The sequence below is a fragment of the Phaethon aethereus genome (genome assembly GCF_964289735.1).
Source record: "Phaethon aethereus genome assembly, chromosome: 1".
Lineage (NCBI taxonomy): Eukaryota > Metazoa > Chordata > Aves > Phaethontiformes > Phaethontidae > Phaethon > Phaethon aethereus.
Window position 1 is genome coordinate 100989089 of NC_138575.1, and position 52215 is coordinate 101041303.

The window sequence follows — 52215 nt, forward strand, 5'->3', positions numbered from 1 at the left end:
CATTTTGTCGCAGTACAACAGGGCATGTGATGCGGGTGGCGATCTCCACCTCCCCCTCTGCCAAGGCCTGTTGTCTAATACGTTGCCAGTGTTGGGCAGGGTCGTAGCTTGAATTGGGGGAAGGATCGCCCCAGGCAGCCCCCTCCTGTTGCGGCACGGGCGACCAGCGCTTATGTTCCGGGTCAGGAGGCGGGGGCCAAGAAGGACTCGCTACCTCCGTTGGTTGCGTTAGCGGTGGGGCGCGGGCGGGGGTTGCTCGTTCTCATCATCCCCTGCTCGGCTGCCCCTCTCTCCCGGGGCTGTGGCAGCGGCAGCTGCTGCCGCTGCTGTCTGCTCTGATTTTATCGCCTTTACAGAGTCGTTAACTAATTGCCAGGTTGTTAACACTTTCGCAGCCACATGATCCCCTTTGGAGGCTGTGTCAAACCCCAATTTCCCTGCTTTCTCCCAAGTATCTAGCTCAAAAGCTGTTGCAGAGTCTGCTGCTAGACCCTGGCTCTTCAAAAATGCTAACAATAATCGAAGCGTTGTTTCATCGTAAGTAATCCCCCTTTTCTTCAAAATTTTTACTATAATACAAAGGATTTCTTTTTCTTCTGAGTATATTTGCGACCCCATTACTTCACATCCCCAGCTGCTCACCTCTTTGGTGATTATTCATCCAGACTGCAGCTCTCTGTCCCGCTGCTTCTTTCTTCATTCAGCTGGGCTACTCCACCGGTCGTTCTCTTTACCACGATTCAAGTTCCAATTCGGGGCACCATTTGTGGAGTATTAAGGCACAGACTCTGGCGGGGATTCAAGCCAAAGACGTTTATTGCTACAGACACTTGCTTTTTATACAGTTACATCTCTCTCATGAGCCACAAAATGTGTCCTGATTGGTTACTACACAGTCCACACGCCTCTCACACAGTCAGGATTCGCTGCCTGCAGGTGTCCACGCACTCCTTTGCTTCCTCTTAGTTGTTTACCACAGCTCCTTCTCCTCAAGGTTGAGCCCTGCAGGTGTCCAGCTGTTTACCAGCTTCTCAATGCCACAGCTCCTTCTCCTCAAGGTCGAGCCCTTGCAGGGTGATCCCAACAAGTTTCCTTGTTGTAGAACCAAGAAATTGACAGTTAAATGAATATACTTAATGGGTAGGATATTCTTTGTTTGCTTTTAATGTCTTAATCCTGTTATATTATTACAAATCTTACTCATGCTTGAAATTGGTCCTTATTTTCTGTCAATCAGCAGAGCTGTGGGATGTGTTAGTGAGGCAAGCACTGGAATTTCATAGCTTCATGTGTCTTACTGCTCTAACTTGCAGGTTTCTTTACGTGCAGTGATCTTGCATTATTATTTTTGTATGAGTACTGTGTTGCTGCTGCCCAGATATGTAAGATGGGGGCAGACAAAGTGTGAGAGGGCGGAAAAGTGAGAGACATAATGAGACCGTCATGGGACTGACTGAATATGACACACTCTGAATAAACAGGCTGCTGGTAGGGGAATGGGTCACCTTGGTTATATGTAGGGGCTAACTATGTGTTTCTTTTTTGTTGTTGCTTTTTTTGTTCCTTGCTAGCAGTGATAAGACAACACCTGGGCCTCCGCAGTCTCTCTCCCAGTCTTCTTGGCCTATCCACATTGTTTCTGTAGCTTTCGTGGCTCTGGATGGCGAGTGAAGAGGGATGTTCAGTCTAATGGCCAATTGCTGCAGCTGGTTAAAACGGTGGCAGGAACCTGTCAGGTAAACATGTGAAAATATTTTACATTTCTGTGCTGACCTTCCTAAACTGTATTTCATGTCCTCTCACCTATGTTTTACTTTATTTGCTATATAACATTTCATATTTTTTAATTCTGAGACAAAAGCCATCATTTTTTTTCTCCAAGAGAGAATCGATACATCTTCTGAACTTAAAAATGAAATATTAATCATGTCTAATTCAGGTACTTTGTTTCTGACTTCAGGAAAGTATAAAGTTCAAAATATTGTCCTTTGTATACTGTTTCCTCAAGTTGAGCCTTATGGGGTGATCCTAGAATGTTTATGTAAAGTTTATTTGTTTTTTGTCTTGCTGATTTAATTTCTGCTTTTTGAGATTCAGAAGTATAATATGTTAAAACAGTAGACTGTAGCCCCAGTGTAATACCAGTTTTCTTACTATTAACTATCTTAATATTGCATTTTGTGGGTAGCCTGGTGATCCATTCTTGCTTACTGTTCTCATTTGTTTCTGTTACTTTTACTTTGACATCCTGCATCCTTTTCCCTCCAATTAGCAGATATGCACAGATAGTGCATAGTTTGAAACAAACTATTTACAAACTATGGGGAAGAGAAATAAAGATACACCACACTTACTTATACTACAACAGTCACGTAGGAGGATTTGCTTTTTTTTTTTCAATGCTACAAAGGTTAGGTTTTATAGAAGGTGCTGCTGTTCAAAGAACAATATTGAATTGAGTAGCTTTCTGACACCACCAATGTATTACAGACAATTGTGAGTTTATAAATGTTCACGGCTGTTCTGATTTTAGCTTACTGTTAAAGTATAATTTACTGTCATCCTACTGTTAATTTTTAGGTTCTTTTCTCTGAGTTTTTTGGGTCTTCTGAAAGAACTTGCATAAATTATATTTCATGTATGATGCTGTTACACTTTTAAGACTGGAAATAACAACGTCTTTAGTATTCCTTCATTTTTAAGGGGTATAAAATTAACTAAATTCCTTTGATTCCCCTGAGTCTTCGTGAATAGGAGGAACAATTGAGGTATACACATAGATATGTTTTTCCTATTGCTTTGCGTAAAGTACTATTCTGGTATAAATTCTAACCTGTATACCAGTTTGCTAAGATATTGTACATATATTGTACATACTCAACACCACTGGTTTGCACATTTGCAGTCTATGTTGCGCCTGCTTGACATAAAGGCATGATGAGTACCAGTGCCGCTTATTTACAGCATCTGATGTTGTCTACACAAGTGGTGTATACTGTATAGTGTTGTTCAGATGCACTGGTTGAGACAGAAATAAATTTCTAGTATAGGCACAACTTTGAGGCAGAGAGGGAAATGAATACAGGGGAATGGAAATGAAATTACAGAAATTGTTAAAGAGACCATGACCACATACAAAAAAAAAAAGGTAAAATTTACAGTGCCATGAAATTAAATTTCAGCAGGCAAATACAAGTTGAAAGCAACATCATTGTCTTATGTGAAACTTACACAATATTAGACTTCTCATTTCATACCTTGTTCTGCTCTTCTCTCTAATCAGATGGTTTGATATATTGAATACCAGATACACCATTGTAACAATGCCTGCTACTTTGTATTTTGTTACCTATTCTTTCTACTACTTTGTGGTAAATTTGCTATGCATGTATTAAAAAACTTAATCAGTGATGTCTAGCTAGAGGAAAAAAAGACTTGAAATATCTTTTTTTTTTTCTCCTTATGGAGGAAGGTGACACTAATAATGGTGGGCCTTGATAATGCTGGTAAAACTGCTACAGTCCGAGGAATTCAAGGAGGTAAGCAATTAATTTGTTTATCATGCAAATGGAGCATTGAAAGAGAGAGTATAATTACTAATTTTCCATCATATTAATCTAAAAATATTGCTTCATCTGTTATTTTATTTCTTCCTCCCATATTGTTGAAAGCAAATTTTGGTGATTGTACCACCAGAAGTGGTACAAGTGTGGTTGCCAAAGTGAGCATGTCACAGTCCCCACTGTGTGAAGACCTGCAGATGAGAGAAAAATTAAGGGGTTTTACCTTTGAAACAAAGATCCCCTTTTTTTTTTTTTTTTTATATCCAGCAAGTCATGCTAAGGTGACTTAAAAAGTAGGTGCTCCCAGTAACGTGCTTTATGCTATAGAGAAACAGCAGAGCAACCTCTGCGTTTGCTCATTGGCCATTGCACTTAACATCATGTTGAGCTAACCTAGGCCCAAGTCAGTGGTAGTTCATCAAAGTTGCTACCATTCTACTACATCTTTTTCAAAGGTAGAAGTACTGTGCAGAGGCAAGGTAGATAGTATGGAGAGAGTTGCCTCTTAAAGGACATTGCACCATGCCGCATTAGAGCCTTTAGTCCACTGAGACAGAAAAAATTAGTCCATAGAGGTGTTTAATTATCTTGGAAACACTAAGACCGAATGTTCAGAGTACCTTGGTGCTTATGTGCTTAAGTTTACCACTGTATTGTTAACTCTGCAAAATCCTAAATCGCAACAAAATCTGTTCTGGGTTCTTGTTTAAATTTCGTGAGCATCATAGGGTATTTTTGGCCTAGAGGAAGGTTTTTTCCAGTAGTTCAATAAATAGCTAAAGGAAAGTTGTAACTACAACAAGCTGTCTGTCTCCATCAGTTGCTTTTAAGTGAAAGAAAGTATAGGACAAAAACTCTGAAGGCTTAGACCACATTCTAATTAATAATTACTTTAAATTAATGCAATGATACAAAATATTCTGGTTAATGATGTGTTTCATATCTTACTATACATTAGAGAAATAAGTGGACCTGATTTTTTTTTGTTATTTTTTTTCCTTGTGTGCATGTGCTGAGGTTGCTTTCAGGTAACCACCCATTAACGCACATACATCAGTAAACTTTATATAAAAATCAGTATTGTAAGTGTGTATAATGAGAAAAACATTCAAAATAAGAAAATTGCATATGTATATATATAACATAAAGGATGGTTCTAGTGATATGTATCTTATAGCATTATTTATCACCAGAAAAGCACTAGCAATTTTCCAGGCACTTACTTCAGTACGAGACCACTTGATATTGGAGGATACTTTGTACTATCCAGTGACACATGCAAGCAGGATATAATTTGAGATAAAACTTGTGCTTATGAAAACAAAGATTATCTGTGGTTTGTTCCCCCCCCCCACCCCCCCGTGATATTGTCCTTCTAAATAACTTTCATCTTGTGTAATAACAAGAGTGTACTTAGTAGTGTTTTGGCAGACTTGGAGACTCCACCTTGACTTTCTGTTTACGCATGTCACAGACTTGCTAAATTATGCATAAAGTTGTGAATATTCTTTCATTTATATTCCTGAATTTTTGCCCTGAAAACATGAGTGTTTCATTATCTAGCCTTCCATTCTGTTTCAAAATCAACTTTAATGCTTTTATCAGCTAAATGTCACAGTTATTTCTAGAAATCCTTTTTTTCTGGGAAAAAGTGGGGTAAAATGGGTATTTCTGAAGGGAAACTCCAGGAAAAAGTAGTTCTGACTTCTGTGACTTTTTCCCAGGGCTTCAACAGTGCTTGCCCTAGAAAGCTTTTTTTTTTTTTCCCCCCTTGCAGAGATTAGAACCTTCATTTAGTCTTCAGGGTTGAAGTTCTTAGGACTCTTAAACCTAGGCAAATTGGCATGGTCACCAAAGTCATATTTGCCAAAATGGATCTACAGCTTATATGGCAGACCCTGCTTTTACATTGAAGACTGTTTATTATTGGACACCTCGCCGTAGAATAGGAGCAGATGTTTCAGCAATATCCCCTTACGTTCAGCACCATCAATAACTTTGATCCTTAACTAATCCTCATGTTCACATTGTTGTCTCTTGTAAGAGCACATACTGGCGGCTCACAGTGCAAAATGTTCTTCAAAATAAAGTCGTCTGAGTTTTGAAGCTGTAGTTTTTCACAGATGGGGATCCCAGATCTTTCTCTTGCTGAGTCTTGGCTTACACTTTCTGGCCAAGGGGTGTGTTCTGAATCCCCATCTTGGCTGTGTGTGAAGGATTCACTCAAAAAGGGAACATGGTAGCAGAAGGTGATTTAGGTTTGGCACTGCTCTTCAGAGCTCAGTGCTTTTGACCATGCCTTCATTTCTTCCTCTCAACAAGTTGAATTTTTCATCTGCTTCTTCTGCCTTATGCTAACAAGCTACATAAAATAGTTGCAGAGATCCAATTAACTCACCCCTGCAGAGGCAGGTTAGTGGCGTGAGGCAAGTGCAGGCTTTCTTTGCCCTGTGGAAAGGGAGACATCAAGCAAAAGTGTTAAATATAAAGCTATAGATTTTTAGCATATTGCATGGCAAACTAAAAATCATAAAATAAAAATACAGAAATGAACAAAGGCCAAAACCTGATCTTAAATAAAGGCAATTAAGTAGTTTATATCTCAGAAGAATGTGGTTTCAGTCCCTTCATCTCAGCCCTTGGTTTCAACTTTTGAAGCTGTTTTGGCAACCACAAGGGAGAAAGACAAAATTTGGCAGAGCACAAGGCTTCCCAGGTCATAATGCATTAACTGTTTTGTTTGTTTTCCTTCTCAAACTTGGATTAATACCATGCAAATGCTATATAACTATTCAGATGGGAGCATTGGTGGTGAGGGGGAAAGTAAAAACTGCAGTACACTGAACACCACTGCAATTTAACTGTGGCATTAAATATTAAAAACTACATTTTTGCCCCCCTTCCCCCAATTAATGTAAAGGAACTGATTGAGAGACTAATGTGTATATTTGAAATTACCTGATGAGAGGGAAAATCTTAATGTAAAAAAATATATGGTTAGCAATATGGTGTCACTTAACAGGGGGGGGTTGCTCCATGTTTTTAAAATAAATGTTTTGCTACACAAATCACAATGCGAAATCTTCTTTAAATAACTAGGACGCTTACTGAAAAGTTACTTTAAAAAAGTTACTTTTTAAGTTACTTTACTGAAAGCTTTCTTCTTTGAACTCTGACAGAGTCTCCTGAAGATGTGGCTCCAACAGTTGGGTTTTCCAAGATTGACCTTAAACAGGGACGCTTTGAAGTCACCATCTTTGATTTAGGAGGTGGAAAACGAATTCGAAATATCTGGAGAAATTACTATGCTGAGTCCTATGGTGTAATATTTGTTGTGGATTCCAGTGACATTGCACGAATGGAAGAAACAAAGCAAGCCATGATAGAAGTTTTAAACAGCCCTAAGATATCAGGAAAACCCGTGTTAGTGTAAGTAATGTTAATAAATGCTCTCCTAATAATCTCAAATTTTGTAAATTTTGATCTTCAGTACACCTTCTCAAGAAGTATTTATATATAGTATAAACTAAGTATAAAGTACACTAACACTACTGTAACTTTAGCTCTAAGCAGTATTACAATTAGTTTTACAGTGTTTCTGAAGTATTAATTTATGCCAGTCGTGATACCGTTCTAGTGAACAAGCCTTTTCTTTCACTCTTTCTTTCTTCCCTCCTTCTTTCCTTGAGTTTCTTTCTCTCTTTCTTTCTTCCCTCCTTCTTTCCTTGAGTTGTACATGGTGATATACTGAATACATTCACTGCATCTGACATCAGATCTTATTTAGTCCTTCCCAGGGACATTTATTTCTCATCTCTTTCATTAGCAGTGGAAAAACAATGAGGTTTTTTTTATTACTCGTAATGGTATGATAGGTTAAAGGCTTTGCAAGTTTGGCATGGCAACATGGTGTAAAAATATTGTTACTATTTAGGCCTACATAAATTACTTAAATTGTAAATGATTGACTATATTCTGCAATACCAGTAATCTCTCAGCAATAAATGTCTTCTTCGCTTAACACATGGTGGTGCTGCTGATACATGAGCAGCAAAATCTCATTAAAGAAGGCTTACTTTAGTAGTATTTGGCATCTGCTTTTGTTCCAGTGCATATATGTTAAATACAAAAAGTTAAAGTTTCAAGAGGTTTAGATACATTCTTTCACAGAACAGACAGGTTCATGTACTTTTGTGCTTAAAAACCAGGTTTTGTAAAATATTGGAAATAACGTTTTATTAAATTCAGCCACACAAAAGGTCTTTGAGGACAAATACCATTTTGAAGTTACAAAAAACCCCCTATGGAAGTTTAAAACAGTTTATCAGGACAATACCGTTATGTCTGGTGGGCGTAAGACCTCCAGAAAGCAGTAATTACACACTTCTGTGATATCGTAAAGAATCTGTAAAGCTATAAGGAGAGGCCTGTTACTTTTTAGAAGTAATGATGATCTGGTGGTTTGAGGGTGAAACTGGCTAATCTGTTTTGATCAAGTGGAGTGTAGTTCAGCAAACTAATAGTGTATATGTTGAAAAATAGATTAGATTTTACCTTCCGTTGCTATCTGAATGTTATTAGTACAGGGAAGGCAATAAAAATTACTTAATGCAGCTATTTTAACTCAAAACTGTTCTGAAAATGCAACTGTGACAGTTGACAACTGTGCAGTGTTTCTAAATAAATACAACGTTAGCATTTTTTCACAGAAATCTCTATACCCTAATCCTGTGATAGAGTTTATTTGGGTGTCTGGCTGTACCTGTAGAAAGCCCACTCACTTCCCTCGAACGGAGTCTAACAGTGACTAAACTAAGTTTGTTGATCTTACTGCCTTCTAAATGACTGACCCTCAAGCCTTTGAACAGAATTTGCTCTTGCTGCGTCCCAGTTCTGTGGAGGGATCCCGTAGTTCTTTGTTTCATGCTCCCTATATGAGCCTGCATTCTTGAGTTTGTGAATTCTTTCCTGTATTGTCTTTGTTTTCTGTTTGGTGTCTGTGTTCATGGCAATAGCTATGCTACTCTCTGCATGTTCAAATCATATCAGCCCTCAACCCTAGAATTTGTTCCAGTATTTGAAGCACTTCTTACATTGTGAAGCAGGAAGGCTTGGTCAGTAAGCACTAGTGTTTGTGGTATGGAGGTGGAGTGCTTAACAAATGAGATTAAACTGGTCCCATGCACCTTCCCTTCCTTTGGTTGGAGACGCAAATCCCTGTCACTCATACTTGCGAAATAAGAGTTCTGTAGCATAAAATTTTTTCCTTTAAGTCCCTAAAACTAAAAAAATTAAAATGTGTCGAGAGCAGAATAAATGAAACTGCTAGCAGATTTCCACATTTGTGGTGAAAGTTAGCCTTTTTTAATATTTCCCTCTTTTAAGGATGTTCAGCTTTTGTTTTCATTTTTGTTGGGGTTTGTTTGTTTGGTTTTTTTTAAATGATGAGATACTTGGTATCCACATAGCAAAATATTAGGGAACTTATTGCTAAGTTTCTAATTAGTGCATTTTAGTCTGTGCATGTATGTGTAAAGGCCTGTATTTACTGAAAACAATACAGTGACCTCTGAGTATTAAACCCTGGAAAGTTGAAGTTTACTTTAAGTAATTCCCTTCCCTTCTCTCCCATGCTCTTGCAGTGCAGAGCACAATCTATTTCTCTTTTTATAGAATACTCTTACAATTTCATGCCAGAGGAGAGAGACTCCGCTGTGATTTCCACACTCCACAAGTGTGTCTCTGGTCTGGACTACTGCTTTGTTCCTCCAGCACTTGAAATAAACAAGGAGAAGCAGAAAAACAGGTGTAATTTGTTTACTCTCTGCTGTCTGTAGGTGCACAGATTACTGTGTTATTTGTATGCTTAGATAGAAAGTGCTTATTCATTAATGTTTTATTAAATACCAATTATCATCTTAAAAACTCATAAAAGAAATGAAAGTCTAAAGGAATGAAAAGGAATGAGCTACAGCTTCAAAGTGTGTGTGTGCTGAAGAATGATGAAAGAGGTACTGGTGACTTGATCAGAATGAAACAATTAAAATCTTTGTACTGGATATTCATGTTTCTTTTTAAGCATAGATTGAACCGATGTACTAAAATTTCAACAGCCAGCACTGCATTTTGGTCTAATGTTATTTACCTTGACTTGTGCTATATGCAGTATTTTGTACAATGAAGTAAATATAAATATGCTGTAAGATAGGATGCAAGTCCATTCTGCATTTTGAAGGCAGCAGCAGAAGTTACTGCATATGCACTATCAGGCGTATCATTGTGTGTACCTAGCATCTGCTTGTCTTTGAAATAACCTTCTGGTTATGACCTTTTTTTTTTCATTTTTTCCCTTTTTTTTGGTGTACTTCTGGTAGTTAATAATCAAAAAGGCAGAATTACCTTTTTCTTTTGCCTTTATGGGCTTTTATCTACCTGGACAAAACTAGTTTTGCCAGTTGGATTGGGGAAAAATAAAATCTTCATGACTGGTAGCTAAGATGGACCTTTGAGATAAACCATTGCTCATCAGCCAATTACATTTGTGTATTTGTAAAGGAGCATTCCAGTTATATGGTTATCAATATCATATTTGTGGTTGTGCTCTGTAATATTTTCCTTATTAGTTAATAAAACTTGGAAAGGAGTGACACTGTAATGGTAGCAATGGTAAGGAAGCAGGAATTTGCCTCTGGACAAGTATTCTGTTCTGTGAGTTCTCTTCCTAATCTGCCCTTTATCCCATGGACTACTTCAGCATATATAAAAGGAAAATTTGAAAGAAAAATTGCATTCCCTGTTAGGTAAATTAATGCTTACTAGAACTTTCATCCTGTTTTACTTGTACAGTTCCTGGTGTTCAGAACATTAGGATTTGGATTAAGAGTGCTGTTGTTGAATGCTTTTAGAAAATTGGTTGTTCAGTAATAATTCCAAGAGGAAATAAAATACAATTTGTTTAACTCTGTACTAATGAATAAATACATTCCTTAATATACTCACCTTTACTTACATACTTAAACCTCTCTCACTAGTTCCTGAAGCCTTCTTCTCCTCTTCCCTTCCTCTGTTTCAGCATTTCCTCTCTGGCTGGGTAAGCACATGCTGTATCTGGTTATAGTGCAACAAGCGCAGTCCTCAGCTGTCTGTTGCCTTTCAGAATAGATAAAGTGAATGAATTAAAACTAATTTTGGTCTCTGTCTTCAACCTGTATGAATTTGATACAGGTGAGCGGTACAATTATTGTAGGAGCTAACTGTCCTTGAAAAAATAGTCTGAAAGAGTAGGGGAGGGGGGAACTTTTTCTACTCAGGTAAGCAAATTTTGATGTGATGTAATGAGTAAAATACATGCTGAATCATTAAGTTCCTTTATCTAAATACATCTCCTTTTTATCTTCAAAGATTTAAAAAAGAAAATAACATATCTTAATTTAGATAATTGTATGTTTCTTCCTGTTAAAAGGCAATGTTGTTTATAACTATGGGATCTGGTTCATTACAGTAAAAACATCTCTGACAGTAACATTTAAATAAAAGTATTCTCTGGTTGTTTGCTGTTACATGAGGGCAGGTTTGTCCACTGCTCTATCTATTTGTTCAATGCTCTGTTGATTCATTCAGTTCAAGATTTTCTCATTTGCTGATGTGGAGTGGGACTTGTAAAAAAACAACACAACCAAACAAACAAAAACCACCCAAACAAACAAAAAAACCACAAACAAACAAAAAAGAACACACACAAAAACTCCCAAGAATAGGAACAAACTTCAGCAATGATACACTTAATGGTCACCTGGAAAGGCTTGAGAGTCTTTGATACACAGTGCTTAATGAAAGTAAACAAATTAAACTTCCCCTCCCCCCCATTTTGAACAGAAGAGTAATGATGTGGTTTGTCTACACTGAGAGATTTAGTCATTCACTCCCTCCACTCTCCCCACCTTTTTTTGTTGTTCTTTGGGTGCTGTCACCACAGTGAGCCATACTGTGTATGTGGTAGCTGATTCACTTCTTTCTTGGAGAGAAACAGTTGTGTGTCCTCCCTCTTCCTGAGAGGACATGTCTGTATAACACTGTAGTTTGGTCAGATAGTAAGGGTGTAGACCACACCAACTTCAGCCCCTACTAATCAGGACAGGTCTTCAACACTGCATCATCACCATCTCTTTTCCCAAGTAACTAGTAATAGGACGAGAGGAAATGGCCTCAAGTTGTGCCAGGGGAGGTTTAGATTGGATATTATTGGATATTGCTGGTGAGTGAGCCCACCAGGGGAGATGCCTTACTGGACCTGCTGTTTACAAACAGAGAAGGACTGGTGAGAGATGTGGTGGTCGGAGGCCGTCTTGGGCTTAGCGACCACGACATGATAGAATTCTCGGTTGTGAGGGAAGTAAGGAGAGGGGTCAGCAAAACTGCTATCATGGACTTCCGGAGGGCAGACTTTGGCCTGTTCAGGTCACTGGATATGGCGGGGAACATTGTCTCCAAGGACGAGGACAAGGCTGAGGTACTTAATGCCTTCTTCGCCTCAGTCTTTAATAGCCAGTCCAAGTATCCACAGGATATTCAGCCCCCTGAGCTGGAAGATGGGGATGGAGAGCACAATGTACTCCTCATAATCCAGGAGGAAGCAGTCAAGGACATGCTAAGCCACCTAGACACCCACAAGTCTATGGGGCCTGATGAGATCCACCCAAGAGTACTGAGAGAGCTGGCGGAGGAGCTTGCCAAGCCACTCTCCATCATCTATCAGCAGTCCTGGTTAACAGGAGAGGTCCCAGAAGACTGGAGGCTTGCCAATGTGACGCCCGTCTACAAGAAAGGCCGAAAGGAGGATCCTGGGAACTACAGGCCTGTCAGCCTGACCTCTGTACCAGGGAAGATTATGGAGCGGTTGGTCTTGAGAGTGCTCACGGGGCATCTGCAGGACAACCAAAGGATCAGGCCCAGCCAGCATGGGTTCATGAAAGGCAGGTCCTGCTTGACCAACCTGATCTCCTTCTATGACCAGGTGACCCGCCTAGTGGATGAGGGAAAGGCTGTGGACGTTGTCTACCTGGACTTTAGTAAAGCCTTTGACAGTGTCTCCCACAGCATTCTCCTGGAGAAACTGGCGGCTTCTGGCTTAGACAGGTGTACTCTTTGCTGGGTAAAGAACTGCCTGGATGGTCGAGCCCAGAGAGTTGTGGTGAACGGCGTTAAATCCGGCTGGTGGCCAGTCACAAGCGGTGTTCCCCAGGGCTCGGTTCTGGGGCCGGTCTTATTCAATATCTTTATTGATGATCTGGATGAGGGAATTGAGTGCTCCCTCAGTAAGTTTGCAGATGACACCAAGTTGAGTGGGAGTGTTGATCTGCTGGAGGGTAGGAGGGCTCTGCAGAGGGATCTGGACAGGCTGGATCGATGGGCAGAGGCCAACTGTATGAGGTTTAATAAGGCCAAGTGCAGGGTCCTGCACTTTGGCCACAACAACCCCATGCAATGCTACAGGCTTGGGGAGGAGTGGCTGGAGAGCTGCCCAGCGGAAAGGGACCTGGGGGTGCTGGTTGACAGCCGGCTGAATATGAGCCGGCAGTGTGCCCAGGTGGCCAAGAAGGCCAACAGCGTCCTGGCCTGTATCGAATAGTGTGGCCAGCAGGAGTAGGGAAGTGATTGTGCCCCTGTACTCGGCACTGGTGAGGCCGCAGCTTGAATCCTGTGTTCAGTTTTGGGCCCCTCACTACAAGAAGGATGTTGAGGTGCTGGAGCCTGTCCAGAGAAGGGCAACGAAGCTGGTGAGGGGTCTGGAGCACAAGTCTTATGAGGAGCGGCTGAGGGAACTGGGGTTGTTTAGTCTGGAGAAGAGGAGGCTGAGAGGAGACCTTATCGCTCTCTACAGCTACCTGAAAGGGGGTTGTGGCGACGAGGGTGTTGGTCTCTTCTCCCAAGTAACTAGTGATAGGACAAGAGGAAATGGCCTCAAGTTGCGCCAGGGGAGATTTAGATGGGATATTAGGAAAAATTTCTTCACTGAGAGGGTGGTCAGGCATTGGAACAGGCTGCCCAGGGAGGTGGTGGAGTCGCCATCTCTGGAAGTGTTCAAAAAACGTGTGGATGTGGCGCTTCAGGACATGGTTTAGGGGACATGGTGGTGCTGGATTAATGGTTGGACTTGATGATCTTAAAGGTCCTTTCCAACCTAGTGATTCTGTGATTAGGAAAAATTTCTTCACCGGGAGGGTGGTCAAGCATTGGAACAGGCTGCCCAGGGAAGTGGTGGAGTCACCATCACTGGAAGTGTTCAAAAAACGTGTGGATGTGGCGCTTCAGGACATGGTTTAGGGGACACGGTGGCACTGGATTAATGGTTGGACTTGATGATCTTGAAGGTCCTTTCCAACCTTAGTGATTCTGTGATCAGGTCTTGCACACTACATGCCCTTACGCGATGTCCTAAAACCTTAAGCATATGATATCAGCATGAACAATTCTTTCATGAGATGCATTGCACTGATCATTATTTTGGACATGTTGAATTAAGAATAGAATAGTTTATATATAGAAGTCCTAAGGCCAGAGGGATGTCACATGCAGCCCACAGGAGATTGGCGTCAAGTGGTGTAGTGTGGATGTGACCTGTCCTTTCCAGAAGGGGATCCTCCAAAAGCACTTCACTCCAAACAGCATACATGGGTGCCAGTCCACACCACTTTATCCAGGGGCCAGAGCTTGCACTCTGGCACTGTCCACAAAGACAGTGTAGTTATAATTTATCACCCAGGTAGCAACTAAGTTAACGTGTGTATTTGCAAGAAGGAGGGGAGGAGAGGTGGGAGAACAATTTTGGATATGTTGTCCAGCTAGGACTGTGATGTGTGCAGTACAAATGTTTCAATCATAAAGTATAGGGAGGTGTGCAAAGGAGGCCCTCAGTTCGTTCATGAAGTGTGTGGAAAATTAAATCCACAACAAATAATTTAAAATTGTTCCAGCTGAAGAGTAAGTCCTTGAAAAATGTATGTGTTTTATTCTGGAAAAAGTAACTTTTTTTCTTGAAGGTAAAAATCTGGGGTTTTTTTTTAAAGATAGTTTTTCCCAGTAAATATACTATTTCTATTATTTCTTTGAATAACAGAACATTTTCCCAGAACATTTTTCCTGTTTTGTTTTACATCTGCCAAAACAAGCAACAGTCCTTTCTGAAAAACACTGGGAATTAATGTAAATTTATGTCTCTGCATGTCGTCTTAGATGTCTTTTGTTTGTAGTCAACTTTATCTTCTTAGCACTACTCACAGTGTACTGCTGTGAATTATCAGGGGTAGATGAGTCTCACTTCACAATGAAGGACAGGATCCGTTGCTAAAGAGTTTGAGATGCAGTCTTCATTACAGAGCAAAGTAGAGTTGGCCCACTCTTCCTTTTGCCATATTTTCTTCTATCCCAATCTATTATATTATGGTATGCCCTAATCCCATAGTATGCCTATGCATGTGGCAACTCTGCTTTTTGCCAGGGGTAAGAAGACACGCTGCTGACAGAAGAAAAGTCAAGGGGAAGACAAGTCTTGCTCCCCATCCTCTCTGATAAAGGAATGGATAGTCAGCCTGAGCACTGTTCAGGGACAAATGGAGGCCCAGTAGTTTGGAAAGACAATTGGCTGAATTGTGCAATGTGGACATATGATTGGCACAAGACACTTTATATTACAGTAATATGGGGATATAAGAGTTCTGATACTGTTCAGTGTGATACTTGCTTCAAATTGAGTTGGTACTGTGGCATCTCATTGTTTATCACCCCCCATGAAGGTATCACAGTATCATTTTAAGACAGTTTTCCTAAAGCGCTGATGGTATTGGCTGTTACTGACTCAGTACAAATTATTTGAAAATGTTAAACTTTATATTTGGCTTTTTTTTACTGTTCAGTGTTACTACTTAATTTATGTTCTCTTTGCTCATGTAGGCCTCGTTTAACACTCGGGTGCTTAAGTAGTTTATCAGTCTGTTATGTATGGGAAAACTTGAGTTGTAGAAAATAGGACTTCTTGCAGTTCTTATGCTTATGGATCAATTCTTCTGTCAGCATCCTCAAGACATATAGGTATGCGAGTTTAAACTTTCTTCTCTTTGAATTGTTTTGTCTGTCCTTTTATCAGAAAGGAATATTTATACTTCATATTATGTAGGCAAATGCAAGTACTTCTTTTGTTTGGGGATTTTAGGGGGGGGATTTTTTTTGGGGGGTGGGGAGGTTTGCTTTGACACAAAGCACATGCAAAAGGACATTCAATTCCATGTGCTATGGCTGATATTTTTATACCAGAGAGATTGCTGGGCAGCTATTTTCTTAGCAGAAAGCTGCTTTCTACATGTTATTTTGGTGATGAGGGATTGTACCTATTAATATTTCACATTTCTTATTAGAATACTAGCATCTCTGCTTTAACTTGTTTGCTCTTCTGCATAACCATGTAACTTAAAAAAAAAAGGAAAGTTATTTTAGTTATTACTTCAGCCTGCGTAACTTCTAGTGTTAATAATTTTCAATATTCAATATCAAATTCTCATGATGTCAATGTAAGTTGTTACTTTCAGTTAATAGCACCTGTAATAAGAAAAAGCTTTCTGGTTTTCTCTCAGTTCTTCTGCAGTGTGTTATATATGTTTCTGTTTTGCCATTTTCTAACCAATATACAGCTGAAAACTAGTTGAATTATTTACCTGCGTATGGATAGACAGCTGTTTTCCTGAGTATTATGTTTTCTTCCAGGATTTAAAGTACAGCTCTTGTTTATCCAGACTATGTTTACTTCAAAGAAGCACCTCTGTGGTGTGAAGAGAACTGTTCCTGGGCTAACCCAGGAACACGTTTCTCTCTCAGATACAGGAGCATTCACAACAAGCGTCCTTGTGGGGGATACTGTATAAACAGGTGGTGTTTGTTGTATTTTGGTTTTCTCTTCTGTCAGTGCTGGCTGCAGTAATCCTTCACAGAAATACCATAATGCCTTTCCGTTTAAGGGCCCAGGAGAGAAGGGAAGGGCTATCTGTTACTTACCTTTGGTTTTTTCTAAAAGTAAAAACAAGAGAAGAAGGTGGGGTGGTGTGTGTAGTGCATATTTCTGTGTGTATTATGTATGTTTGTATACATATGTACATACACACATGAAAGCATGTTGGCGGTAGCAACTTTTTTCTCTGTATTGCTTATTGGCTAGTTTCTACTCTGCCCTTGGAACGTAGAGCTAGCTTCCATATATGTAACAGTTAAGGGAGATTATTTAATGGTATAGTATCACTGATGTCATTATCTAATTTCACTTTTTGTCACTACTGTGTAAATAACTTATTCACTTTAAAGATCAGACTTCTGACTGTACTTTGATAACAGTTAATTTCAGTTGCAGTTTTAAGCTGGGATGGAAGGAATCCAACTATTTATAAATATCTCAATGTGAAAATAACTCAGTAGCGCCTTTTGATAGTAGATTGATTTTTTTTTTTCCCTTCCAGTAGATGCAATTAAAGACATCTAGCTCACTTAGTGTCTTGCAGAACTGCAGTGCAGTTTGCTCTGACTTCTTTGACTGTATCCAGATACAGTGGTATTGGTTGTGTCTTCGCACAGTATAAAGGAGTTGAGAAATACATTCTCAGTTTAGTGTTTGGGGTTTTTGTTTTGTTTTGTTTCTTTTTGGAAATAACTTTTTTGTCTCAGTTGCATTGTTATTTTCTATTAAATTGCATTAGAGCACTGTTTCGCATTCTGTTCCAACAGGGGTTGTGTACAGGGCAGAAACCAACCATTAGGACTATGGAAAGCAAAAGCAGTCCACATCTGCTTTCTTCACTTCACTGCAGAAATAACTGCTCCTGCAAAATAAAGCAGTGGTATACTTCCTGTCTTGCTAATTCAGGTATTTCATGAAGAATATCTCAGGTATCTTCAGGGACAGGTTGAGTCAATGGCTAGCTGCTCTGTTTTAGGTACTCAGGGGAGATATTCATATTTACTACTTTAGGCATCTGTTTTGCATGTCTACATGAGGATCCTAGGCTTCTACAATTAGTAGAATTTCATGGGACCATTTGTAGTTCTGGAAGCCTTCAGCTAGTTCTTCTAGCTATTCCTGTAGCAGTAAAAATAAATGCCTGTCCTATACTGTGTCTGGTTCTGGACTTTCCACTACAAGAACACCGTGAAGACAACTGTTGATTATACTATAGTGAGTCCATGCTGCTCAGGTATTGGAGTGTATGACATATGAGGAGAGTCAGAGAGCTGCATTTATTTGGACTTAAGATGAAGAAACTCAGGGAGAGATCTTCCTGCTGCCTACCCATAAGGTGTGAAGATAACAGAACAGGGGTCTTCTCAGAGAAGTGGTGGACAAGAGCTGCAACCAGGGAGATTCCGGTCTTGATTTCAGCAAGAGTTTGAGCAAGAGGTTGGTCTGGATGTTCCCTAGAAGTTCCTTCCAACCTAAATCATTCTGTGGTTTTAGGTTATGTTTATTTTTATAAGGATGGAGTCCTATTTTTTAATAGGATATTGATAATGAAGGATATTTTTCCTTCATTTTTGTACTAGCAAAGGTACAAACTCTTCAAGAGAAGAGCTATGGATGTCATCTATCTGGACTTCATTTGACACAGTCTCCCACAACATTGTTCTCTCTAAATTGGAGAGATATGGATTTGATGGGTGGACTGTTCAGTGGATGAGGAATTGGTTGGATGGTTGCATCCAGAGGGTAGTGGTCAACAGCAATTCTGGATGGAGATCAGTGATGAGTGGTGTCCCTCAGGGGTCTATACTGGGACCAGTACTGTTCAATATCTTCATCAATGCCATAGACAGTGGGATTGAGTCCACCCTCAGCAAGTTCACAGACAACACTAGGCTGAGTGGTGCGGTTGACACACCTGAGGGACACAATGCCATCCAGAGGGACCTGGACAAGGTTGAGGAATGGGCCCATGTAAACTTAATGAGGTTCAACAAGGCCAAGTGCAGGGTCCTGCACCTGGGTCAGAGCAACCCCCAGTATCAATACAGGCTGGGGGTGGAAGGGATCAAGAGCAGCCCTGCTGAGAAGCGTTTGGGGGTACTGGAGGATGAAAAGCTGGACATGAGCCGACAATGTGCACTCGCAGCCCAGAAGGCCAGCTGTATCCTGGGCTGCATCCAAAGCAGCGTGGCCAGCAGGTCAAGGGAGGTGATTCTGCCCCTCTGCTCCGCTCTGGTGAGACCCCACGTGGAGTCCTGTGTCCAGCTCTGGAGCCCTCAGCACAGGAAAGACCTGGACCTGTTGGGACAGAGGAGGCCACAAAAATTATTAGAGGGCTGGAACACCTCTCCTGTGAGGACAGGCTGAGAGAGTTGGGGTTGTTCAGCCTGGAGAAGAGAAGGCTCCGGGGAGACCTTATTGCAGCCTTCCAGTACTTCAAGGGGTCTTATAAGAAAGATGGGGACAATCCTTTTAGCAGGGCCTGTTGCGGTAGGACAAGGGGTAGTGGTTTTAAAGTAAAAGAGGGTAGATAGATAGATAGATAGGACTAGATCTAAGGAAGAAATTTATGACAATGAGGGTGCTGAAACACTGGCACAGGTTGCTCAGAGAAGTGGTAGACACCTCATCCCTGGAAACATTCAAGGTTAGGTTGGATGGGGCTCTGAGTAACCTGATATAGTTGCAATGTCCCTGCTCACTGCAGGGGGCTTGGACTAGATGACCTTTAAGGGCCCCTTCCAATCCAAACTATTCTATGATTCTATGAAAAGTGAGATTGCAGAGGCAACTGCATATTTAGGTAGGCTAGGCAGTAGTTAGAATGTGTCTTACCACTGTGTAATAAAGTATCATATTCCCCTATCCTTACCTGGTGGGGGTCTGCCTATGTAGCTGAATAATGTAAATATCTCTATGTCAGTTTATTAATGCTTGGCTTCTCAGCAGGCTGCTAACAAATATCCCTGTAGGCTTGGTGACATGATCTTCTGCTGCTAGTGGTCTTTAATGTGTTCAGAAAATATCAGCTCAACACCTATCTGTAAGAAATACAGCATGCTGTTACTAAAATAAATAACCCATTGTCTGTTTTGCATTCCATAAGACAGTGCACACTGTCCCGCTATAACATGAGCATTATTTCATGGCATTAAGCAGGTAAGTAAGCCTGTAAGTAACTTTTCCTATAGAGGCAGTATTGAAACACTCCTGATAACTGTTTTCTGACTTCTTGTTTGGTTTAGGCATCACATTCTGGATTATTACTGACGATGTCTGCTGTATGTGTAGGGTTTTTTTTGGTAGAATTTCAGATTTTTGGAAAAAAAACTTAGAATTTGAACCAAGTCAATATGAGTGCTAAAAAACCACAAGGCAATTAAAAATACTAATTATTATTTTATAAAAAGTTGACTAAACCATTCTTATGAATCCTGTCTTTGAGATTAACAATATTTTCAATGGTTCTCAAAACCACAGATAGTTTGTTGCCACGTTGCTTTAGTTTGAGTGGAAGAGCAAAAAACTGTCACTTGTGTCCTTTGATCCTTTCCCCTAGTTCATATATTTCTGTGAAAACCGTAAAATTCTTTGCATTTTTCTAACTCTGTTTGGAAAAACAGGTGCAGTTTTTCCTGAGAGCTCTGTGGAAGAGGAAATGGGGAGAAAAATGAAGCAATCGAGGGATCCTGAGACTGCTTTACAAGATCAGTTTACTAAATAGGAACCATTGGTATTTCAAACAGTTTATTTCTTTTGTCATTTGCAGCATGGACAACACCAGCAGCATACTGCTTTGCAAGGGTTTCTTTTTCGATACTTGACTGCAAGCCCAAATTTTTCTTTGGATACTTGAGTGTATTCTTGAGTGTTGTTCATACTGAATTCAATGTTGTTCATCATCTCCCCTTGCTCCTCCACGAGAACTGATATCTGGATAAAAAGTTCCTTTAAGTCTTTGATCTGGTTCTCCAGATTGACTAGTTCTTTGTGTCTCTGTTCAATCTCCGAAAGCTGAGCTTTGGTAATTTTGACTTCAGTGAGTAGATTTTCATTGAAAATCTCCCATTTTCCTTGTTGAAGCATGTCATTGACTTCTTCCTCAGATACCTCTTTACCAGCTACTTCAAGCTGACGGACAATAAATCTTCTGCATTTCTCTTGCTTAGCAGTTATAGCATCGTTGTATGAGAGCATAGCATTTAGGTAACGCTGGGATAAGAAAGTGTGCTGAGAAGCTAGAATTCTTACTGTGGCACGTGATGGCCCATGTTCATTTTCAGCTTTTTTCACTGTTATTGACAGTTCATCCAAACATTTTCGTATGTGTTCTGCTTGAATTTTTATTTCTCTTGCTATGTTAGATTCCTTTTTCAGAACACTGAATCTTCTCATTGAAGATAGTAGGCTTTTTTGTTGCTGACTGAATTTATGAACTTCCTCTACCAAATTATTAATTTCATTCTGAAGCTTCTGGATTTCATGCAAGTGCCTTTCAGTTATGGGCTCTTTTTCATATATAATGGCCTGCTGTTCAAACTCCTCCTGCTCTTCTTGTACAGTTGCACCGTTGTTTTCTACAGTTATCTGTAGTTCCTTAGCTCTCAGTTTAAGCTCTTGGAGGCGGTCTCTCATGGTTTTTGTGTTCTGTTTTTTTCAGGTTTTTTTCCCCTCTTGCAACACAGGGAGTTAACTCCAATATCTTTTTTTCTCTTGTTTCACTGTAATCAAAGTGTAACAACAATCAGTGTTAGCAGTTACAGGTATACATGAAAAGTAGTTTTGGAGATTAGAGCTACTTCACTCTCCACAAAAGTAAAGTAAAAGTAGCAATGAATTGGAAGTGGTAGGTGTTCTGAACAAATGTACAAGATAGGTGGTGTCAGTGCACTCTTACCATTTAATCCAGTTTCTGTACGACTTAAAAACTTTAGGTTATGATTATCTTCAGACAGGTGCAGTTAACAGTCTTTCCTCAGTTTCTTCACTATAGTGTTTTTTCCACATACTGTGATTTGTAGCCCAAGGCCATTTTTGTGGTAGATTTGTAGTGTAGGGTCTAGAACTTAGAACAATGAGGAATATGGCATGCGGAGAGGACTTTTATTTTGGGGAGGAAGAGAGCAGTAACTCAAATTCTTATTTTATTGTCATTCCTTACTTGATAAAAACTAAGCAACTTTTAAATCTTTTTGGAAATAGAAGTGAATCTGCTGCTCCGGTTCTGGATTCTCAGTAGGAAACATGCCCTTCAGCTTTAGATGTTTTGAGTTAGACTATCTAATGAATCTGGCACGAATAAGCTACTTTAGGCTTTTAGTTTAGCCACAGTGAAAAACCTTTCCCTATTTTCCTTGCCTTCCATTGCCTGGGAAGATAATCTGATCGTAACTGAAGCAGTTAACTCTACAGCAAAACAGAACAACAGAACTTTAATAATTTAGCATGATGTCTTATTTTTTGGATGTCTGAGTTTTCATACAGAACAACAGAACTCTAACAATTTAGCATGAAAATACTTTTTTCTTTTTTTTTTTTTTAATGTCTGAGTTTTCATAGAGGTGGGTCCATATCACTAATATTGCAGCTTGAAGGTTTTCTAAGCCTTTTTTGGATTACTGTCACCTGTTCTTACGTTGTCATTTGCAGTCTTCATAAAATTTATGCAAATGTACTTTGTGTGCCATAGTGGGATACTATTCAGTACTGTTTCTTATTTAATAGGAAGTGGATTTAGTTCTGTTTTCTACCCTAGCTGTTGTGCAAGCTTTGCTGGAGATATAATTAAGAGAAAGTTTCTATTGTATATGTTTTAGAAAATATCGAAGTTCAACTATTTTTAATTGTAGGGAAGAAAGTATTTTCCTCAAACTCTACGTGAATGTTTTTCTTGGACTATGATCAAGAATGGAAAATTTCAGTAAAAAGTAAAATGTTCAGGACTAGAAGATTATGGGATTTTTACTTGAGGTCTTATGGTTAAGTCAAATGTGCGTCTTTCAAAGGGCTGTTCCAAGTGTAAATGTTAAACAGTATAGTAGTATCTCTTGGCTGTTTTCAGAGCTTTCAGGGCAGTCTTCTAAAATAGTGTTTTATAGGTGCATTTCTTCGCAAACCCCAATTCTAAACATTTATTTATTTTTTTTTAGTAAGCAAATGCAGTGTTTCTTTATAGTCTCCTGCAAAGGATCAATCCAGTAACCTGTCAATATGCAAACGATTTTGTTACATTTGAACAGCTTCAAATGATACTGCTGTGGTATCTCTGCTCCCTTATGCGTATTTAAAGTCCCTAAATAGATTTTTGCATAATCCAAGTCGTGGAGTTGAACAGTGTGAACAAGTCTTCCACAGACTTAAATGTGCCTGTCTGCAGGAGGATTAGCTGAAAAACGAAACCTGAAATGCTACAGAGATCATTCATGAGAAAGAACGTTGATATTCTATCCTAGTGTGGATTTTCCTTACTGCTTTTCTTTTTTTCTTCCCCCCCCCCCCCTTAATGCCTTAATATCTGAATTTAGTGTTTGTTGATTCACATCAAGAGAATCCAGAAAGCCTGGCAGTCATTAGAAGTTACAGTAATGTACTGACTTGTGATCAGGCAAGCTTGCAAGCAATTTATTGGAAAACATTACTTTGGGGTGGGGAAAATGCAATGTGTATTAGTTTTGTTACAATAATTCCTCTTCATTGCCTAACTTGCTGTGTATCTTCCCACAGCAGAAGTCAGGCAATTTTTTCAAGATAACATTCTTTAGGAATGTTTCAGAGCTGCTTGGCACAACTGAGACTGCTGCAGGGAAAGTTCAGTCTGGGGCATGCGAAAGGAACCAGGAGTGCTAAACAAGGCTTCAGAGAAGTGACCTGAAAATCTCTTTTAGTGTAGCCTAACACATCTGTTGACCCATGTTAATTTAGCATGGCTTGACAAGCCTGTGATTAAAAGCAAGTTCTAAGGGCACCATTAATGCTTATGATGTGAGGTGGCAAGACTTTCTTGTATCTAAGAGAATGTGAGTAATTACTGAAAAGTTCTAAAACATGCATGCAGTCACCCAGTTACTCCTTCAGAACACAGTACAATTTCTCAAAAGGGCGGTTACCAATTTTTCATATGGTTAATCTCCTATGGTTTGAAAGTAAATTAAACACAGGAGCATAAGAACTATACTGGGCTTTACCTTCAATTTGTATATCCATTAACAATTGTCATCTACTTTTCAATGTTTTGGGTGCCTTGATCTTGAAACAGCTGTATTCCTTGGGGAGGGGGGTGGCAGGAAGCAACAGAATTGCAAATCTGCAAATATTGTCAAATATCAAACTTGCAAAGAAGTAAGCAGAAAATACTTAAGATGGATGTTAATGGATTTTTTTTTTCTTGTTTAAACATCAGTCTCACTAAAGAGTGGAATGTAAGCAGTGGAACTCTAGTCTCATATCTTATATCCTGTAGGGCTTGCCTTCAAAACCTGCCACTGAACATGCTTGCCAATAAATGTGGTTGATTATACTGGCAACTGAAACACATGCTGGTTTCAAATAAATAAGGATGTCTTCACGACAAAGATAACCTTGGAAATTGTTGGCTTGACTTCTTGAGTATTCCACAACTAGCTTTGTTCGTATACTGAGTCCTTGTTGTTGTCCTACGTGTTTGTGTATATGTATAGGGGCATGTCCTGTTGTTCTTTTGACTGAGATGAAAGATCTATTTCCTTGAAGTTTTTGTCAATAGAGGGAGAATATGCCTATTCTTTTAGAGTTGAGTGAAGGGAATATGTGAACTGAAAGCACTCCAGTGGACTTAGTGTCCCCTACATTCAAAAAAAGATTTTAAAAGATGATCCTTCTGGTGTGATAAAGTAACACAGCCTAGCACATCCTCATCAGACTTTTTCTTCATCGAAGGTTGGAAAATTTAGGTTAAAACAGATAAGAGACTGACTGCAGAAAAGGCAAAGCAAATCAGTAGATGGGAAAGCATTAGCTTGTTAAACTGTAGCTTCAAATTATTGACTATGTTTAGCAATGGCCCTAAATGCTCTTGCACATATAAATCTGAAGTGCATTGGTGAGGTTTGCCTGTGATTCTGGTCATCCCTCAGTCATAAATGCTGCTTTGTCATCTTTTTTCTGAACTGTTACTGGTGCTGAAACCATATGTTTGAAGCCAGAATCACAAGCTGCTAGCCAGTCTTTAATAAAAGATAATCTGTAGAAATGGAGTTGCTCAAATAATATGGCTACAATAACTTAGTCAAAGTGATGTGGCACTGTGCCTTCTTTGTTCACACTTAGAAGCAATGTAAGATTGAAAATGTGGCCAAAGAACAGACAGGGCTACAGGGTGGATTTGGGGAGGAGGTGGCAGGGTGAAGGAAGGGAAAGGAGGAAGAATCAGGCCCAGTTTTGCCCAGTACCTAAGTTGTACTCCGAGTTCAAGGATTATTGATGTGCTTTCATACATGTATTTGGGGAGAAAAAGTAGGAATGCACATGCATCATCTCAGTTTGGTCACTGGCATACCTTATCTTCTAGAAAGGCTTCCCTCCCCGCCCCTCTCAGCATTTTTTATCATGTAGATCCACTGGTGATTAATTTTGTATTTGCTCTTCTGGTAGGCATCTACATATATAGCTGACAGATTCAGAAACACAGTTTTCACATCCGTGTCAAATACGTTTTAAGGATATTGCAAGAGTCTTTGCCTTCCAATAATTTTACTGTTGACTCAGGGTTATGAGTCTCTCCAGCCAAACTGATGACATATGTGGCTGGGAATGTCTTTATAATGACAGTTACCTCAGCACACTGACTAGGGGAATAATAGATACTGAGGACTGGACCACCATTATTAATCTGTCATGATGATAATGTCCTAAATTCAAGGATAATAAATTTGATGGAAATGTAATTTTTTATATAATCTTCTCAATTTTTTAAGGGGGGGTCAAGAAAAAAAACAAGTTGAAAGGTCCTTTTGCTTAATTGCAAAGCAGCCATATAGAATATTCTTCCACCTATATAATTTATCAGTAGAACCAGTAAACAGGGAGCCTACATCCAAAAATGAGGTTTGGGCTGTATTAAGTTATAAAGCATAAATGGATATGCAAAGTAGGTAAGTTGATCATACGGAACTCTTGTTACTGGTTGTAATTAGATTTAATGGCTTCTTTTTTGGTGTTGATGAATTGGTTTATGTCCTCCCCACTCCCCAACTTATGAAAAACTCCTGTTTATTTTGAATTCCATAGTTTTGTTCAGTCTTTCTGGGTTATTCAGCACCTTCATTAAAATGCCTGATACAAAAGGCTCTGTTTGTGTTTGATCTTTGATGCAATTTGCATACCTTCTTACATTCATTTTAACATACTGTGGTCCACCAAGATGAGGACTTGCAGATAATCAAGGAGGAGAATTCTCACTTTAAGAGCTCTTTGAAATGTATGATCTGAGTTCTGCATCATACTCCTTCTTTACCTCTGCTGAAATACCTACTTTTGGGTTTGGGTTTTTTTTGGTGTGTGATTGCAACAAAAATAAGGGTCAGTTTGTTTTCCTGTTCCTTAGTTATGGGTTGATTAAGGGCACTGGGTAGAGGACACTTTCAGGCAACATGTCCCAATGGAATTTCAGGTTACAAGTAATTTTATTTTTTTTTATTATTTTCTTTTTATGCCATTTCTACGCTGCAGTAAAGTTACATTATAGTTCTGTTATATGGTACCAACAGTCCTGCATAACTGTTATTTTTGAGCGCAATGGCTCTGTGTAATGTTTGGAGTCATACTGTGGTCTGGAACTTGATTACAGCTTTAAGTATCTTAAGTTTAGCAACAAAAAATTAGTGAGACACGTATACCATTTAAATGCCTACAGTTTAAGACACAGTAGTCTGGGGGGAAAACTAGGAAGGCGAGTTGAAATTTAATTTTACTCTAAAGGCTGTGCTGTCACATATATTCTCACAAGAAAAGAAGGAACTTATTTGATGGTGTTTTGGAATCTTGCCCTGTTACCCAAAGATGTATCTTAAGTAACTAAAGTAAGCAATCTTGCTACAGGTTCCATTTGTTTTCTCTTTGTTTAAAAAGTTTCCTTTAGCTGAAATACCTTGTAAACAAGCATGCTTAAACCAAGGATTATCACACAGCAAGGTGCTTGGATGAAAATATCCTCTTAAAGCATCTCTGTCTTAGGATGGTAAGTCCTTGGAAAAACATATTTTAAAATAGTTCTAAGTTCAAGTTTCTGTTTGTGGGAAGTGTGGGAGTGGTTCAACAGGAAAATACCAAAGGCAGAGAGTTTGCTCTGGTTATGAGCCTAACAAAAGTTTGCCATTATATGTGGAAGGTGGCTAAATTGTATCAGAGTATATACCATATGATAGTGCAAAATCAGTAACATTTTCAGCACAGGGGACTCAAGCGCTACTGGGTATCTCATTCTTAATATTACAAAATACTAACATGCAGAGGTCATTCATATTTGTCAGCCTTCATCTCTGGGAAATAACCTGTAGCACATTGCTTCTGACATTGCCTACAAAGTAAATTGAGGAAGTACAGTCTGGTTGCTTGTCCCCTTGAGACAGTGCTACCCACCGTAACTGCCATAAGGCTACCCAATGAAACCAAAATGACCAATATGCAACATAGAAATGGTGTGTTTGAAGCAAGGTAGCTTGGGAGTTGCTCTAATTAGTGTGAAGTAGATCATGGAAGGTGGAGAAATGTTGATACTGTGTAAAAACATGAGATTTGAATGGATTAAAACAGGTCTGAGTATTCAAGGAGTTCATAAGAGAGTTAAGAATAAGTCTAAAGTTGCTGGAAAAGTATAAACAAATCATGCTGCTGGAGTAAGCCCTCCAAGGGAGGTGTAGAGGGGGAAAATAGACCTAAGTTACTTAAAACAGTTCAGGTGTTCTTGAGTGTTTGGCCAGAAATCTGTAACACAGTCATGTTGTAGGAGATGTAACTGTCTTGTGTTGATTGTATGGTGTTGCATGATACAGGAAAGAATCCAGAGAGAGAAGAGAAGAGAAGGGAATGATGCATGCTATAGACTTTAGCATTAGTGGAGTGGGAGAATATGGCAGTTTGTGAATCATCTGTATTACAAGCTTTTATACTTTTGAAATCTCTACGACTGTCAGTACTTATCTTACGTTCCAGTTAGAAAAACTTGGGGTTTCCTTGCTATTTTATGAAGTATTTGGTTCAAAGATACACAGTGAATCAGTGGCAAATCTGACATTGTTCCTTGGAGTTTTGGAACCTTTGTTATTTATGTGTGGCTGCAGATGTGGAAGACTTGAAGAAAAGCATCTACCACCATTTCCATGTCTACAGACAGCAATTCTTATGCACCCTACTGATACTTTGGGGAATGGAAGGTGGTGAGTTTGTGCTTTTGCACTGACATAAGTCACAGTTATGGTCACGCATACTGCACCTACAAGTCCTGACTGACAAAACATTGATCTCACTATGCAAATCAGTTAGTCTGTAGGTTATTATCTGCAATTGATAAGGGAATGGAGTATCCCTTGATTAAAAGCAAAACTGAAGAACTTACTTAATGTTTTTGATGGTGTATTTCTACCTATTAAACCAGAGATTTACTGTCAGTAGTGATCTTTAGGAGACCTCAGAAATGAGCAGTAGAGAGAAATAAATGTATACATTGTAGATACCTGGGTTTATATGTTTATTTCCAGCAAGAATAATACTAGAAATCAGCACCTTCACGTAATTAGCTGGTGTGAATACGATTGCCACCTATAGGTCACAGAAATACAGAGTGGAAATCATAATCTCCTCTTGCCAAAAGATCACATAATTAAGGTCCAGATATTGATATATTTTTAAAGCAGTATTTGAAAATAAATAAGGAGCAAGAGAAAGGGCTGCAACAGGATAGAGGACGGGTGAAATTCTTTCCATTTAATAGGTTTAACAAGGCTAAGTGCCGGGTCGTGCGCTTCGGTCACAACAACCCCATGCAACGCTGCAGGCTTGGGGAGGAGTGGCTGGAAAGCTGCCTGGCGGAAAAGGACCTGGGGGTGCTGGTTGACAGCCGGCTGAACATGAGCCAGCAGTGTGCCCAGGTCTGAGCCCAGCATCCTGGCCTGTATCAGAAATAGCATGGCCAGCAGGACTAGGGAAGCGATCATGCCCCTGTACCTGTGCTTGTGAGGGCCCACCTTGAATACAGTGTTCAGTTTTGGGTCCCTCACTACAAGAAGGACATTGAGGTGCTGGAGCGTGTCCAGAGAAGGGCAACGAAGCTGGTGAGGGGTCTGGAGCACAAGTCTTATGAGGGGCGGCTGAGGGAACTGGGCTTGTTCAGCCTTGTTCAGAAGAGGAGGCTGAGGGAAGGCCTTATCGCTCTCTACAACTACCTGAAAGGGGGTTGCAGTGAAGTGGATGTTGGTCTCTTCCAGGTAACTAGTGATAGGACGAGAGGAAATGGCCTCAAGTTCCACCAGGGGAGATTTAGGCTGGATATTAAGAAAAATTTCTTGACTGAGTGGTCAAACAGGCCTCCCAGAGAGGTGGTGGAGCCACCATCACTGGAGGTGTTCAAAAAACATGTAGATGTGGCCATGATTTAGTGGGCATGGTGGTGTTGGGTTGACGGTTGGACTTGATGATCTTAAAGGTCTTTTCCAACCCTTGTGATTCTATATATAGTATGAACTCCTAATTAACAACTTTTTATTGCTGTAAATCAGTTTCAATATTTTTGTCTTGCTGGCAGTAGAATTGCAGGCTTAAAATTTGTACTGTACAACATCCCACCTACTTTACATTCCCATTTCATCTCTGTCAGACCATATAGCTACGTATCACAGCCTTTGAAGCTGCCTGTAATAAATGTAAGGATTTCCAGGCAGCTTTTTAAAAAACATATCTTATAGGCAACCTTGACTAAATAACTTTAATGTTTGCTTAGGTATTGAGATATCAAGATGAAATAAAGTATAAGAAAATAATTCATATTTACAATTTTTTTTAAGCTCATACAAAAATATATAGCAATATCATTTATTGACATTGCTTTTGGAATTACACACCTGGAAGCTGTACATAATATTCCTGACGTGAGCTCACACATCTCTTTGGATGCAGCCTATTTGATCAATAGGTGTGATTAAACTGATAGCAGAGCAGAGTGCATCAGAGAAATATGTTTTCGGTAAATAGCAATATGATTCAGACCTGAGGTGAGAATGAGGCCACTTAACCAAAATGAAACAAATTATAAATGTTGACATTCTTGTGACCACTTCAAAACGTAATATGAGAATGAAATTGCTCTACAGTTGCCTAGAGATATTCTAAACAAGATGAGTTTAGAATCTTATTTCTAACTATTCTTTTATTTAACTGTGACCTGAAGGAACTGTTTAGGGAAAACATTGAATTAGAGAAATGTCTCTCATATCTCCCTGCAACTGCAAGAAAGCAAACTCTTAATTCATGTTTGCAGGCAGATGATCTTTGTAGCAATATGTTTCAATATGGCTTACCCTAATATTCAAAGGATTGTTTTGCATAAGAATTGAAGGCATGAAAAGCAAACTAGAGAAATTAAATAAGCCAGTTTATTTGAGAAAGACCCTAGTGTCAATCAGTAAGAAGTTACTGATGGGTTTGTAATTGTTGTCAACAATCTAGAAGACAGGGGCTTAGAGTGCTAAAGAAGAATGTAGTTTAACGTCTGTTAACACCCACCATTTGCATTATTTCCGTGTAGTTAAAAGCTTTTAAAGGCAATCTGCAAGTCTGCAGAAAGAGGGGGCTCAGAACTTGATCTTAGAGTGCCTTGTGGTCTCCATGGGAGGCCTGAAACTGTTGGCTAGTTCTCCTATCTGCTTGTTTGTTAAAGTTATCAAGAATTTTGTTTTCTGTGACTTCCTCAAAAAGCTAATGAACTGCCAATAACTGAAGAGGAAAGAAAAAACAAAACAATCTGACAAGCTGACATTTTTCTGCCTGTTTGTGAATGAGGAGTTTGACTTTCATGGATGTTAACATGAGCAAAACATAAAGAGACTAACAAACCTTTTCTTGCTATGTCTGCTGAGGCCTCACTTCTCTAGGATAAAACATCCTACTGATTGCTGTCCACAGGATTGCCCAAGAAAAAAGTTAATAGATGGAACATCTGAAGGAAAAAATGTAGAACAGCATTTTTAAATAGAAGATTTAAGATCTTTAAGAATAGACTCAAGAATATGGCATTATTCTCTCCCTTGTGTAGACTGCTGTTAAATTCAGAGGTTCTGTCTCTTCTTTGTTTTCCCAGGAATACTAATTCAGTCACTCAAAGCTATGGCTTCTTGAAGTAGCCTTAAAGACTAATATTCTTGATCTTAGATAAATCATTCTCATAAAGATACATTTTCCTTAAGCTGCTTTTAATCATGTTGATAGTTCTGAAACGGTAATTCTTTGACCTCAGGGATGCTTTACTCTTTGTTAATTTTGATGGCCACCATGCAGGTTTGGCCCAAAATTTTGGGTTTGTGATAACTGACTCTGATTAAACTTAACCCCAAAAGAAGCATCTGTGAGACACTTTTACAGAGTACTCACTCGTCCAGTGTGTACCCTCTATTGTATTTAGTTTTCAGTGTTATGTTACTTGTAAGTGTCCCACACAAGTAGAGAGAAATATCTAAGTTGGAAAGAAACTGTTAAAAAAAAACCCTCCAAGTCTGCAAAACAAGAAAACAAACACATGCGCACGCACATACCCTCATACAAAATACCCTTTTCCCAAATAAACCCTTTCTGTCACACCACTTGGATTTTTGATGAAAGATGACATATAAATATGTCCTTTTCATAGTGGTTTTGACCAAATCTTTTGGGTTGTAAAGTAAACTTCAATACTGATTTTTTTTTCCCCCTCTTTACTCAGTAATTTACATTTTAGAAACAGGTCAAGGAACACACAAATTTTGCATTCAGACTTTGTTTTTCTCTGGCATGTCTTCTGGCTTCTAAGAGAAATATTGTTACTGAACTGTAGATGTTAGTTGTGCCAATGCACACATACACTCCCTTTCCACATTGTTTCCCATGACTCTTAAAATAAAGTTCAAAAGCTCTCTAGTTGCTTAAAAAAATCTTACTTGATATAACAGCAGTTGGTGCCTACCTTTTCGTTATTTCTTGCGTAAAGTAAGTTTGTTACACTAAGAAGGTTCCAAATACACTTTATGTGAAATTGAAATAAGCCAAGCATGATTTTATGTATGAAAGCTTCTCACTCAGCAAACTTCATGTGATAAACCAATAGACACTCTGCTGTTCTTTCAAGTATGTTTTGATATATACCTCCTACAGTTTTTTAAACACGAAAAATTGCTATATATGAAGTTCTACTGACTTGGAAAATTAAAATCAAAGTCTGTCCTTTAAGATAACTCTGCCGTATTCCCTAAAGAAGGGATAAAACTTGCCTCAAAACCTAGCATTCCTGTGCATGAGCAGCAGAGCTCTGAGACTATATTCACCCAGAGGAATATCCAATTCTTTGCAGGGTAGATATCCATTGTTTGTACGTCTTGACACTTAGGCACATTTCCATTCCAAACCACACTACACAGGCTTTTTCTCATATTTGCAACGTGATAAACATTAAGTAAAAGAAAAGTCTTTACCTTTTAATCTTGTGCTGGTGGCTTTCTGTTTTATCCTTTACAGAGAAACTCCTGAGGGTAAGCTTCAGTATAATCTGGAAAACGTTTTGAATATTTGCATAAGTAATGTGTCTTGAGTGGCATTCCATTAAGTATTTTCTGCATGCCTTTTGCTTCTAGTTCTTAAATAATTGTCCAAGGGTTCATCTTCAGGAGCGGTTGTGTGAGAGAGAAGCTGACTTCTGCAACTGCAATAGTTGGGCAAATTGATTACTTTCCACTTGGGGAATCTGGTTCTGCCTGTTTGAAACCCAGCCTTTCTGAGAGGCGGATCACTGCTGGAGCTGCCCAGTAGCAGGACGTGTCTAAGAGCAGCTCCCTAGCTAGAGGCCTTGTAAGCTGCAAGGGGAGCACTGCCTACCTATGAAGCACAAGTGTAAGTGCAGGGATTGCTTTCTTCTACACTGAAGCACGAAGGAAAAAGGAAGGAGGGCTAGGTCATTCATACATTTACTTGAAAGGGGAAAAAATCCAGCATAATAATACCCTGTATCACAGTCAGTACCTTAAAAATATTTTAACTCCATTTATAAGTTTGACCTAAAAGCTGAAGCAGGGCAGGGGTATACAGCAGGAAATGTATAACCTGTGCTATACCACTTCAGTTCTTGGGGACCATAAGGTGGAGACAGCTATTTGGGTATGCTACCTTTCCAGATACAGCTCCTCAGCTGTATTTTTTTGAATACAGTCAGTATTGCAACAGGAGTGCTGTGGAGAAAATGGAAGCTGATTGACCAAAAAGACAAATCTTACATCTTTCAAGATGTGAGAGGTTAAAAATCAGCAGCTACTGCAAGTTATAGGACATTAGTGTCACAGTCACGCTGAGCTATGCAGCTTACCGACATTTCATTCTGCTTCGGCTGTGCTTTGTAGAATGTGCAGTCCAATAACATGGTAAACATTGCAGTTATTTAATCAGAGGTGAGAAAGGAATAGGCTGTGGCAGCAAAGTCTGTGTTCAGAAATATTTTCTTCAGTTAGATCTAGATAGGAATTGACAGCACTGCTGAGGAATGCTTTTTGAGACTAGGGGGTGGTGCAATAAGGTTTTCAGATTATGGCAAAGATAAGTTAAATGAGAAAAAAGTGGAGATAATTGTTTCCAGTCTTTTAATTACTTTCCATAGCTTTCTTGAATTTCATTTCAGTTTTTCGCTGGTTTAGCTTTGACCCTGTTTCATAGCCAAATACTGAGAGGACATGACTTGTCCTAGCTGCTTAGTGAGAAGGAATAGTGCCAGAGTATCATAAGCATATTGAAAATGTCATAGCTTCTATATATGCATTGAACAACAGTTAGGGAATCTCTGCACTAAACCATACAGAGTACAAACTACCGTAGAGTTACTTTTTTTGTTGAAAAATGGGAATGGATTATCAAAGGAGGGTGGGAAAAGCCTTGTTGTGCTCTTTCTAGCTCTGCAGGCAAATCAGCAAAGTTGATTATCAGTAGCTTGTAGGGGTTTTTATCCCCAAGCTGGTGATAAGTATGTGAACCTTTGGGACTGCAAATAGTTCTTAAGACTGATGAAGAACGAGAGAGAATGGATGTTTGAAAAGCTGTCTTTCCATGGTCTCCTTCATAAACTCTACCTGAAAGGAAAGATTAGATAATGAATCGTAGTGTGCGAGGTTAATGGTGACAAGGAATTTTTTTTTGAGCAACACAGCTTTTTCTTTTAATGTCTCTTTGAGGTTAAAAACTCTCTTGGGAGTAAAATAATTTAAGAACTGAGTCTGTAATACTGCAATACTGGAAAATGGGAAGGAATAAGGTCTTAGAGCAAACTGAGGTGCTGACAAGTTCTGCTATGGAGTGAATTTCTTCTATTGTTCTCCCCTGCAAGGAATATGATAAATCCAAAGTACAAGCCTTGGCCTAACATTCCCTAATGACTTGAGATTTCAGAAGAAAGGCTATGATGTCTGGTTCCAACACCACCTGCCATTGCATTAATGGAAGCCAAATACTCGTGATTTTAGCCAGAAAGTTGAATTGGAGTTCTCTTGCAATGGAAGGGTTGCTAAGTTTCAGAACAACATTAAAATCAGATTGCATTGTATGCTTATATTCCAAAATGGTCTACACTGGTTCAAAGCAAACAGCACCAGTTGTCATGCTGAAAAACAGTAACTTTGAACATGAGTAGTCTGTTACTAGTGAAATATTATTTAATATATTTTCATAGTTCCTAGAGATTTACCGTACTAGCTTTTAATTCAAAGTGGGTAATGAGAGAGGAAAGACTGTATATCCTATTGTCACCAAGAGTTTTTATGGAAGATGGGAACAACTCTTTTTCGACTTGACCCCTTTGTGAAGTTTTGTTTACTCCTTATACAACTCTCAGATCCTCAGGAAACATCAACTATTTCCTATGTGTTTGTCTCTTTTTGCATTTTTGTTTGTCTCTCTAAAATATATTTTTTGGATTTGTATCTAAATGTCTCCATTTGTTACTAAAATTTGCTTGTAAGCAAATTCAGAAAGTCATTGACCAACATGACATCAAGATTAGTCCTTTAAGTTTCTTCTTAGGGAATACAACTGCTTCGCTAACACCTTCCTTACTTAGGTAAACTTACCTTGTTAATATTTTTCTGACACTTTCTACAGATTGCTTCATGTATACTTTTCCTTTGGTTCTGAAAATTTATCCATTTCTGTATAGAATACATTTACTGGGATAAATGCATGTTGCATTTTTCTGGGAATGACTGAGAAGATTTAAGCCCATTTTCCTAAAGAAGTGAGGCACACATGATCGTTATGTCTGTAATCCATCCTACCTTCCTGGATGTTGATTGATCTAAATCCATTTTAATCAAGAAATTGAGGTCTTGAGGATAGTCAGGTTATGGATTGGATACAGTTATGGAGTATGTGGAAGACAAATCTGATCAAGAACAAGAGTCCCCCCCAAAATTAAGATTTTTTTATCTTCCGGAATCTTCTTTTACTGTATCTGTAAGAAATAAGACAATGATGACACTTTATCTTGCAGAATGCTTATTTTTTAAGGTATGTGTTTCATATACCTTTCTTTTTCTTCCCTCTATTTAATAATAAAGTGTAGTTTTTGAGAGCCATTCATGCAAGTTCCTCCCTCCAAGGTTTGAGTTTTACTTACGAAGAGCAGGTTCAAAACACTACAGATCAAGTTGTTTGGCGTCGAAGAGAAATTCTGCATAGTAGGCAGACCTGAGATGATCATGAAGCAGTATTATGTGGGGAAATGCACATGGTTTGGGAAGTTGTGAAGTTTTGAACTTTGATTCATAGACTCCCAACAGATTGTGCTGTGTAGCTTTAGATGTAGAACGGTACAGTCTTTTACATCTGTCTTCTTAGCTGTAAATTATAATTGCTTTGTCTATGGGTGCTTAGTAATTATTTAATATTATTATTTGCTGAGTATAGTGCATGGGCTAACACGTTTTAAGTAGAAAGAACAATTAAGAATTAAAGCTGAAACCAGGCATTTTCTCTTTACTTTTTCCTTCTTCTCCTTCCTCCTACTTTTATCCAAAACTTAGCTTTTGGAGATGTGAGAATCTCTCATGTCAGGGTGCTGTTTCTTTTGATTTTTTCTTTAGGCTGGCAAATAAGCAAGACAGAGAAGGAGCTCTGTCAGAAGCAGATGTAATTGAATCCTTATCTCTGGAAAAGCTTGTCAATGAACACAAATGTCTATGTCAAATTGTAAGTATATTTTAAGATGCTTCATTTTCAAATATGTATGTAATGCTTGCAATAAGGTGGGGGATTGTGCCATGCCACACAGTGTAAAACTGAAGCTAGAACCCTGCAATCCCATTAACAATGCAGTACATATATCTGTTTTGCTAGCAATTCTGCTGTTCACCTTGACATTCTTCTTATGGATCTGTTGAAGAAATTTTTATAACAGGTTCTGAAAGTGTACGTGCTGGTCCACTCTGAAACCATGTAAGAAAAATTAATTACTGATGTGGTTTAAAACTTGTTTAGTTGGACAGCAAGTTTAGTATTCCACCTTTTTAAAAAGAAAAGGAAAAAGAAGCAGGAAATGGAATTTGCCTACATTGACATTCAGGAAGGACTACTGGTCACATGTGATGTTTGTCTCATTTCTGTTCATAGCTAAAACCATCATTTAGCATGAGTTACCATCTGGCAAACAGTAAGAATGTAATCTAATTCCTAGCGCATCTAATTCCCAGCACAGTAGTCATCAAAGAACACTGTTAAAGCTAGTTAATATCTGTCCTAAAATAGCTACATTTCAGATGTAGTATTCACAGTCATGTTAAAAAAAATAATTAAAAAAGGCAGGGGGCAGAGGAGCCAAAACCCAGAAATCTATGTGAAGGCTACTTAATGTTGGCCATTATTTCAGATAATTTATCAAAATCACTAGTCTTTGAAGTTTTCTTTAAGCCTTTGTTCTAATCAAGCAGTTTGTTAGTTAACTATTTATGGGCTTTACTTTTACAATCTTTTTCTAGTTTCAATAAGAAACATTTTAGAAGATAATGAGAGTTACACTGTTATTAACCGAAATTAGAAGGCAATTTTGCAAAATGATTCCATCTGGTATTTGGGTTTTAGAATGTAAAAAATACTTACTTCCCCAGGGAGAATTGCAAGATTCATAGGGGAGTACATATTGCTATAGTTTTCTGTGGAAAGTTAGGTTATAGCAGGGCATAGCTGTCGTGACTCTTTGAGGGCTTTTCAAGTCACTATGGATTTTGCACTATGCGTATAGCAATCATAAAAATAAAAATTGGAAGTTCACAGTTTTTTTCTCAGGGACTTCTGTGGCAAAAATATTTTCTTGCAAAGCATTGTCAATATAAAAAACCTGAAAAATTCTAGTGTGTCTTTCCAATACTTTAGAATTACTTAATTTATTACATATTCCAGTAAGATGCTGTACTTATTATTCTCCATTTATATCTTGGGTGTAACCAACAAAGAAACTAGATCACATACTCTAAGTCATTCTGAGACTTTTATATACTGAAGTGGGCAGTTTCTTTACTAGGCTTATTGAAGGTAAACTTGGTCCCAGCATATTTCAGTGTGATGACTTATGCGGTGAATTTAAACAGGGGCGTTATGAAACAAGATTTGAATAAAATCAGGCAAGGACCAAAAAAACTTTTGTTTGTTCTTAGTCTTTTAATTAGTTTTCTTCTGGATTGTTAAATTTCCCTGCAAAATATTAAAGCAAATGGAAGGTGTCATTTTCTCACTGTCACAAAATTTCAATGAAAATTATCTTCATTGTTTTCTTTTTTTATATATCTGTATATTTGATATTTCTAAATCTCTATATTTTAAAACCGAACTGCACTAACAATAAGCCTTGTGCAAACCTAGAAGAAAATTGCCCCAGTGCTGTCTGTTGTTTTATCATAGTTTTCTCAGAGAAACAAGGTATTATTGCCTATACATCTTCTCCTTGATTAGGTTCTGCTAGAGAATATTGTAGTGTTCTGTAGTGAACAATGCTCATATTTGAACCTTAATTTAGACAAAGTGGGAATGTATTAAAATGCAAACTAGGTTTGGCACTCTTGGAGGGACATAACAGGTCAGAATTATTTTTTTGTATTGTAAATAGTACATGCCATATCTGATTATGGTGCCATTTAAATGCTTGTCAAATGAAGAGATAACTCAGAGAATTTTTAGGTTTTGATATTGGGGAGTTAGGTTATTTTAATGTTTCTTCATTCATGAACACAAATCCTGAACACAGTCAGTGTGAAATATAATTTCTCATGTCAAATACATAGCTACATCTATTCAAATGTTACTCAGAGAACAGTTTATGAGACCCATACAGTACTCCAAAACATTCTGGAAAATAGTTCTGAAGAGATCTTGAGATGCCATCTAGTTCTTTTCCATGTTCTAAGCTGGAATCAAGCCATATCTTGTTCCAATTAAAGCTGATTATATTTATCCTCTTGACTATGAACATGAAGAGCAAATGATTCTTTTCCTATTTGTAGTCATGCCTTATGTTTTTGAAGTCTATTATCATATCTCCTTGAAACTTTTTCATCTCAAGAGAAGAACCACTCCTGTTCCTTCCATGTTTTCTTACCAGATGTGTGTTCAAAACCAATTTTGTCTGATTTTTCTCAGTGTGCTCCTCTTCATTCCTTCCTGTCAATCCACTTCCCTGAAGTGTTGCATCCAAGCTAGATAAAGTATTCCAAACTAAATTAACAACGGGTTTTGTACCCATCTTCCAATAGATTTGCCTAGATCATGTTTCTCTTGCTTGGTGATTATGACAAATGTTTTACTCCAGTCAGGCACCTCTATCCACATTACCTGTTCTGATCCAAAAAATTTAATTGGTTTGACAGTTTTTCTGACAAATTCACACTGGATTTTATTTATCCTCTAGGTGCTTATGAATAAGTCTAACATTTCTTTCATGAACTGAAGCTAAGCTGATTATCTTGCATCCCTGTTGTTCCGTTTTACTAGATAAATATAACATAGGCTATTATAAACGAGCAGCAAAACAGAACATATATATTTGAGGTTGAGAAATTATGTTTCTGTATAGATGCATAGATATGGATGTGTATAGAAACAGGTGTGTAAATATACATATATACACATATCAGGTATATACGTAACACGTGTGTGTATATGGAACAGGCGTATATATATGTCTATTTAGAGATAGACATGCAAACATGTTTTTCTGTGGAGTATTCTAGTATTAGTGGAAAAGGACTGGAAATAGTGGTATTTGGTAGAACTAATATGATTTGTATCTTGCCAAAAAAAGCACCTAAATTTATAGAATATCTATATGCAAATTTCTTTCCCATACTTCTTAGTGTTTGGCAAGCTTCAGAGTAAAACAGTAGCTGTTTGGCTGATTTCTTGTTTTCAGTCAAGGAATGTGATCTGAACTGCAGATAATTTTCCCCTCCTTCTTCTCCCTATATTTACAGGAACCTTGCTCAGCTGTCATGGGCTGTGGGAAAAAAATTGATAAATCAATAAAAAAAGGTTTATATTGGCTTCTACATATCATAGCAAAAGATTTTGATGCCTTAAATGAGCGAATCCAAAGAGACACTACAGAACAAAAAGCATATGAAGAACAAAAGAAACTAGAACGAGCTGAGCGAGTGAGAAGGATACGAGAAGAAAGGTATTCCCTCTGTAATTTCTCCTACCTCCAACTTCCTCCCTTTCTCTAAGATATATGATTCATTCCTGTACATAGAGCTTAGGGGAACCAAGCTATCAAGGATTTAAAGCTTACAAGCTAAGAGCCTCCATAGTAAAAATAAGGACCTGGCTGCTAAAGCCTTTCTTTAAGACCTACAAGTTTCTGCCTGGTTCACCCCCTTTATTTTATTCGCTGTATGCTGGAAATGTACCATGAATGAGAATTGCAAAGTAGTTGTGGAATAAATTAGGCCTTGCTAATGTAACTTCACAGGAAGCTAACCTAGAAAATAAATCCTGTCATTTAATCTTAAGTCACCTTCAAGTATGTTCTAAAATAAACTTTATTAACTTAAGTTAGACTTTGTAACCCATATGTGAATATCAAAGACTAGATGTGAAACTTTATTCAACACTATGGTTTAATATAAACTTCAGGATATCCAGCAGGTGAGGCATGGAGAGATTTAAGATGATGCATAGAGGGGAAGCAGGACAAGTGATTTATTACTTCCCCTTAAAGCCCTTTGTGGTCATCAGCAGCCCACCATGGTTTCATTCTTACAAAATTCGCTGAGCACCCCTGTACCTACATCTGACTTACATATGCAGAGATTTGTGAGTCTTGGTTACTGTGAGAAGTAACCATAAAGCTGCTGCAAAGTGTCGTGGCTTGTACTCTTGCTGATTTGGTTTACTTCAGCAAGTAAATTTGACATGGTCTTCATATGTGTTTCACAAACTTATAAAAAAATTCATATGCTGTTTTGTCTGCATAGACAAAACCCTCTGTCCATGTTGGATTGCGTTGGGTGTATGCCATGTTGAGAGGTGTAGCAAGGAAAACTGACTTTGAAACATGTCTCAAAGAGATTGTCTGATTATATGGGCATTTTCCACACATTCTGTTCCCACTCAGTGATCTTGATTTTATTTGTTCACTGGAAGAATTGGTTGGGCCTGAACTGGATTCAAGGCTTAAAAGTTTGGCTAAACTCCGTGTGTCTTGCAAGAAAGCTAACTAGTAACTTCTGCTGGTTTTACCTGTAGCTGAGGGCTTGTCTCAGCTATAAGAGATGGCATTAACTCTCCTTTTGCTCTTTTGCATCAAATCAATTTCTTACTGTAAGAAACAGGTTATTCTTGATTCAGGTGTAATTCTGGTTCATTATGTGTTTTAATAATTCCCTAGACTGCTTTTTGTTCAGATCTGCTTCCCTGTTTTCTCAAAGTGCATTTCCTCCACAATATGTTAGTAGCAATGATCTTGTTCCAAATAGAAAACCAGAGAGAAGTAATGCCAATATGTTTTAACACAGTACTGGCCATTCCTTCCAAGTAGTATGGTTTCATGGGTAAATCGGTGACCTCCTTTTCATTCCCATCTGTGCTTCTGACCACAGGATTACTGTCTCTCTCAGTATTTGCACCTGTAAAGTGGGTGTAATAGTGAATTCCTATGCACAAGTACCATCAGAAGTGTTTGATGTGCATATACTTTATTAATGATATATTATTTAATATGTAGTTATTTAATATTTCGTATAAAGCGATCTGGTACATAAAAAATAACTAGTGCTAGTGCAACAACAGTATACTGAAGATTATGAGTCTTTCTTAACTTTTCTGAGTCTAGTTGAAGCAAATACGATCCCCTAACTGTTACTACGTAAACTGAACAGTCTGGCACCAGTTCTCCCTTACGTATATTAAGAAGAATCTAGTATTATGAGAAATGGAGGTGTATTAAAAATAGAAGAAGTAGTTTTAGATAGTCTGGTTTCCCACCACGTAGATTTTTTTTTTCAAATGATCGAATACCTTGAAATAATTATTATAAAAGATTACCAGTGTGAAAATTTCAGCATACTGTTGAACAATCAAAACCTTCTATTTACAGATGTATTCTGTCAGATATCTTGTCCTCAGAAACTGCTTCCACTTCCTGAAAGTGCTGATTGGACATTCTGGCACATAGCAGAATGTGTTTCTACCTCTGCCATAACATATACTTGTGCTTTATTGATGTTAGTCTGACATTGTGATTTCTGTAGAATGTTTTTCAAAATACAGAAGCATGTTGTAAATATCAACAGGCATAAATTGGAGGATGAGTTAGATGACCTAATAAGTGTTCTCTATTATGTAAAACTTACGGCTTGCCTTCTTCATAATTATTTGTTCATCTCCCTACTCTTTCTTCACCCTGCCCACCCCAAACCAAACCAAAAACCCACCCCAAAACACTAAAACAACAACAACATGAACCAAACAACAAAGGGAAAGAGAAGAAGGAAGAAGTGTACCTGATGAGGAAGACCCTGAGCCTGGGAACTCTGAAAACCCCTTCCAGCCTATATCTGCTGTAATCTCTGAGGTATGAGAATATGTGGAAATCTGGATCGTTTTAGACCTACCACTAACAAATGACTGAGAGGTAATGAGAAAAATGGTTCATTCAAAAGAATTGTTCAAAGTCTGTCTGCACAGCATTATTTTATTTGTTTGTTTTAATCTTGGCAGTCTTGTTTTGTGTCCATTGAATCAATGCTTTCATGTTAAGAAAATCCTCTATTATTGATTCAGGGACAGAAAATCAGACAAATAGACACAGTAAAATAAAGTTATTGTAAACAGATGACTGAACACATTTCCTAATTAAGCTATTGGATATTCAGGAGTGGAAAATATTCAAGGTCTATTAGTTTCTTGTAAAGTGTTTTAGTGATGTCGTGAGTCATGTAAAGTCTTCTTGACTACTTCAGCTATTTAGATTTCTGAGCATAACCTGTTTTCTGTTGAAAACTGAGACAATTGGAAAGTTTTCTTTGCTTTGAAGTATGAAAAGCATATTAATACATAAAGTTTCCGTAACCTGTGTTTCTGAGTTCAGGTAGTTCTTATTTATTGTACCATATTTTTTTTAATTCAGTTGACTTGAGATGACATCATCTCAAGAAATTTGTAATCTCTCAGAGACTTTTCCAGAAAGTAATTCAAACATTTGCTTCTCTCTAGGACAAAAGCACCGCTATCCATATATCTTGTAAAGTCAGCTACATGCACAATAATGCACTTTATAATAACATACAGAATAAGCAGAGAAAGGGTATAGCTGTGAGTATTGCAGAGATGGTGATTTAGTGATGTAGAACTCATGAAACAGCCTATCATTGAGTCTGTATGACACCATTGGTATTTGACCAAATCATGGTAGCACTTTCTCGATACTTAAACTCTATTCATGTGTATTTTGTTTTAACTAAAACATTTAAAAAGAAAAAAAAAAAGATAATTGAAGAGGAAGAAATTAGGCATTTTCTAACCTTTTTCTCAGGACTATTGAAGTTGTTTATATAGGTAGCTTTTTTTTGTGTGTGATATGACTAAAAAGAAAGCAAGAAAGCAGGCTATAAACCTAACAATCATTTATTTTGCTTTTAATCCCCCCCCTTTTCTGGACAGGATATTGGGAATGTAATTTCTTCACCTGTTTGAAAATATTTTCTCTGCGAGATGTGGGACAGAAAAATATTTTAGGAATATTTTGATTTTTAAAGTAACTTTCTTGTCCTATTAGTCAGTTTACAGCATTAAAAGTTGTTTAAAAAGTTCTTATACTTTTTGTTAGAATGAAAAACAAATTGAAAAGGAAAAGAAGCGGCAAAGGTTGGAGACCGAAAAAGCTACAATTGTCTTGAAATCACAAACAGAGCAGGAGCAAATGGATGCCCAGCACTTACCAAGTAGCAGTAGTCAAAATACAAATTATAGTAGATTAGAAACATGCAATTCTACAACTACACAGCTTTTGCAGCCTGAAGAAGAGAATGAGCAGCAAGCCTTAGAATGCCTTGACCCAGGTAAAACTGCTTCCTTTTAATGTGCCATTTAATGTTATTTTTCACATAGCTCTTCCCTTTCTCTGTATTATGTTTCATGATACCGCACATCAATTTAATTTATTGAAAACATAAAAATGCAGTGTTAGATTATTGTATTGGAAAATCTGCTTCGAAAAAGTATGTGTTGGTGTGACTAATACTGTAGCTGAGACTAGTTTCATTTTTATCATAATCAAATATGTGGTCCACTTTCCATCACTACTAAGCTAAGTTAAATTTCTATATTAAAACATAGAGTTTGCATGTATTTTATGCTTAGAGATTATTTTCTATAGCAAAATGTGTACATTTTACCTTTCACATAATCTTGTGTATAACCTTGGACTGAAAATGCTGATTTATCTCAACCCAACAATTGTATTAAAAGATGATCTAAGATATTCTCTGAATATAACTGTATTTCTATTTTTATTTCTGTTTGGTATAGATAACACTAAGAAAAAAAATAAAAAACCAAAATTAAAAAGGGGCCACAGAGTAGAACCTGTTAATGCAGAGGATGCTGTTCCCAAAAATCCTACACCATCACCAGTTCTTCCACCAGGTAAGTGTACTAACAAACAATAATCTATGTCCCAATTTGTGGTTATTAATCATTTAAAATACTCATTTGTGAATGATGAAACTGGAATGGTCTTCATACAGAGGTATGCTACTAAATCAGGCTGTCTAGGAAATCTTTGATGCAGTTTCCCTTCTTCATGATATGAACTTTCAGCAGTATTGATTTGATTTATTCTGTGGGGGAAAGTGTTGTTATTTTCACAAAAAAAGAGTCAGAAACTTGACTGCTTACTGATGAAAAAGTGATTACAATTATCAATATTTTTATGTATTTATTTTATATCTTTTTATATATTTTATATTTTTATATCTATATTTTATATAGATATAAATATATTTATTTAAGTACATATTTAAAGTATTTAATCATTATTCACCATATACACACTACATTACATACTTTTGGCATTTCTAAGTGCTTTGATTTCTCCCAAAGAGAACTGGCTTCTGTACATTTCATCACAATCAAGTGCAGTCGTGGCGTGTTTTGACTGTCTTTGTTTTCCTTTAGTTGGCTGGGGAACTCCCAAACTTAATAGACTTCAAAAACTTGAGCCTCTTGGTGAAACACATCATGCTGGTAACTGAAAATATTTTGGGTTTTGTACTTTTTTTAAACAATTCTCCATTGTTCATTCACTTCTACATTCACTTCATTCTTCATCTTTTTTTAATTTCTTAATGCCATTTTTTATTGACCAAAAGCTAACCCATTTGCTTAGTAGAAAGCATCTTTTTGATTTTTCAAGTCTTATTTCTTTTTCTACCAGAAAGAGTAAGTTCTCTCAGATTCATTTATAAAGTTTAAAGTGTCATGAGATATCAGAAGCTGTTAATGATCTGAAGTTACCGGCAGAGCAGCATGCACCTACATATTATAACGTGCCATATAACAAAGAGTAACAGGAGCAGTTACACACACACTGCATTCAAAATGGAAGTTTCAAAGTATATTTCCATTGTCCATAGATACACAGTTCATCATTATCTGATGCAGTGGGGACAGGAGTTGGGTTACCTGGATACTGGAAGAAGTCTGAGGTACTTGGCAGAGAGGATACTGCAGAAACACCTAAGCAAGACTGCAGACATCCAGCAGGGCTTATTAATTTGGGATCTATAGTGGATCTCTTCCACATCTGGGCTGCTTGCACTAAGCTGCCTCTTTGTTTCCACACTGATCTTATGATCTGATCTGGAAGTGCTAACCGCTTCACTATACTGAACCCAAATGGGAAGTACCCATGTATTTCTGTAGTTCTGTGAACCATAGCCCACATCCAGATGAATTTGTTGTGTGTAAGCAGACACCTCTTGAGATAGTAAAAAATTTCTTCTACCCACTGCTACTGTTTTCACAGGGTTATAAAACCATAGTCTGTAAGACTTTTGTCATTGATTTGGGGGTGTTTTCTTGTGAGAAGGAAAGCTAAAGACATGTGGGCACCTCTGAATGAAGTGCGTTATATTAGCAACTCCAAATCAGGGACTGCAATCCCAGCTGCGATGAAAAGCCCAACATAAATTTGATTGCCGAAGTAGTGTGACTTCCAGCCGAAAACTAGGTTATCAGTTTGAAAGGAGACATGTCAGTGATAAAGCTTGGGATCTGCTGCTTTACCTGAGGAGCCAGTGTCCCTGAAAGTTCACAAACTGATAGCAGAAATAAGTTCAATAGCTGGAAATGTCAAGGTGTAGTAGGCAGATTCTTGATTTCTCTCCAGTAATGACTATTTTCTATTTCTGGAAGACCATGGAAGATTGGTTTTCATATGCTCATACTGCATCTTTTTTTTAGTTTTAGATGAGAATTTCTTCATTTTTCTTACATTTTTTTTCAAGTTTTGAAAAGCCAAGTGAATATGGAGACATCTGGAGTAATATGAGACGACGATAACCCAATTAAAGCAATGGAAGCACTTATACAAATTGAACAAAGAACATTAATTTGAGTAACTTTCAGAGAAAGGAGCTCAGTGTGGCTGTAGTGATCCTTGAGCTTAACCCTGACTTGAACTGATTGTACTGCTATTATGTAGCACAGCACTATGTGGACATACCTGCTGAAGTTCTGAAGCGAGAGAACATGGAACTTCTCTGCCAAAGAATCAAAAGATGCCTAAAGGGGAATTAATATCTCTCAAAATTAAACACTTGTTTTTCACAGGCATGTAATTCATGTGCATAAAAAGTAATTTGTAGTCTCAATCATAAAACCATCTTGCTTTTTTTTTTTTAAAGGCATATAGAGAGAAGGCGGCAAGAAAGAAAAGCCAGATGAAGAGGTAGGGAGAGGAAGAAAGGGGAGATACTCAATTTTTATCTGTGCCTAAGGGAGGTGTTGCATTTTGTAGCAAGAGCATGGGTAGGACAAAAAGGAAAAAAAAAAAAAAGGCTTAAGCTAGGCTCCGTACTCACAGGTGTGTCAGTTAGTAACCTGAGATCTGTGTTAATTTAGTCCATTTGTAAAATCAGGATAATAATTAAAGTATTTTGGAATCTAACAATGGAAAAGATGTTGGCAGGAGAACGATCTCTCGACCAAAGGTGTAACCATTGAGAACAGAGGAGTGCTCAAAACTTTGCAGATGAATTCAGGACATTGCCTGCTCTTCACTGAGATTAGTTTTTTTCAGGAATTTTGAGGCACTCACAAGATCTACACAGTTACAGAAGATCCTGAGAAAGTAAGAAAACATGTATTAGGAAAGCACTATTTATAAATGAAAAACCTTTTCAAATGCATGGTCCAGCATTGTCAAACCTTTAGTTAGGTCCTGATAGAGCATCAGTTATTTTGCTTAAAGCAATTGGATTTTTTACTCAGATGGTTTGAGAGTCATAGAATCATAGAATCATTTAGGTTGGAAAGGACCCTTTTAAGGTGATTGAGTTCAACTGTTAACCTAACACTACCAAGTCCATCTTGCACTGATTTTAGCTTGCCATCTGTCCTTGCCTGTTTTCTGTCACAAAACAGTGGTTTTCAATGAGTTTTTACGTATCTTGCAGATGGAGAACCTGCTCCTGCTTGGAAACTCATTCAAGTTTTCCTAAGACCAGTGAAGCTGACCTTTGATCTGTTTTTTAGAATATTCCCTAAATTGCATCTTTCCAAAAACCAACTTCTTTTTGTCTGTCTCTTCAGCAGAGAAATAAATCAGTTTTGATTATAGTTTTTGTTGTTTTCTTTTCCCCCCAGCTTTGCCCCAAATTCACTGTAAAGGTGATATTAAAAGTTTTTCAGACATTCAATCTTTGTGAATAAAAAGGCCTGGTTTCCTTATTTGTTTCATGATTAATTGATATAAATGTCTTAAAGGCACAGTTTGCAGTGAAAGCTTAAAGGTTGTTTGGGGGTTTTTTTAATTTCCTTTAGCTGAGACTTTAGTAAGGCTTTCTTTTCTGTGGGTTTTTTTGGATTCGCTGAAGTGCACTGTTTTCTGTAGCAATACTGCATTCTGTTGAACAATTTGCTTTGACAAACTGTTATTGGCCTAGTGGCTGAAAAGTCTTTGTATATGGGGCAAATGAGCACCTAACTTAATGTAGACCAGGCTGAAAATCCTCAATTCCTGTAGGTTGCCCAGTAGATGCTTTTGTCAGGACTCCAGGTAAAAATGTTAGTGTCCATAAGAGCAAGGAAAGAAAGAATTATTTAATAGTCTGCTTTTAAAAGTTTAAGGAGCCTTGGTTATGCATAGAGGTTATTTTCAGGAGTACTCTCAAAGTCTATGTCCAAGAGTATATCAGTGAAACATTTGATAGCTCCTCAATGTAAGTCAAGAAACCCCCTTAAGCATCAAAACAGATACGACTTTTTGTAGTGTTGATTTCTGCTAGTCCATGGAAAAACACAGCAACAGGCATTTCTCAGTATTCCCATGCATTCTAGTACAGGTCTTCGTTAGTTAGGATAGCAGTTGCTCTGTTGTTTTTCTCTTAAAAACTAATTTTTTGGAAGTGTCACAGATACGTAGTAGATCTTGCTGCTGAAGTATATGAAGTTAGTGTAACGAGAGATTGAAACAACCTCCAATGGTCTGGTTTTAATGCTGGGTGTTCTCAGAGGCATAAATCTGTCTTAATGATTTAATGTGCGAAGTGAAAAATGTAAGTGTTGGTGAGCAGGCAATTTAGTATATATACTGAGTCATTTTTGTGTCATTCTTAGCAGAGAACATTACGTTGGGTGTTTAGGCAGAGTTAACAAGCAGTAGAGTCAATTATATAAATCTTTAATTATATACTTATTTTCACTAAAGACTGCAATTTTTCCAGTCATGCTAATGATTCTAGCACAACACTAGGTAATGAGTGTCTCTTTATTGTCAGTGGAGGATACATTTGCAAGAATGATAAACCTCTCTCATTATAGGAGGTAAAATTGTCTGCCAGTCCTAAAGTCATCTGCCAGACCTCAAGAAACTGACTAAACACATCCATTGTACAGGTTTTCATTTACCCTATAATAATTTGTTGCAGTTCTGTTGCTTTTCACATGCTGCTGTAACACTGAATTAGGTCTATTAAAATCCAAATATTTACAGCAATAGTATAGAAGTGTTATTATTTTACTGATTAAATGTAAGAATAACTAAAACTTTGATCCTACAGACGTACACATATTCTTAGAGTAATGTAATCCAGCTTGCTTGCTTTTGTTATTTTTACCTCAGGAATGCAATTTTAACACAAGTTATTGCATATGTAGAACAAGTGGAATATAGTTTTCTTGGAAAATTATGATTTATTAAAGCTGAATTTTGTGTTGGCAGGCCATCAAGGCTTTTTTGGGGAGGAAGTTGTCCACATACAAAAACTTGAGATTTGAATGCTTCAAAAAGCTGCTTTTATTTTTTCTTGATTTCTACCTGTTTCCTCTTACCATCTTTCATGATATTATTTTGCTTGTGAAATGCTTTGCATGCACCAGCTTGCATGTTTTTTCTTTTATATCAATTACAAATGTTTGCAAATACTTGTTATTCTCTTCTGGTGTACTCAACAACTTTGTCTTGAACAATTTTAGAATCATAGAATCATTAAGGTTGGAAAAGACCTCTAAGATCATCATGTTCAACCATAAACTCAACACCATCATGCTCACTAAACCATGTTCCGAAGTGCCACATCTACATGTTTTTTGAACTACTCGGGACTTTTACTACTTTAAACTTCTTTATTGACAAAAAGAAATGTTGCACTTTTATCTAAAAATTCTCAATATAGTTCTTTTAGAAAGTGAGTATGGGTTTCAAGATAGATGTCATGCACAAATAGTCCCAAAATTTTGGATGCTGCATAGCATTACCATCCCTTAAAGCTTTATTGCAATGCAGACTTGACTACAGCAACAGTCAAACATTGATAATTCATTTTTTCAATTGTTATTTGTACAGTTTGGATGTCTCATTTCATATTTCTAGGAATGTTTACAGCTTACCTTTGGGCTTGATCTTGCAAATGCTGATGCATGTATAACAGAATGTAATTAAGCCCTGTTTTGGCCAATACATCTCCAGACATTAATTAGCACTATGTCTGAAAGTTGCTTGTCCGAATTAACTCTAAATTTGTAGGCTACCTAGCTTTCATTAAGAAAGCAAGAATTTGCCTTATGTAAACAGACTAAGTAAAAAACAGATTCATGTGTTTTTCTTTTCTGGCATCTCTTCCGCAGATTTCTATGGAAAGCCTCTGCCCCCGCTGACTATCCGCCAAAGACCCAACAGTGATACCCATGATGTCATTGCTTAACTGGATCACAAGTGGCATTTTAAAAACATTATTAAAAAATTACAACAGAAACATTTCTTGCCCTTGAAGGAATATTTAAAAAATGACAGTCTATCAGCTTGTTGCAGTATAACTTGGTGACAATTACACATGGAGTTTATTCTATCATACTTGGTTGATCAGACTTTGTCACTTACTTGTCACATCACCAGCTCTTCTTCAGGATTTAGCATGAAATCAAGAAAGGTCTGTGCATCAGTGGATGCTCATATGAACATGGTATCAAATATTTATTGGGTTTACTTGTGAAAATACATAGCTGTAAACCTGAAGAAAAATACCTTGAAGATCACATAATAGCGGACTCTATGTTCTCATCAAGACCCTTCTCCAGGTGCTGCAATACAGTGGTTGGTATTTTTGCAGGTAGTAAATGGTTATAAAGCATTTTGTAAGATTCATGCATGATTGGGTGAATATAGGAAGGTTATGCAACAAATATTGAGTATATTTTTCTACCTTTTTATAAAATTATTTCAAAGTTTGAGTGGACATGCATAGCTACTACCAATAAAATGATACCTAGAAAGGATTAGAAAGGTGATAGTCAAATGCATACAAGTAGTCCAACAAAAATGTTTGACTCTTACTTTTCTCTTACAGTAGCAATACCTCTTATTAGGGATTACATTACCAGATCCATATTTCATATTTCTGGTAATCTGCAGTGGGGGAAGGTAGAAAGGAAAGTTTAGAATGAATACATTTTATACAAAATTAATACTATTTGAATTGTCTCAAAGTTTTCTTATGTGTTGTTTGTTTGTTTAACAATTCAGTATAGGTAATATATCCAGTTAAAAAAAAAGAGCTGAATATTGTATTGTCTACTACAACATATAAGAAAATTGCACATAGTGAAAGTTTTGCACTAATTCAGTCATCAATTTTCATGGAAAATTGAACCAACCAGTAGGCAGATAAGCTCTTGAAAACTAAAGAAACACCAGATTTTTAAGGACTTATATAATACTTCTATGTAATGTGTTAATTTTACATTTTAAAAAAATCACACACAAGTGATACATAAACAACAAGGGTTAGAATTGGATACATTCCAATTCCAATATATTTAAAAGTTTTTCCTCTTACATTGGAGACAACTATTGGTCTGTTGTGTAAAGGTATACAGTTATGCCACTTAGTTACAGCAAGGATGAAACCCCTATTCAAAGTTTTTTTGAAGAAGCTTTACTTGATGATTTTCTGTTATGCTCTCAGTCTTCCATAACATGGTATTACCAAATTATTTTAGTATATGTTAAAACAATGCAATGTATATATGCATCACTTTCACATTAGAAATCCTTGCCATATACCCCTTACAGCAATGAGTTGCACAAATAAACATCTACCGTATTAATTGAAATGAAATTATTAATTGAGATTTTTAAAGAGTATGTTTGATTGGGGAGGGAATATCATTCTTAAGAATATTAGGTTTGGACTGGGTAGAGAGGAATATTCAAAGTTTGCTAGTTTAGTGTAAGGGTAGAACAATTTGTATGTGACTGTCAGCATGAGAATACTTCTGTTGTATTCTAAGAGTGTAGCATGGTTCAGTTTGATTATTCTCAAGATTTAGCCATTTTCACTTCAAACACAATATTAAGTGGAGGGGTCGTTGCATAAAAGTTTGTGTGCAATCTCAATCTTATTATTTTTAGCTATGTTACCACTCAAATTTTTTGACTTAAAGGCTCTACTTTTTCAGACTTATTTTTTTACAGCTTCAGTTTCTAGAAATGTATTACCTTTTTATTTTAACACTTATCTAAAATAAATTAATGGGGGTCTTTATTAAAAATAGAGCTAAATACTGCTGTGGTAACAAACTTTGAGAAACTGAAATGTAAGATGTTGATACTTATATGTGAAATGTGTGCTATGCGTGTTGTGTGTGTGGACACATGTATCAGTTCGTTTCTGCCTTTAAAATAAATTTTACCAATATGTGACCAAAGTGCTAAAAAATCTTTTATACAATTTTATTAATATGCTCTGTAATTATTTATTACAGTAGTTTTTTCAGTATTTTATACCACTTTGACTTTTTATTTGCTTGAGATAACATTTATGTATAGAATAAAACTAATGCACAGCATCAACATGTTTCCCAGATTATCATATATTTACAATTTTTTGGAAGCAAGTAGAGTCATAAATGTTTAATGACTGCAAATCTCACTTACATTGCTAAAATGTGCAAAATTGAGACCTTCTAGATGGAATATTTGCGTATTTTTACAACTGCAGTGTAATAAAATTTAGAAAATATTGATAGATTGGCCCTAAAACATGTATATATGTATATTTATAAAGTGATTTGATAGTGCACTTAATATTTGAGAGGTAGTAAATTGCATAGTTGTAAATTGAGGGGTAGTAATTATTGCACAGATTGGAAGATTTCACCAGGTTCTGATGCTTTTCATTGTCAATAATATCACTGTCAAAA

The 52215-nt window shown here is 37.6% G+C and overlaps 2 protein-coding genes across 2 annotated transcripts; one reads left to right on the forward strand and one right to left on the reverse strand.

Annotated features, from left to right (window-relative positions):
• Positions 1 to 1677: 1677 nt before the first annotated feature.
• On the forward strand, positions 1678 to 49718 carry ARL13B (ARF like GTPase 13B; the record flags this gene model as incomplete). The annotated part of the gene is made up of 10 exons (XM_082013762.1): positions 1678 to 1736; positions 3469 to 3539; positions 6743 to 6992; positions 35892 to 35997; positions 39267 to 39469; positions 41770 to 41866; positions 43121 to 43352; positions 43822 to 43938; positions 44470 to 44538; positions 49642 to 49718. The coding sequence occupies 10 exons, from the start codon at positions 1678 to 1680 to the stop codon at positions 49716 to 49718; spliced, it is 1281 nt and encodes a 426-aa protein (XP_081869888.1).
• Positions 20320 to 21195, reverse strand: STX19 (syntaxin 19; the record flags this gene model as incomplete). Its single annotated transcript, XM_082013773.1, has 1 exon — positions 20320 to 21195. One exon carries the CDS (start codon positions 21193 to 21195, stop codon positions 20320 to 20322), a length of 876 nt encoding a protein of 291 aa, XP_081869899.1.
• Positions 49719 to 52215: the final 2497 nt, after the last annotated feature.